General features: G+C 37.5%; 4 protein-coding genes and 1 long non-coding RNA gene across 13 annotated transcripts; 2 read left to right on the plus strand and 3 right to left on the minus strand.

Moving 5' to 3' along the window:
• Positions 1-10,891: 10,891 nt before the first annotated feature.
• On the plus strand, positions 10,892-15,552 carry LOC121253946 (protein ABIL2-like). Of its 7 annotated transcripts, none has more exons than XM_041153882.1 (10): positions 10,892-11,279; positions 12,050-12,186; positions 12,409-12,491; positions 12,597-12,747; positions 14,047-14,146; positions 14,275-14,367; positions 14,463-14,505; positions 14,597-14,691; positions 14,870-15,012; positions 15,241-15,552. In XM_041153882.1, the coding sequence occupies exons 2-10, from the start codon at positions 12,082-12,084 to the stop codon at positions 15,409-15,411; spliced, it is 984 nt and encodes a 327-aa protein (XP_041009816.1). In that variant the 5' UTR covers positions 10,892-11,279; positions 12,050-12,081; the 3' UTR covers positions 15,412-15,552. The 7 variants fall into 7 exon arrangements, with proteins under 7 accessions (XP_041009816.1, XP_041009815.1, XP_041009809.1 ...); XM_041153881.1 differs by having other exon boundaries at positions 14,600-14,691; XM_041153875.1 differs by lacking the exon at positions 10,892-11,279 and adding an exon at positions 11,286-11,435.
• Positions 15,553-38,655: 23,103 nt separating this feature from the next.
• On the minus strand, positions 38,656-41,080 carry LOC121253948. The gene is made up of 2 exons (XR_005938538.1): positions 40,615-41,080; positions 38,656-40,416 (listed from the first exon to the last, which is right to left on the minus strand). It is a non-coding gene; the product is annotated as an uncharacterized LOC121253948 (long non-coding RNA).
• A 240-nt stretch (positions 41,081-41,320) lies between these two features.
• LOC121253947 lies at positions 41,321-53,725 on the minus strand. 3 transcript variants are annotated; one of them, XM_041153884.1, is made up of 6 exons: positions 53,483-53,712; positions 47,457-47,543; positions 43,471-43,546; positions 42,263-42,335; positions 42,084-42,139; positions 41,321-41,647 (listed from the first exon to the last, which is right to left on the minus strand). In XM_041153884.1, exons 3-6 carry the CDS (start codon positions 43,530-43,532, stop codon positions 41,533-41,535), a joined length of 306 nt encoding a protein of 101 aa, XP_041009818.1. In that variant the 5' UTR covers positions 43,533-43,546; positions 47,457-47,543; positions 53,483-53,712; the 3' UTR covers positions 41,321-41,532. The 3 variants fall into 3 exon arrangements, with proteins under 3 accessions (XP_041009818.1, XP_041009819.1, XP_041009817.1); XM_041153885.1 differs by lacking the exon at positions 47,457-47,543 and having other exon boundaries at positions 53,483-53,725; XM_041153883.1 differs by lacking the exon at positions 53,483-53,712 and having other exon boundaries at positions 47,382-47,543.
• On the plus strand, positions 44,427-45,056 carry LOC121255192. The gene has a single exon (XM_041155470.1). It carries the CDS (start codon positions 44,427-44,429, stop codon positions 45,054-45,056), a length of 630 nt encoding a protein of 209 aa, XP_041011404.1.
• Positions 49,325-50,872, minus strand: LOC121255193. The gene is made up of 4 exons (XM_041155471.1): positions 50,521-50,872; positions 50,254-50,382; positions 49,911-50,106; positions 49,325-49,409 (listed from the first exon to the last, which is right to left on the minus strand). Exons 1-4 carry the CDS (start codon positions 50,870-50,872, stop codon positions 49,325-49,327), a joined length of 762 nt encoding a protein of 253 aa, XP_041011405.1.
• Positions 53,726-60,948: the final 7,223 nt, after the last annotated feature.

The following is a 60,948-nucleotide window of genomic DNA, read 5'->3' on the forward strand; positions in this document are numbered from 1 at the left end:
ATGTCTTTGAAATTGGACATGTCAAAGGCTTATGATAGGGTGGAGTGGGACTTTTTGGAAGGGATCTTGGTAAAGTTGGTTTCTCTAATAATTTGGTGAGCTTGATAATGCAGTGTGTTAGATAAGTTTATTTTTCAGTGTTGGTAAATGGGGTGGCTACAGAGACTATTTTACCCTCTAGAGGGATTAGGCAAGGGGACCCTTGTCCCCTTGCCTGTTTCTGTTATGCGATAAGTTTATTGAGGCAAGCTAAGGAGTCCAAAACTGTTGCTGGGATAAGAATTTGCAAGGGGGCACCTCGAGTGAATCATCTGCTATTTCCATATGATTCAGTTGTATTTTGTAAGGCAAATGAGGCTACTAGTGCTAATATTCAATTGTTCTTGAATAAATATGAATTGGCATCGGGTCAAAAAATTAATAAAGAGAGAAAACTTCAATAATGTTTAGCACAAATGTCTCAGAATCTGTTAAGAATGCTATTATGCCATGTGGGGTTGGGGGGGGGGGGGGGGGGGGGGGGGGTTGTTGTAGTTCTATTAATCAGTATGAAAAGTATTTGGGTTTGCCCCTATTCTGGGAAAGTCTAAGAAAGTTGCTTTTGCTGAGATTAAAGGGAGGGTATGGGAGAAATTGCAGGGCTGAGAGGAGAAAATTCTGTCTCTAGGGGTAAGAAATCCTGATAAAAGCTGTGGCTCTCTCTATTCCCTCTTATGCCATGAGTTGCTTTAAGTTTGCCTACTTGTTTATGCAAAGACTTGGAAAGGATGATGGCTCAGTTTTGGTGGGGTTAGAAAGTTGATGAAAGGAAAATTCACTAGAGTAGATGGATCAGTTGTGTGAATCCAATTTAGGGGTGGGATGGGTTTTAGAGACTTGAAGCTTTTTAATACTGCCTTGTTAGCAAAGCAGCCTGTAAGGTTTTAAAAATGAGGATTATCTGCTTCACAAATTGTATAATGCCAAAATTTTACTCAGTGTTCTTTTTTTGAATCAAACTTGGGTTATAACTCATCCTATGCTTGGAAAGAAATGTGGGAAGCTAGGGATGTTTTGATCAGTGGATGTCAAATGAGGATTGGAGATGGTAATTCTTCTAGAATTTGGAAAGATGTTTGGGTCCCTGGATACAAGGCCTTAAAATTAGAAGTGACTACTAATGAGGAGACAGATTTAACAGAAAAGGTTGCAAACTTAATTGATATGCAATCAAGGTGGTGGGATGTGGGACGAGTTAGAGTCATCTTCAATCCAAGAATAGCTTCTGATATTTTGAAAATTGTTGAGTCCTGGCCAGTATAATGATGTTTGGGTTTGGAAATATAAAAGGAATGGTATTTTTAGTGTGAAAAGTGCTTACAGATTATTGAGAACTGCTGCAACTCAGGATTCTGCTGAGAGAGTTCTACAGCTTGGGAAGACAAGAAGTTGTGGAAACATCTGTGGAAAATGCAAATTCCAAATAAGATTAAAGTCTTTGCATGGAGGGTGTGTAGATAAGGTTTACCTTCAAAACAGAATTTCATAAAAGGAAGGTTTTGGAGAATATACAATGTGATTTCTGTGGTTTCCAAGTTGAGGACTTGACTCATGCAATTCTACAGTGCCCTGATATTCAAGCATGTTGGCTGTCTTTCTTGCCTATTATGAGTGCTCTACCTCTAGCTGTTTCTGCTAAAGGTGTAACAGGGGTAATTCTGGAGAAGGAAGGCCACTCACAGCTTGACAGGTTCTTCCTTATAGCCTGGGCTTTTTGGTATAGACGTAATAAAAATTATAAAATGGGTATTGAATGTTAGACTGGAACCTATGCAAGTTGTGAATCATCCTTTGGAGCTGCAATATTTTTTTTCAGCCTCTAATAAGCTGGGATAGGTGTTGTTGTCAGAGATGAGGAAGGGAGGATAGTTATGGCAGTTAGCAAATCTGAGCATGAAGTTTGGGAACCTGAAGCTGTGGAATTATTGGCTATGTTTCGTGGTCTGCAGTTTAGTTCTCATCTGGGTATTTCTAAGATTATTTTAGAAAGTGACAGTTTGCTTATGGTGGAGGCATTACAAGCAAGAGAGCAGTCCTTGTCTGTACTTGGGAATCTGATATCAGAAGTGCAGAATTTGCTCAAGCAGTTTGATGAGTACAGGATTCCACATGTAAGGCGTATGGGAAATCAAGTTGCTCACTACATGGCAAGATATGCTTGGAGGATACCAAACGTGGAGATGTGGATGGGCTCAGTCCCTTCATCTGTTTCTCAATTTGTTTGGTTGGACCAATCTCATTTGTAATATGAGTTTTATCTATTAATGAAAAATAAATAAAAAATAAACCATAGAAAGCAGATTTAATTTAACTAGTGCAATCTCTTTTTGTCATTGAGGTTTTATATCAGCATGTATGCTCTTACAAGAAATCTTAGAGAAACAGGGAATTAAGAAAAGAAAAACATTACCTCTACGTGTTATGTTTTTTAGGCACATGAGCTTTGAAGAAATGTTACCATGATAAATGAAAAGAGAAAAAAAAATCAATACATAACTTCTAGCACCAAATGATCAATGCAAAGGCCAAGTCCATCACTAACTTGTAATATAAAAAGAGGAGAAATGCTTTTAACTACAAAGGTATTTTACAAAAATAAATTAGCGAATTGACATAACTTGATATTATACGTCATATTATAAAGATACTCTAAAGGTCCTAGTTAAAGGCCGAAACTAGGAGAAGTGCTCTAGACAAAGATATTTGTCCTTATGAAATATAATTTTGATAATGAGTAATACTAAATACAATATTAAGGAAAGTAAATTCTACCCACTTGTTTTGAAAAAAAAATATGACCCGCCATTAGAACGTTTGTATAGAATTTTGATAATAAGTAATACTAAATATTTTAAATTGTGCAAATTTCACCCATTTCTTTTGAAAAAAAAAAGTATGACCATTATTAAAACGCATGTATGCCCATACAATATAGAATTTTGATAATGAGTAATTAAATACATTTTTAAGATTTGCAAATTCCACCTACTTCTCCTGAAAAAAACATATGACCCACCATTAGAAAGTAAATTTTTTCATATAAATCTCATAGTTGTCATTTTTTTTAAAATAAGTGTGCAGATCTTACACACTCCAAAATTATATAAATAAGAGAATGATAGATATATTCATGGGTTATGCAAGCGTTGCACTCTTTTTAAAAAATGGTATGGTCTACTATTAAAAAATTTAATACGAGTTTTATATTTACTTATTTTTTTTAAAGAAATGTATCGTGCTTAATACTCATGACTATAAATATTATTTTTATTTTTTTTATTCTATTCACTTTTTCGGTCTTTGGTGGCAGAGCTTGAGTGCATGTCCTTCTTAAGAAGGTAAAGCAACCATGTGGGTAAGATTACGTTTATGTAGGGGTAGCAAATCTTGTTTTCGGATCATGTTCGTGTCATGTCAAGTTATGAACATTTACTATATAAGTCAATCCAAACCCAATCCGTTAATCTAAAAGTGTCAAATTTTCAAATCTTAACTCAACCCATTTAGATAACGGGTCGTGTTATCCATTTTAAGCCGTTTAAGAATTAACTAGAAATATATTAATACGACACGACTCATTTAAATTCCTTTGTTTCATGTAAATGAGTTTAACTAAAATACATAACTCATTTAAGCTAATTAACATAATTTTACATAAAAGTTAAAATCGATATTTATTAATAACCACAATATCTTAAAAAATATATATAAATATTTTTCAAATTTTAACAGATGATAAAACTAATATTACAAACCATACAATAACAAATATGAGCATAGGTCTAAAATTTCCAACAATAAAAACAATAAAAATATAAGCGTATTGAGAAATACCAATATTACAACTTGACAATAATAAAATTTTAATTTTGAAATAAATTTTAAACAGGTCAAAACAAGTGGATTTCATGTTAAGCAGGTTGTTCCGTTATTGACCCGTTTATAAATCGTGTCTTAACGAATCAACCCATTTTGACCCGAATACGTTAATATCAAACTCAAATCTGCTAATTTCGTGTTGTGTTCGTGTTGGTATCAAGAGTTATATCACATATGTCACATTTACATTTAGATAGTGAAATGATCTTAAATAATGTAAAAAAATGATGATAAAATAATAAATAGTAATAAAAAATAGTAAAAACTAAATAAAAAATAATAATAGAATAATCTTGGAGTCACTTTACTAATCAAACACAATGGGCCGTTTGTTTTTGAAGATGAGATGAGATGAATTGAGATTAAAGTTAAAAAGTTAAATAAAATATTATTAGAATATATTTTTTAATATTATTTTTGTTTTGAGATTTAAAAAAGTTAAATTGTTTATTTTATTTTATATTATAAATTAAAAAAATTGTAATAATTAAATGAGATGAAATAAGATTTTTTTAAAAACAAACGAGACCTTAAAAAACCTAGACTTAGGGTGTGTGTGAATGTTGAAGTGAGTTGAGTTGAGTTGAGTTGTGATGATAAAATATTATTAGAATATTATTTTTTAATAATATTATTATTTTGAAATTTGAAAAAGTTGAATTGTTTATTATATTTTGTATTAAAATTTGAAAAAGTTATAATAATGAGTTAAGATGAGTTGAGGTGAGTTTGGTAACCAAACGAAACCTTACAAAATAGATAAAGAACCCCCAGCCCATAGTTTTGCGGTCTTGCCGTGCAACCGTGTCAATTGCATCGCACTCCATCAAAATTGCAGGTCCCAAAAACAGTCTCTCCAATCATAACTGTGCATGCATTCTTTTTTCTCTCACGCAAGGACATCTTCATCTCCTTGCATGGGTCATTGGATCATATAATTATCAATAATCTTAAAATATGGATGCGTAAAGTTAAGAAATTTAAGATTTCTGTAATAAATTTTATTTTAAATAAAGAGTAGTTATATACAGTTATACGTTATACAAACACTACATATTCTTTTTGGAAAAAAAAAATATATTATTAAAAAATTAAAATTTTCAAGTATGTGTTATATTTATTTATTTTTTTTAAAAAGATCGTGACGTTTGTATATTTTATTTTATGACTGTAAATATCATTAAAATTAAAATTATATTTAATTAAGAGATCCAATATATTGATTGAGCGTAAAATTAAATGTAAAACAGTAAAAGTATCTTTAATCATTTTTCATTTATGAAAAAAACTCCATCGGCTCTAACGGAGTCACGGACTTTGGGAGTCAAAAAATCAACAGAATCTTAATTGTGGGTCCTCAGAAGATTTAGGAGAGACAAGAAAATAAATAATAAATAACTTTTTCAAGTGGATTGAGATTTTAACCTTTTTGAACCCATGGTTTACATTTTACAGTGACAACGTTAGTTTAATTGGAATCATAAAAGTAATTGCAATAATAATAATAATAATAATAATAATAATAATAATAGTTGGTCCGATTGGTGGGAATGCAATGGCCTCATGGTCCATGGAACTTTGAAGATTGATTGGGAATTATTCAACGAATAATGTTAGATACAGTCACAGGTTATATACTCGTCGTGTATTTTTTTTTAAAAAGAGTAAGTCTATCATTAAAATAAAATCTAACATTTTTAGTTTGGTTGGAAAAGAAATTATAAAATGCAAAATCCCTTTTCAGGTTCAAAACTTGTATTCCTACTCAAACCAATTTTCTTTGAGAAAATACATAAAATCCTCTTTCCAAAAATTGTAATCTATTCTCTCCATAAAAATTTGACACAATGCTCTAGATAGGAAATTAAAAAAAAAAATTGAAAACCAAAATACTTAAAAATAAAAATATTAAACATTACTAAAAATAAAATAAAACGATTTTAAAAGAAATATTAAAGAATTAAAAAGAAACTCAAAAACTGACAAATACGATTTAAACAAACCAAAAAGATAAAAAGAATTAATAAATTAATAAACTATCAAAAAATTTAAAATTAAAAAAGTAAAAGATATTTTAAAAAATGATTTTCATGCTTAAAAGTAATTTTAATTTTTTGATAATTTGATATTTAAAAACTGTGTTTTAGTTTTAAAAGTATATTTAAAAAAATATCACTTTTGAAAAGTTAGTTTTATGGAAGTAAATAAAGTATTTTGTCTCTTTAAGAAATTGTAAGGGGTAATTTGTCTTTATGAAGAGAAGATGGAATATAAGTTGCGTTTGGATATTGATGTGATTTTAGATGATTTGAATTGATTTATAAATAATAATATTTTGTGATTCTATTAAAACGTGTTTGAATGTAAGTATGTTGAGATATATGATAAGTTTAAAAGATAGTGAATCTCATAAATGATTGATTTGAGATTAGTTGAGATCACTTTGACAACCAAACATAGCATAAGGTAGCACTACAACTACCTTGGATTCCTACCGAGAAATCCTCCCAATACGTGCATTCTTTTTTTTTTTTACGCATTTTTTTAATTTCCTTAAACATTTTAAAAAAAAAAATCACAATATTATTAAAAAATATTTTCTTAATTATTAAGTACAAAAATAAAAAATAAAAAAAAAACTGTCGAGACCCATTGTCAGAACCCTTAGCATTTTCCTTCTCAGTAATTTAGGGGACGATTGCCGAAATTGATAATTGAGAGGTTTGTCTATGAAAAACTTTATAGAAGTTTTTTGTTAAGGGATGAGAGGGAGTTGGAATTGGGGAGGGAGTTTATGATTTTTCGTTGATTTTATTTTTGAGAAAAAAAAAAGGTTTTTTTAGAAGAAATATTTGGATTTTAGAAAATTTCTATAAGCTGATATGGTTCATTATAGTGCATTAGATTGTAAAGTTATCTATTACTAACATATTATATTCAGCCATATCAATACGCGAAATTATTTTTACGAAATCTTTTTATCAACTTACTAGATTTCTTATAATATTATACATGCAAACTGCATACTTAAATTTCTTTCACCGCTTATTAGAAAGGGATCTCTAGATGCTAATAACTCAGCATGAGTAGTAACATGGTTGGGTTACTATTTTTTTTTCTTCATTTGCGGGTATAATATATGTAAATAAGATATGGAATTTTGTTAATTAATCCAAATCAATCATTTGAATCCATTTATGCTATTGCATCAAACAGGTCGAAACAAATGAAATATAACATGTTCGAGTATGTTAATCAATACAACTCAAATCATTTATATAATGGATCTTGCTAAAAGCATTACGTTAGAATCTTTTAATCAAATAAAAATGATAGAATCATTAATTAATTGAATGAGAAATGTTACATTTATAAAGAGATCTCACAAAAATAAATCTATAAACTGACATTATTTCATTTGATACTTTTATAACTTTACATACCACATCAAGGTACGTTAATTTGTAAGTTTACTTTTGTGTCATATCTTTATAACTAAAACATTTCTATGAATGAATCAAATGTTTTTGCTATCAAAAACTCTATGAGCAGTCATTTTTATATATTCATTGCGCATTGTATTGATGTGATTGGTTGCTTCACTTCTTTTAATATAACATAAATGCTTTGACCAATCACATCAGTAAATTGCACAAGGATTATGCAAAAATGACTGTATGTTGCAAAATTTTTTTACTATTCATCACTATTCACATAAGCAAGATTAGCCTAATTTCACTTTCTAGGGGTAACTGTCAACAGCACTTCTAGAGAGAGAAACTCTGACCTCTCTCTAGAAAACTCATCAGGGGATGTCCCACCCCCTCCTCCTTCTCCTCTCAGCCCATTATTTTTCTATGTTTCTGTTATTTTTTTGTTTTCTTGGTTTCTTGAGGCCAAATAAGGGACGAGTGTCGGTTGGAGACCTTTCAATGGTCGGAGGACACCATGCACCCCACAGGGAGATTCAAAGGCTATTAATCTATCAGAATACCGAACGCGGCGTCCAAAGGAGCAACGTGTCTCCTACACGAGCAGATTGAAGTTCGTGTGTGGCCGTCACGCTCCTTTGTGCAGTTTCGTTTTTTGTTATCACGCACGGCGCCGTTGGATCTAGTGCCTCCAACACCTCTACGATCGTCTACCCGGTTTCTTTCTCGACTGGCGTGTGTCCTGCACGTGCTCCTGCAACCTCTTTGTGTAGTGTTTTCACCATTTTGGTAGTTTTTTTTAGTGTTTGTACTTTTGTTTATCTGTTTGTGTTATAATAAAAGAAATAGGTTATTGGACTGGTGTCCATAGCAGCAAAGTCTCTTTCCTCCTTTGGGAGGAGTAAGAGAGATAGTAATCCTCCTCTTTGGGAGGATGAAGGTTGATAATACTTCTCTTCTTTTGGAAGAGGGGTAATTTAGTTTTGCTTTTACAGAACGCTCTTCTCTGTTAGGAAAGAGTTTATAGAAATTAAGATAATACCCGTTATAAAGAAATTTATGTGTGAGGGTACCCCAGAGCAGATGCCTAGTTTGGATTGTAGTCTGTATTTTTTCCTATATTGATAAGTCATACCTGTAATTTCAGTTTCATTGAATAAAATGAAATCTATTTCCAAAAAAAAAAAGCCTAATTTCATGTCCGTGAATTACTCCCGTAGTTGCATAAAAAAACTCTAAATGAAAAAGAATGAAATTAAAATTGAGTCGCATAAATGTGTATCCAAAACGACACCCTACGCCATATATGGATCATGGGAATTTTGCAAGTTGGCATATCCAAAACGACACCCTACGCCATATATGGATCATGGGAATTTTGCAAGTTGGCATCCATTCTGTCAAGTCCGCATGCCTTTGAAGGGCAAGTTTGCATAATGCGCCTGGGGCTGTCTTTCCTTTTACCACTGTAAACTAAAACAGAGAGATGTTCTCTTATTTTAATTGAACGGCTAAATGCTTTTGCTATCTTTTCCTTATTTGTTTTGTTAAAAAATTATTCAAGAAAATAAATTTATAAATTGAAGTGAATTAATGTGTTTTATAGAAAATTCTAATTTTTTTTTAAATCTCACCAATTATATAAAATTATTTCAAATTTATTTTCATAAGTTCTACTTGTGATCAAGTATTTCTTTTCTCTTAAAAGAATCGAAAAACGATTACGGTGAGGGACTCAATAAATAAATCAGAGGCCTTGAAGGACTCAAAAAAGAATTAATAAAAAATGTCATGCATAAAAAATTGATTATACCAATTAATAAAAAAAAAAATTATTCTCATCAGTCATTATTCACTACTTCACACTCTATGAAAAATACCCAAATATCATATGAAAAATACTCTCACACCCTATGAAAAAGATATAGGTGTGAGGTGTAAAAATGAATAGTAACTGATGTATAGTAAATCTATTAATAAAATGATGGCAATGCTACCATGTGCTACATATATTAAATCCATATCCTTGTCAACTTCTTCACTTCATCTAGTAAATAATAACCCAAAAGATTTTCGTGTCTTTCAAAATTTGTCACATGTTCTATAAAATTTAAAAGAATTTTGACTCTGTTCTTCAGCAATTTAAAATGACATCGATTTAGTCAAATATTATCTATTAGCCAGATTTAGGGTTTGGTGAATGGAAGAATTATGGATATGATAAAGTAGATAGCATGCGAGGTATGATTTAACATAATCCAACGCATGGCAAGTTAAATCAATTCTATTTTACTAGCGTGACAATTGATGTTTAATAACAATTAAACATAATTAACTTGCTAACATAATGATTATTAACTATTAATGTGGTCTTAGGGTTTTTCATTTTTTAAAGAAAAAATTTAATTAATTAGATAGATTATGTGGGACTCTTGTAGATTAATTTATCTCATTTATTATTTGTGTATAATCGGGTTAACTCGTTTTGATCTAATCCTATTATATAAAAACGTAATACTTTAATCAAACCTCATATTATGGTCCTTATGCAATGTTGCATTGTGATTATTTGATCCTAAAAGAATTTATAAGTCTCGTTTGGATTGAGAAATCATCTCATCTCATCTCATCATTATAATTTTCTTAAATTATTACATAAAATTTAACAAACAATTCAACTTTTTCAAATCTCAATTCAATTTTTTCAAATTCTAAAATAATAATAATATTAACAAATAATATTCTAACATTATTTTATTCAACTTTTATATAAAACCATCTTATCTCATCTCACTATCCAAACGAGATGACTTAAAAATAATAATAACATTTTTCTAATAAAGCAAAAAAAAACAAAAAACAAAAAAAACCCGGATTATTTGGCAAGGGAGTTTTCCATAATTCTTTGCTAAGGTAGCCATGGAGTTTTTACTCCAGAATTTGGAGGAGTGAACCCTAAAATATACCACCCCTAACTCTAAGGTTAAGAACAGAATATGTGCCACTAGATTAAAGTAATTATAAGAAAAGTAAAATATTCAATTAAATTACTAGTTTATTTATTTAAATTAGTGATCTTCTAATTCGTGTCTTCTGATTTTCCCAACTTATGATTCTTGATGATCAAAGTTACTTTGATGCACTATATAAATTATAAATCATTTGAAGAAATTACGCTCTTTAAAAAGTTCGATATAGTCATGCAAAACATAGTTAACTCAATGCATATATAATGTTTTCTATCTAATAAATTTAGCTATTCTTATCCGATTATTAGCTAACAAAAATTAAAATAGTTGGGAATTACTTGTGATCTGAAGTTGATGAACCCACCAGAACCAACTCTCAAAATCAATCCATCGTCAAGTCCCTCCAGCTGTTGCAGAGCCAATCTCTGTTTTCTTGGTAAAGATCCAACGAATTTTTCATTGTTTTGTGTAGCTCAGGATCAGCTTCAAGAAATTGTGGACCCACCATACCAAGAAAAAACCAATGCAGGACCCACTCTAATGGCAATGATGAATTACCTGAGCTTACAACTGAGACCTGTTTTTGCTTGTCGAAAAAAAAAAAAAAAAAAAAATAGGACCAGTTCTTGCTTCCGAAAGAAGCTGTCTTTTTGCTCCCTTCAAAATCGAAATGCTCCGGATTCCCTGCCTATACTGACATGGTCACCTTGGTCCCTGATGCCTGTCCCTCCCTTCTTCAACCCTCTCCCATTGCTACAATTTGAAGTTTTTGTCTACTATTGGTCAAAATCATAAACCTTACATTCTGGTCGCTGTCAAATGAGTGTCCTATTTATTATGCACTGTTAGTTTTTTGGACACCCTTCAACATTTGGGTTTCACGTTTGGTCCTCAAAGTTTGAATTTTTGAACTGGGTTTCGTGTTATGGTCTGGAAGTGGGTTTCGTATTAGCAAGATAAGGTTTGTCTCTTCATTTTCGCTTACACATTCGGTTGTCGTTTCGTTTTATCTCTGTTTGGTTGCCGGGAAACCATGGGAAAGGAAAGGAAGTGGATTAACCCAAGAGTGCAACATCCGTCTCTCAACTGAACCTCATACATCAATTTTTTCACTCTAGTGCAAGAATTTCTTGTTCTTTGCCTCTGTTTTCTCAGTTTAAAAGAGGGTATCGAAATTTTACAGCTTTTTCGTTTTTAACTTTTTAAGGATTGGTTTGTCGTTTACTTTATGATGGTTTCGTTTTTAATCTTAATAGAATTTGAGTATTGGTGAAGATTCAGACAGAGTGCACTTTTTGAGATGATAGGGAATTTCAGTGTTTAATTTATTAAGTCTGCTGATTTCCTGTCTCGAAGGGTTGCAGTAGTGTGGAAAAGCACTACCTGTTTTATGCTGTTTGTTTATCTTCTATCATCTCAGAACAGCCGAATATTATCATTAAAATAGAGCAGCCTTGTACTCTCTCTCTCTCCCCCCCTCTATACACAGTCACATTTGCTTTTATTATCATTGATTTCATTGTGGTTTTCTTAATCAAGTTCTCACGATTTTAATGCATTTCTGATGTTGAGCTCGTAGAAGAAATCAGGTTATTTTCTTCAAAATTAAGAAACAACAGTTTGTTGAAGTTCAAAACCGGAGTGGTTTATCTTCTGGCACTTGCTTTTTCAATCACTTGTTACTATTTTTTTCTTTAATGTTTACTAAATTGGTCATCGTGATTGTTGCAGGATCAGGAAACTTGAGTTCCAATTTCTCCTTCATGGGGACAATGAGTACATCTTCTACGCTGCCCGTCCCTCAAGAAGCATCTAATTTTGATGAGGTTTCGATGCAGCAGAGCTTGCTTTTCTCCGATAGTCTAATGGTACTCCTGCTCCTTTTTGCGGTTTTATCAATTGGCGATCAGGCTTGCAAATTATTTCAATCTAGTCAAAGACTGGATTTTAGGTGCTGTGCCTTTAGTTTTTTGGGGATTTGAATTTGCTGCAGTCTGTCGAACCTTGCCAGAAATTTAATCTTTATTAAGTTAGGCCTCTTTAACTTTAATTTTTGCAACTTCTTTTTCTCATATCACAAAGTTATTCAGGATCTGAAAAATCTGAGTACACAGTTATATTCAGCTGCCGAGTATTTTGAACTATCATACACCATTGATGACCATAAACAGATGTGAGTTAATCTGATTCATTACTGTTGGTAATTTGAAGTGGCATTTCCCTTCTATTCTCTCTCTTATTAACATTTCTTAAAGAAACTAATTGTCTATACATGCAGAGTGATAGAAACGTTAAAAGATTATGCTACTAAAGCCATTGTAAATACTGTGGACCATTTGGGTTCTGTTACATATAAGGTTGATGATCTCTTGGATGAGAAGGTCGATGAAGTTTCTGGAACGGAGCTCCGTGTATCTTGCATTGAACAGGTGAGCTTGGATTAATTTTTTAACTAGTATGATATCTGTAAGAACCTTGTATAAACGTTTATGATAGGGATTCCCATTAGCAATCATTAAGATAAAGACCTATAAATTTACCTTGACATTATTTTGAACCAGCTCAGATTGATAAGATTTGATTTCTAAATTTGTGAAAATGTTTTTGCTGGGTTTTAGTGAAAATTAAATTATTTCTCGTTATATAAAAAGGATGATCTTGTAAGTCGGTTCTCTTCTTGTATTTCCTCCTTCAGCCATTACTTGGGGAAAAGGCAATTCTAGAGAAAAATATAGTTCCTATTTTGAGGAAAGTTAGGAATATATAAATCAAAGAAAAACAAAATAGTCGGTTTGGAAGAGTTGAAGACAAAAAGAGCAGCTCAAAAAATACTTTTTTAGTTGGTGTTTAGGTTTAGTGAAACCTACTATTTAGCAAAGAGAAGTTCTTTCCCCTGGGGGATTCATGTCCTGTATATTTCTAAAAGCAAAGCGATATCACATCAAACACAATCTTTCTTCATGTTCTATTTAAGTTACTCCTTTAAGATATTAAATTGTATCCTGCTATATATATACTCGACAATCTAAAACGCAAGTCTCATAATCTGAAGATATGTAGGCCAACTTATAATAGCCCAATGACCCAAGACTAGCTCAGACTGGAAAATAGTTCCTTCTTACTTTAAAAATTATAAAGGGTTATGCTCACTGTACTCTGCAAAGATATATCATATAAAGGCAATTAATATTTTCTTTTCCTGTAAATATTTAGGGCATTGTCCTACTTAAGGTGTCAGTACATATTCTGAACGCGGCCATTAAGCCTGTTTGCAGATAGTCTAACCCATTACCTAAATTAAATTTGGCCACCAAACCATTGTTTTCTTTTAGTCCGAGCCATTAATAATTGAAGCTGACCTGGATAGAGTGTAGTTAAACATATGGACCATGACCATTTTATTTTGGTAATGGGGCTCTACTGTTGGTTCTCTTACCAAAACATTGATAGCAGCCCTCAGATGTGGGATTTGAGAGACAGATTTTGGATTATTGTTGCCCAAAAATGTTGTCCTAGAATATGTGAGGCATAAGCCATTAGGTGCCAATGTTTGTATCACATAGCAATATTGCTATTACTGGACACAAGTGACTTGATGATTGCACCATATCAGTACTAAGTGAATTGACGATTGCACCATACTAAATACTTGTTTGTAGCTAAGCTTCTCACTCTATTGAGGTACACATATTACTTACTTTCACTGTTACTTTGATGTGGTATGTTAGAGATTACGGACATGCCAAGAGTATATTGATCACGGGGGCCTTTCTCAGCAGTCACTGGCGATAAATACTCCGAAGTACCATAAGCAGTACATCTTGCCAGGCAAATATATACTTCTCTCCATTTTTTCTTTTAATTTTGATATATCTTCTACATATTTTCCAATTTTTGTTTCTAGAATTCTGGAAATAATAGTTTTTGACCCTTACTATTCCCCAAATTCGTTGCAGTTGGGGAGACCATGCATGGTGCCAACCGTATTAAATCAAAATACCAGGGTTGCAGCCTAGTTGATGAAAATGAGCGGCATCAATTTAGGAATGGTAGCATACTTTATCTTCTGTTTTGGTCCAAATCATACCACGCAGGCAATACTTTAACATAATCTAATTTCTCTCATCTAATTGACTTAATGAAGCTGTTCAATCCACAATAAGAGAAACCCCAACTTCTACAAGCAGGTACTATTGTTATATCTTCTTATGCATTAGGCTGATAAACTCTGTTTTCTTTTTACGTGGATCATGATAAACTAAGTTATGATTCATGCAGTAGAGGGCATCGGCATTCCCGTTCGCCTTCTCCACATCCTTCCCAACGATCTGCAATTTTTTCCTTTACTGCATCTTTGCCCAAAAAAGAATTAGGTTTGTATGAATGCAGAATGTTGAACTATGAAAGTTATGAATCATGTTAATGCACTTTATTCTATACTTTGTTTTTCTTTTTCTTTTTCTTTTTTTTTTTTTTCCTTATGAAGATGATCGTACATATATGTATACATGTCTATTGTCATTCTGCTGATGATGTCTATACAAAAATCAGAGAAGAGAACCGTTTCACCACATCGGTTTCCGCTATCACGTTCTGGATCTCTTTCAAGTAGGTCAGTGACTCCAAATTCAAGGCGGCCCACTACTCCAAACTCAAGTAGGCCAACCACACCAAATCCTAATGCAAGACGGCGTGTGAGTACACATTTACATTTCCTAAATTCCATGCAATTTATATCTGCAATTAATATGCCACTTTACTCACCATCTGAAATGTGCACATCTTTTCAACAAACACGTGAATTGGAAAGAAGGAAAACAGAAAGGAAAAATGAAATATATATATATATATATATATATATATATATATATATCCTGTTTTACTCTAAATTGAAAAGTTGCAATCTGTTATGCTTGTGCCAGTACCCTTCAGAGCCCCGGAAATCAGCTTCAATGCGATTACCAGCAGAAAGAGAAAATGGCAAAGAGGTAGAACAATACCCTAGCAAAAGTAAACGTCTCCTGAAAGCTTTGCTTAGTCGACGCAAGTCAAAGAAAGATGACATGCTATACACCTACTTGGATGAATACTGACCGCTAGATTTATACGGCGAAGTACTTATTTTATTTTTGTCACCCACAAGCAATTCATCATGAGTAATATGATGTATTATTCTGAGATCTTGCAGTGATGTATTAGATGATCAATACTTTGTACGACATTTTCTTCTTGTTTCTATGTACGAAATTTAGAGGTGGTGCATTAATTCCTTGCAGCATTAAACGTCCATTAAGCTTGGATACCCAATTGAACAGGTGAAGTTTGCACCAGAAAAAAGAGACCTAATTAAACCCATATTTGCCTGAAAAGAGATTTGCTTTTTTTTTCCTTGTTTCTTTCTTTTATGCTTATTTTCTCTCCATTTCAGATGAGTTTGAAGACAAAATTTATCGTTGCTTGTTCATTGCTGCCTGTAACATACAAACCCTATTGTTACACAGATTGTAAATAATGAAAGAAAGAGATGAATGGAAAAAGAACTGTGTAATGATTTCTATTGAAACGAGCTTCTGTGGGGGAAACTCAGGGTGAACAGATTGTAAACTCAGATCACTCTACAACTATTCACTATTTTATTGTTACTTTTAACATATTTTTACTATTTTTTATTACTATTTACTACTATTTAATATTTTATTATTATTTTATTATTATTTTATTATTATTATTTACAAATCATCTGAAATCATGTCACTATCCAAACACAACTTCAATCTCCTTATTACAAGAAAATGACTATCTTCAATTCAACATGCCTACCTGCCCTTTTCACTACGGATTTCTATGTATACAGTTGTAAGCACTTAACCAACTCAGCTATCACTTCACAAGACACCCAACAAGGTTTAGTTGATAGGTCCCAAACTCAGAGAGTATAAATGCTAAGATAATTTATCTTCTCTTCGGGTGAGAAATGTACCACAATTTAAATGCAAATACTTGACTTTCATTAATGAAAGCATTGTTGCTTAAATAAGCAAACCCATGTACATATTGCCGAAATAAAATAGTCCTATCAGCTAGTAACATAAAGCATAAATACACGTACTAAAAACAAAGCATGTAAAAATAGAGCGTAAAATGCAAAGTAAAACTCTCAACGATCCATTCCACTTCTACACATTAAGCCACGACCCAGTCCACTCCTGCGTTCATTCTTCGCGTGCTTAATGACCCAGTCCACTGGTCTTTCACGTCCACTCTCCCAACGTCGTGGCCTATCAATACTCTCCCCATCAATTGGATCCTTGTCCTCAAGGTCCACAGTTGGGAATATTTCCATTCTAGCCATTTTCCGGTGGACCCAGACTTGTTTGAAGGTTGTTTGTTGCTGGTATGGATGCAGCTTCAAAAGTACCATATTGCCGATTTTGAACAACACATCCCCCCTGAGTTGGTTGCTCTTCAATGACATCTTCACAAATAATGTTGCCACTGCCATCGTATCCTTCTAGCATGAGTAGTCGTGGCCCTTGACACCTGTGACCTGCAGTAAAATGCTCATTACAATTAAAACATAGACCTTGAGCTTGCCTCTGCTGCATTTCATCCCAAGTCAATCGCCGAATAGGAGCTATAGGTGCGGCTGGTGCTGCTCGAGTTGCTAGCGAAGAGCTAACGGGGCTCTCACTGGTGGTGGAGGATGTACACACGTCCCTTGTCTCAATAGTTGATCATTTTTCATTCGTACGAAGCTGATAGCCTCCTTTAATGTCTGGAGTTTAAATATTCGGATACCATTCGAAATTTCTGACTTCAAACCACCCATAAATGTCCCAACCAGCACTTTTTGAGTCCATCCTCGTACCTTATTGCCCAAACATTCGAATTCACGCTGGTAATCATGTAGAGAACATGCCTGTCCGATTCGTGAAAGTGCCTCGTCAAAATCTTCGCACTCTGAAGGGCCGAAGCGAGCCCAGAGTTCGTCTTCAAAATTTGTCCACAAGAGAACGCGTCCTTCTTCCTAGAATGTCCTGCGAATCCACTGCCACCACTGGTTGGCCTCTCCTTCCAAGTGGTAGGAGGCCAAAGAAACTTTCTAGGCTTCGGGAGTATTCTAGAACTCAAAATGTTGGTTCACACGATTGAACCACTCCGTCGGATCATCTCTTGAGAATCGAGGAAATTCAAGCTTCGTTGTTTTGGAGAATACAACCAGCTATCCATCATCATTGCCTTCTCGGTGATGGTTGTCATGATTGGGGTTCTCCTAGTTTGCAAGCAAGACATCGGAGAGGTGGTTGAGAGTTTCTTCCACATGACGAAGCCTGTCGGCCATGCCGAGCTCCATCCTGTGTAACCCATCCTGCACTCTACCAAGCCCAGTCTCCAACTGTTTAATACGTTCTTTATTGGTTCCCATAAATAACCTGGCTCTGAGGCCAATGATAGGTCCCAAACTTAGAGAGTAAAAATGCTAAGATAATTTATCTTCTCTTTGGAGGAGAAACGTACCACAATTTGAATGCAAATACTTGACTTCCGTTAACGAAAGCATTAGCTGCTTAAATAAGCAAACCCATATACATATTGCCGAAATAAAAGAGTCCTATCAGCTAGTAACAGAAAGCATAAACACACGTACTAAAAATAGAGCATTTAAAAAAGAGCATAAAATGCGACGTAAAACTCTCAACAATCCATTCCACTTTTGCACGTTAAGCCACAACCCAATCCACTCTTGCGTTCATTCTTTGAGTGCTTAATGACCCAGTCCATCTGTCTTTCACGTCCACTCTCCCAACGTCGTGGCCTATCATCAGTGCACTCTTGTTATGTGCTTAAGGTCCCCATGGACCTTCACTAGAAGAGATAATAATCTATCTTTTCTCCAAATCAGCATCTATGCGGCACTTTTTTTTAGCCTTTTTGTCAAGAAAATCATGGAAGCGGGCCAATTTGTTGGCTCCATTTCCCTTTTTTTTTTTTTTTTTTTTTTTTCTGACACTGTATTTGTTTGGTTTAGGGCGTTTGTAAGGGGTCCATCACCTAGTCCCTTTATATAAAAAAGGTTAAATTTTTAAGTCCTTATCTCCTAATTTTGATTAGAAAATGCCAAAAAAGCTCTAAAATCAATCTTTTGCCTAAAGGGAAAGATAGAGATAAGCAGCTTTTCTAAACGAGAATTTCCAAGAAAGCCAATCCATCCTTTTATCATTTCATATACCTTCTTCGAAGAAGGGAGACTACTTTTCTAGAAGAGTAGAAAAAAAGAGTAAGAGGATACATGGGTGGAATCAGGGGGTCAAAAACTTGGCTAGAGTCAAAGACGCAGGGCAGGGATACTACAAGGGAAGGTTGTATATGCTTCATTGGCATTATCTTGTCTGGAGGAGTAATTTTCAGTCCAAAATGGAGGAGTCCAGTTTATAAAAATTGTGACATTCTTGCAACTAACACGAGGAATTCTTTTCAACTGGCTAATCAAATTCAAGCTTGAGAGTTCGTGAAGAAGTAGGCGTCCAATGCTTATTCTTTCCTTGTGGTGAGGGTAGGGATGTGGATTGCTGCAATGCTTCAAGGTGCTCCTTGTGAGCCTTTTCAACTTCATCAAACAAGGCTAGAGTGTCAGAGGGTGGGAAGGTCCCGTTTAGATGTTGAACTGAGTTGAGATAAGTTGAGTTCTTTATAAATAGTAATAAGTTGAGATGGTGGAGTAAGTTTTGTAGAGTCCACCAAAGATGATTTTAGATGTTAAGATGATTTTAGATGTATTTTTAAAAAGTTGAAAAAGGTTGTGAGTCTCGTGTGTAAAGTGTTGAGTTGAAAGAGGTTGTAGGTCTCATATGTAAAGAGGTTTCGAGTTGAAATAAGTTTAGTGATTCGAAAGTTGGGTGTTTGGATGTTAGACTTAGATTAAAATTAGACTGAACTTCAAGTTTCAAACGGGCCTCTAAGTTGTTTTCCACAAGAGAAGACGTATTGCATCATGAATTTTGGCAATCTAGAGGTGTTTCTGGCCATCCTCGCTTAAATGATGTCATTTCTGGAACCTTTATCAAGGCTACACTCTTTCAAAGCATACACTATCTATATACTTAGAACAGCATGCAACCACACAACACTAAACCCTAATTAATATTTCTTATAAATTGAGGTTCATAATGAATGCAATTGATTTATCATTGATTTCTTATGGCCAACCCAACTACACTAAGCCCTAACTAATATTTCTAAGATTTTGAGAGCATTTATTTTTCATTGATTTTTTTATAGTCATTGTCACTCTGTTAATTTCTTCAAGTTCCCATAAATCATGGGATACTTGGTATCAAAAAAATCATTAGTAGCTTTATAAAAACAAGCCAAAAATATATGATATCATAAGTAGCACTAAATTCATGGAATTGAAAAAATATATAAATTAGTCTCTTCCTTGTGATCCCTTAACATATATTACTTCCAAAATTCTGTCTTGTCGTGCTTTGGCTCTGCCTTCTTTTCCATAGATGCATTTTTTGATAGATTAAATTCTGTCACATCATTAACATCGCCTTCATAAAACATCTCCTTGCTTGCTCTGTCACTCATCTACACTTTGAAAAATTACTAAAAATGTATAATTCACAAGAAAGAGAAGAACAAAATATGGAATGGTTCAAGTCTCATGTGCTTTGTCAAGATGTATGCTTTCTCACTCATTAAGCAAAACTTTTCTAAGAAACATAAGAATTTTGACAAGTTGTATGCTTAGCAATTAACCTATAGTTATTAACAAGGGGAATGGGCCTTCATACTCTTACTAATCAAACAAAAATCATAAGATAAGTAAAATTTACCTTGACTCAAAATGGGAGGGAAAGACATGATGGCTCAACTGTTATTTGTAGTGCTTTTGGTAACAACAGAGTTGGAAGGGATATTTTCCACCCTCATAGGACCGAGCCTATGTTTGTAGTGCTTTTGGGTCTGGGGACCAGGAGTACCTAACCTTGCCCAATATCTTGGGGAGAAGCCCAGGCCAAAGTATGCGCCGACGCGTTCCAGCCCGAGTAATGTGCGAAAAGGTCATGCCACATTAAATGCGCATGCATTGAGTGCAAGCAGGGGATTTCGACAAAAGGTCTCGTTGCCAACAAGGGATTGCCACATTAAATGTAGCAGTATGACAATCTGAGCAGACAAGACCCCAACGTGAGGGGACATGAGTATAAACAAGTAGAAGCAGGCAAAGGAGACTGGTGAACCATTCTAAATAAACTCTTAGCTCTCTTTCTCCATTTTTTTTAGTGGAAATATATTCTAACATTGGCATCGGAGGTATCACAAGCACACCAGACCACCACTTTCTCTTCTTTTACAAGCCCTCAGCGTGGTTCGGAGCTGGTGGTTACAAAACACGCTTCAAGAATTGGCACCGTCTGTGAGATCGATAGTTATTTTCATCTAACAGTATTAGCGTGCCTTTCGTGTACCAGCTACGATCCGCTCTTGAATGGCCCACACTCAAGAAGCCCCTTCAACTGACCAGGGAGGTGTACCCGTAGAGACAAAAAAGTGAGAGGCAAGAGCAACTTCGGAAGTAGAGAAGCTTAAGAATACCAAAGCGGAGACCCGTGCAGCAGAACCACCTCAAGTCGCCTCCCAAGTCTTGCCTCCACCCCTTGAACTCATTGATCGGGAGGTGGAGACTCGAAATGAGTGAAATCTGAAACAAGGAGAAGCCGATGAACCTCTTGAACTAGTATCACTAGACGCCACACGTTTAGAGAAGAGGGTGAGAATCATAACAAAAATGAGCTGTGAGATGAGATCGTAGTTAATATGGTTCCTCGCTGAACATCAAGATGTACTCACTTGACGCAGACATGCCCTAGATAGAAAGGAATGTGATCAAGCACCTCTTGAAGCCGAGAAGGTTCGATAAAAAATGGGAGTTTCAATGTGGAGAAATATGTTGCGATATCAGAGGAGGTAAACCGGTTGCTCACTGCAGGGTTCATCCGGGAAGCCCATTACCCAAAATGGCTTTCCAATGTGGTCCTAGTATGAAATTCAAACAACAAGTGGAGGATGTGCATTGACTTCACCGACTTGAACAAGGCATGCCCAAAAGGCGATTTTCTTTTGCCACGCATCGACTTGATCGTCGACTTGACAGCTGGGCACAAAATGGTAAGCTTTATGGACACCTACTTTGAGCACAACCAAATCCAACTGAGCCCTAAACTGAGGCCTGTACTGCTACCGAGTGATGCTCTTTGGCCTCAATAATGCTGGGGCTACCTACCAGGGGCTGGCTAACCAGATGTTCAAAGACAAATCGGTTACAATGTAGACGTATCATCGATGATCTGCTTGTCAAAAGCAAGGAGCCCAAAGTGCATATTGATGATTTGCGAGAGGCTTTTGCAATCCTCATGACGTACAGGATGAAGCTCAACTCTGCGAAGTGCACTTTCGAGGTAAGATCAAGAAAGTTCCTTGGGTTCATGTTCTCGGAAAGAGGCATCGAAGCTAATCGGAGAATATTCAAGCCGTAATCAACATGAAATCCCCTTAGACCATTAACGAAGTGCAGAGACTCATCGGGAGAATTGTGGCACTCAATCGATTTGTTTCTAAATTGACTGAAAAATGCTCTCCGTTCTTCCAACTGTTACGGAAAGTTCACGAGTATAATGATGACTACAAAGAGGTATTTACTAGGATCAAGGAATATCTCACTAACCCGCCCTTCTAAGCCAAACGGCACTGGGGGAAACCTTGTATGTTTACCTATCCATCGCGACCATTGTCTTAGCGGCATTGATCCAGGAGGAGGACAAGGTGTAGAAGCCTATTTACTACACTAGTAGGGCGCTAAGGCTGTGTTTGGAAGATGAAATCACCACAATCTATCTCAAACCAATCATTAATGGGACCCACTACTCTTCCAACTTTCCATAAAAAGTTAAAATCCATCTCAACCACTTTATAATTCAAACACATATCTCAATCTATTTACATTTAAACACATCTCAATGAACCCACAAAATACTATAAGAGCATCCTATAAAAGCTTGATGGAAGCACCACTAAAGAAGGTCCTTTAGTGCCCAGACACGTCTAGGCGCTTGGTGAATTGGTCAATCAAGCTGAGTGAGTTCAACATCAATTGTGTCCCCTCGAATGACCATCAAGGATCAAGTCCTGGTAGATTTCGTTTCTGAGATGATTGGACCCCCTGAAGATGCACCTGCCCCTCCAGAGGGCAACTGGTGGCATGTTTATGTTGATGGCTTGCATGTCGAAAAGGCGGGGGTTTGGGGGTATATGTAGTTTCCGACGAAGGTGAGGAGCTTACTAGTCGATAAGGCTAGAGTTCAAGACAACCAACAATGAAATAGAATATGAGGTCTTGCTGGTGGGCCTCGCCATCATGAGAGCTCTAGAGGCGGCAAACGTGGAAGTAAAGGTGGACTTCAAAGTAATGGTGAACCAGGAAAGGGTGGCAAAGAGAGAAAGGCTTCAGCTCTATCTGCAATGGGTATGGGAAGAACGCGACCACTTCTAGAGCTTCATCATTGAATGAATTCCCTAGAAGGACAACTGAAAGGCAAACTGGCTAGCACGGGTAACATCAGGCATGGATGACACCTAGTTACCGTGGGCGGCAATCACCAAGATATTGGAGGTACCAGCCGTGGAAATCGAGATCTCAGAAATAGGGGTGCTGTACCCAAGTGGGCTTGCGAGATAAATCGATTTTTAACCACTAGAGAGCTTCCAAACCAAAAGGAGGAGGCAAGGAGAGTAAATAATAGTGCTACCCGATTTGTCCTTGCAAATTGGAAGCTGTACAAACAAGGTTTCTCCACCCCCCTCCTTAGGTGTATCTCTCAAGGAAATGCTCAATACATCATGGTGAAAATACATAAAGGGATATGTGGAAATCACTTAAGCGGGAGAACCCTAGCAGGAAAGGCATTGAGAGCTGGTTACTATTTATTCCAAGCCCTCAAGAGTGTGGAGGAATTCGTCTAAAAGTGCGATGCTAGAAATGCCAAATGCACGTGCCGGCTCCGCATTGCCCGCCCAAGGAGATGACATCTTTCACTTCCCCTTATCTATTCACGTAGTGGGGACTAGACATTGTTGGTCCAATGCCGTTGGGAAAGGGTGGCGCAAAATTCATCCTGGTAGCGGTGGACTACTTCACGAGGCAGAGTCCTTCGCGACAATAACTGCCGCCAATGTAACTCAGTTCCTATAGAAGGTCATGGTTTGCCAGTATGGCATACCTTGGGTCATTATTATGGAAAATAGAAGAAAGTTTGACTCTGACCATTACAGACATTGGTGCAACGAGCTAGGCATAAAGGCTAGGTATTCATCCCCAGGAGTCGAGACAGCCCCAAGCCAATGAACAAGTCAAGGCAACAACCAAGACCTTGGTAGGAATATTGAAAAAGAGGTTAATAGCCAAAAAATGAGCAGGGGCAGAAGAGCTCTTTGGGGTCTTGTAGGCTTATCGTACCACGGTTAAAACCCCTATCTGGGAGACTCCTTTTGCGCTAGTATATGGGAGTGAGGCAATCATCCTAGTGGAGGTAGGCATGCCAAGCATTTGAGTCCAGCATTTCACAAAAGAGCAAATGAATAAGGCCTGTGTGGAAATCTGGATTTAGTGGAAGAGAGGAGAGAGATGAGGTTGAGATAAGAATAGAAGCCGGCAAAAGGACGACAGAACAATACCTAAACCGAAGGGTCAAACCTCGATCTTTCAAAGAAGGAGATCTAGTGCTAAAGGAAACAGGAGTAGGGAAGGATGCACAAAGGTGGGAAGGACCATACGTGGTAACGACTTGCTAGCGACCTAGAACATACTAGCTCAGGGACGCAAAGGGAAAGGAGCTACCACGCTCATAGAATGCTCTATTATTCCTTCTCTGCTAATGTGTCACATGAACTATCAAAGCCGATGTTCTGTGCTCGCACCTCGGCAACCATAGAAGGGAACACATTTCCCAAGTGTTACAGTCTCTCCTCACCACCTAGCGAGATTGAGTACATCTGCCTCTTAACTATCTAAGTCGATGCTCCGAGCTTGCACCTAAGCTATTATAGGAGGGAACACCTCTCCCAAGTGTCTCAGTCTCTCCTTGCCACCCAGCACGATCAATTCCATCTCCCGCCAAGTCAATGCTCCGAGCTCGCACCCCAGCAATTATAGGAGGGAACACCTCTCCCAAGTGTCCTAATCTCTCCTCACCACCCAGCGCGGTCGAGTCCATCTCCTGCCTATCTATCTAAGTCGATGCTCCGTGCTTGCACCCCAGTGATTATAGGAGGAAACACCTATCCTAAATGTCCTAGTCTTTCCTTGCCACCCAGCGTAGTCGAGTCCAATTCCCACTGGCAATCTAAGTCAATGCTTCACACTCACACCCCGACAATTATAGGAGGGAACACCCCTCCCAAGTGTCTGTGTCTCTCCTTGCCACCTTGCGTGGTTGAGTCCATCTCCCGCTGGCTATCTAGGTTGATGCTCCGCGTTCACTCCCTAGTTATTATAGGAGGGAACACCTCTCCCAACTGTCACAGTCTCTCCTCGGCATCCTGAGCGGTCAAGTCCATCTCCCGCCTAGTTATCTAAGTCGATACTCTATGCTTGCACACCGGTGATTATAGGAGAGAACACCTCTCCCAAGTGTCTCAGTATCTTCTTACAACCCAATACAGTTGAGTCCATCTCCCACCTGGCTATCTAAGCCGATGCTCCGCACTCGCACCCCGACAATTATAGGAACGAACATAACTCCCAAGCCAATCTATCCTCACTACCTAGCGTGATTGAGTCTGTCTCCCGCCTAGCTATCTAAGCCGATGCTCTACGCTCGCACCCCGACGATTATAAGAGGGAACACTTCTCCTAAGTGTCAGTCTCTCCTCACCACCCAGCGCAGTGGTGTCTGACTCCCGCTGGCTATCTAAGTCGATGTTCCGCACTCGCACCCCAGCAATTATAGAAGGGAACACCTCTCCTTAGTGTCCCTGTCTCTCCTTGCCACCAAGTGTGATCGAGTCTATCTCCCGCTGACTATCTAAGCTGATGCTCTGCGCTCACTCCCCTATTATTATAGGACAGAACACCTTTCCTAATTGTCCCAGTCTCTTCTCGGAACCCAGCACGATCGAGTCAATCTCCTGCCTGGCTATTTAAGCCGATGCTTCGCTCTCGCACCCCGATAATTAATAGGAGGGAACACCTCTCCCAAGTGTCTCAGTCTCTCTTCGTCACCCAACAAGGTCGAGTCCATCTCCCAGTGGCTATCTAAGCCGATGCTTTGCACTCACACCCTGGGGATTATAAGAGGGAACACCTCTCCCAAGTGTTTAGTCTATCCTTTCCACCCAACGCGGTGGAGTTCATCTCCCACCTGGCTATCTAAGTCGATGCTCCGCACTCGGACCCTGACAATTGTAGGAGAGAACATCTCTCCCAAGTGTCCTAGTCTCTCCTTGCCACCCAGCGAGGTCGAGTTCATCTCCCTCCTAGCTATCTAAGCCTACACTCCGCGCTAGCACCCAGACTATTATAGAAGGGAACACCTTTCCCAAGTATCCATGTCTCTCCTTGCCACCCAGTACGGTCGAATCCATCTCCATTTGATTATCTAAGCCGATGCTTCACGCTCACACCCCGGCAATTATAAAAGGGAACACCTCTCCTAAGTGTCCAAATCTCTCCCTCGTCAAGTCGTTGGCAGTGCTCTCTTAACTTCGCCAGCTCGACATCTTGCCTGTCCTAATTGGTATCTTGCTTTTCTCTGAGTTTCCTGGCCTCAAGACGGCAACGACTTATCTCTTCACCTTTCTCAAGCAGCTCACCCCTTAGGTGGTCCACTTTGTCGCAAAGGTGGGAGTACCCCTTCTGCTTCTTGCCCCATCGCTGATAGATGTTGATGAAGGCCCTTGCCTGGAGTACCTTTTCGTAGGCTTGGGCCGCAAAAGCCCGTAGCCCACAGGGCTCCCAATCGAAGTTGGCTATCCCATTAACAATCCAAGCTGCCAGATGATCAATTCCCTAGGACACATAAGCAGCAGAACCATACAAAAAAGAGGAGGAAAAGAGAGAAGAAGAAACATACAAACAAACAAAAACAAACGAAGGAAAAAAAAAAAAAAAAAAAAAAAGGCCTGTGGAAGAAACTTACCAGAGATAAGACTCATTTAAGTTGATAGGCCGTGTCACAAACAACTTCCTCTCGAGCAGCGCCCCCACTTAGATTGGAAGGGATATCCCCCTCCCTCCCCCCCCCCCCCCCCCAAAAAAAAAAAAAAAAGATTGGGTCTGTGTCTATTGTGCTTTTGGGTCTGGGGACTAGGCATATCTAATATGTTCTAATATCCTGGAGAGAAGGCCCAGGCCAAAGTATGCGCCAACCCGTTCTAGCTTGAGTAATGCCCAAAAAGGTCACACCGCATTAAATGCGTAGGCATAGATTGCAAGCATGGGATCTCGACAGAAGATCTTGTTTCTGACAAGGGACTATTGCATTTAAGTCTGGTAACCTAAGCAACAAGACCCCAACGTGAATGGACAGAAGGTTAACAAGAAGAAGCAGGCAAAGGAGACAGGTGAATCACTCTAAACAAACTCTAAACTCTTTTTCTTTTTTCCAATATAAATGTATTCTAACTTTGGCATAAGAAGTGTCACAGCCACACCGGACCACCACAGTCTCTTTTGTAGCAGGCACTCAACGTGGTTCAAAGTTGGTGATTACAAAACACGCTTCAACAAAAATATTTCAGTAGTGCATAATGCACATAGACACATTTCATACGTATTAAACAAGAACGCAAGAGCTAGTGAGGATTTAAGAAAAAATTCCTAGCATTTTCATATGGCCTAATATCATGTTCGATGGATTTTTTTTTTCTTTTCCCTGAAAGCTAATCTGGTTACTTGGATTAATTGCAAACCTACAAGTTAACCTAACAATGACTCTATTGGTAACCAGCTTACTTTTGGGTTGACCCGAATTGATTTGATACCGATTATACTCAACTCTAATCTTATTATTACGTGTTATATTTGTTTTGACTTTGTGTTATACTAACAATTATAAATCCTAACCTTAGACTCTAAAGTAAAGAGTTGGAAAAAAAAAAAAAAAAGATGTGCCAAAAATGTTATAAGTAGCTCCCCTTCAGGATACATGTCCACCAAATAGTCCATAAATATGGATTTGGATGCGAATTTTGAAGAGGAAAGACATTGGGCCGTGCCCAGGTAGTTGTGTGACCAAAGCAATGTTTTTTTTTTCCTCTCTTTTTACCATTTTTTTGCTTTTCTTAAAAAAAAAAAATTAGAAAAATAGCTTTGAGATTTTTTTTTTTTTTAATTTTCCAAAGACTACTGGCTCTGAGCTCCTGGTTGAAGAAAGATTAAGGCTCCATTTAGATATAATAAGCGTTTCATCTCATCTCATCTAATTATTAATTTTTTTAAAATTCACACATAAAATATAATAAAAATTCAAATTTTTTAAATCCTAAAACAATAATGATATTAAAAAATAATATTCTAACAATATTTTATTCAACTTTCAACTTTCATCTCAACTGTTATGACCCTGTAGTAATGCGGCGTTGTTGCTGGAAAGCCTCGGCTTGCAACACAATCCCATATATAAGAAGTAGAACTCAGATGGGAGGGATTTTTTATTATGAGAATTTTAAGCTTGTATGAACTTTAAACTTGGAGGAATTGGGGATCTCGAATACCCCAAGGCGTAGCCATTTTCATCTTTTTTTTTTTTTACTGTGATTCTCTTTCTCATTTCATCAAACATCTTGTATGCAGTTTGTTTATTCATCACAACAACCATCTTCCATTTCCATACCATTTCATTATTACAACACAACGAAGAATAGCAAGATTCATAACAATTGGTATCCAGAGCCGACGATCCATGGAGGATGAAATATTCTTTTGAGCAACAATGAGAAGCCCTACAACATGGGATAGACTCTAATGCAAAGAGTCTTCAAGAGCTTAAAAACAACTTGCACGAGTTGACAGATATGCTACTTAATTGGGTGGTAAAGCAGAAAAGTATTCCAAATCGGTATGATATTATGGAGAAATTAGTGAGATTAAAGGTTAGGAAACAAAATCCAATATTTGTTGAAGACCAAACTATGCTGGAAGAAGAAGAAAGTGCAGTAGAGGTGGAAGAGATAGTGGCGGTGTCCACAGAGAACAGCTTGGTCTTGTAGAGGAGGGCGTAAAAAGGATAGCAAAGGTGGAAGAGTTGGCTGTGGTGCCCACAGAGGCTGATCCCAAAGAAATTTCTCTTTCCTTTGCTCACGAAAATTCTTTCGACAATCCCATCTTATTGTCTCAACCTTCAAACATTCCTCACTGTCTTTCGTTTCATTCCTCCATCAAGACCTCATCCAATGTTCACCTCGTTGAGATGAAGTAATCAATCGGTGATGGGGCCACGTACCAGGTTACCGTGAAGCCCACCAATAGTATCTTCGATGCTATGAGGCTGAATGGTCGTAGATTCAATGATGTTTTTGTATGCCTCGTATGGCATCCCCCTTGGCCAAAATGCAACACTCAGGGTGTTGGCTTGGGAGAATTTGGGTTTGTTTGGCCATGGGTGAGCTCTTGCTAGAATGCTAGGGTCAGAGATCCAGATCTGAATCTCTAGCGAAGAAGCTAGATAGAGGAAGAACCGCCTTGCTAGATCTAAACAATGTTACCGTCGGTTACTTCTCCTTGCCGAGGCTGGCAACCTTGAAGAAAAGCTTGGTGGTCACGTCTCGCAAGTGTGGTACGTTTCCAAGTTCGGGGACACCGAATTATTAGCAGGCGAGCATCGAAATGCAAAAAGGGTGGAGCTCGGCGATTCGAACTGATTTTCTCAAGGATTCAAAACCTATTCAACTTAAAGAAGATGTTGGGACTGTTAGATGCCATTGTCAGAATATTGCCATGTTGAGGTTTTATTGGCCGGAGTCGGTTGCATGTGGGTTGCTTCTCTTTACAAAGGACCATTATCAGATCTACTTGTCTATTGCTGTGAGAGCTGCGAGTACCAATACACCAGCTACAACCAGCATTGTGATGGTAATTACAATCTCTTTCACGGACCGGATAGTAGCCACACTTGTGCAAGGTGATGATGGAGTGAAAACGTTGGTTCTGGCTAGTGAGTCAGCGACAGACGTGAGAGAATAAGTAATTATTGCAATTAAAGCCAATGCAGATATGAATGGTAATGGTGTCACAGTCAAGCGAATTCTTGCACTCTCCACAATTAATGGCATGGCCCAAGAGATTTGCATTTTTGCGGAGGACTTGAGGGTTCAGGCTTCTTTTGGATTGGAAACAATGGCACAAAGCAATTGGGAAGCAGATAAAATGCTTGAGGTTTATATATATGATTACTTGGTGAAGGAAAAATTGCATGCCAAAGTGAAATCCTTCATGACTAAAGGGAGGTTGCATTGGATCCTGTAGTAATGGATGCTCTTGATGGGTTTCTTTTTGAATGGTGGTCTATTTTTTGGGATATTATTATCGTTGGGACCAATGAAAACATTCGAAGCCTGTTGCAACTTACATAGAGGAAAGCATGAAGCATGGCAATCTAGTGGTATTTATCCCCCAATTGCTTGATGTTTTGCCCCTTACAATGGTTTTTAGGCCCTTTGATCGAGGAAGAGACATAAATATGGTGGCAACAAATTGTAAGATCCAATAAAAGGCCAATCCCTTCCTAGGTGGAGCAACTCTTGCACTCTACCATGAATCAACTCTTGGCCGTGGCTTTGGAAAAAATTTTCAGGATGCAGAAGTGATTGTTTTGAGTACAATTTCTTCCTTAGTTAAAGCTTGGCAGAGTACAATGTGTATGAAGGATCTAGATTGGACAAAGATAAGAGCCAATGCATCAACTGGGGAAGTCTCTAATATTGATGATGAAACGTGGTTATCTTCAAGAGCTTATTACATGCCCATTATCAAGTGTTAGGGTGGAATAGAACTCGCGTGACCTTACGTATAAGGGAATCCACTGCAGCCACTAGAATTTGGAGTTTTTAGCTCAGCATCACTGACCAAGCTTTGTCATCCTTCATGAGAATGGAATACCTGATCCAGATGACCAAGCTCTTGTTAGTGAAGTAGCATTTCCTGTATACATGAGAGCAATTAATACCTTGCTTAATGCTGATCTTAAGGAAGTCCATGGTGAGGTGTCTTATGTTATAGAGCTCGAAAGTGTTATTCTCGTGCGCGATCCTCATTTCAATTATCTAGCCACTCAGATTCTAAAATATGAGCTTGAAAAGAAAATGGAGGAGATTGAGTCTGAGCTATGCCATTCAAGGGTTGCAAGTGGTGATGAAAGTGCATTAAAGGACGTGGATAAAAGTGGAATTGCCAAAAGATTATCATGGATATATACCAAGGTGGTCCCAGGAATGGTAAAATCAATGGATTTGGACATGGATGACCAAGAACTCATTATTCATGAGGTGAAACATGTGGACAGATTTGTTTGTAAACATGCTGGAATCCAAGGTATTTTGGATCATTCTCACCCAGTAAGTCAAGCTATTTTTGCAACAAAATTGGGACTTGCAAAAAAAAAAAAAAAAAAAAAAGTTCCTGTCTTAGAGAGCACTCATTATCCTTTCTTACAACCATGGAAGAGTACATACAAGAGACTTTTATTACTCTGCTTCACAAGTGAGGTAGTGCGTTAGTGTTTTTATGCTATCTAGTGAGTTAGGAGAATAATCCATGCTCTGAACCTTGAGGACAAGGTTCTTTAAGAGGAAGAGTTTATTATGACCCTATAGTAATGCGGCGCCGTTGCTGGAAAGCCTTGGCTTGCAACACATCGTTCGGATTAAGCGGTGGAGCTAATATGTGGTCGTTTTATTGGTTAATTCTAGAATAGAAGTTGGTTACTCCTTTATTTCTATTTTAATGCTTTCTGTTATTTTAATTTTGAAGGGAACTCAGATGGGAGGATTTTTTATTATGAGAATTTCCAGCTTGTATGAACTTTAAACTTGGAGGAATTGGGGACCTCGAATACCCCAAGGCATAGACATTTTTATCTTCTTCTTTACTGTGATTCTCTTTCTCATTTCATCAAACATGTTGTGTGCAGTCAGTTTATTCATCACAACAACCATCTTCCATTTCCATACCATTTCCTTATTACAACCCAGTGAAGAATAGCAAGGTTCATAACATCAATTCACTATCCAAACTGTACCTAAACTTTATGTTTGTTTCATGCATTTATTTTAATAAAAAAAATCAAGTTCAATCCAAACATCAACATTTGAGATATCGAAGACTGTTGGAGATTGCCTTGTTTATACAAGTATACCCATGTTTTATGGTTTCTCTCTAAATTAAAAGTATTTTTTGGTACATTTCTTCTTCCGCATATGGATTTATAATATATAATTAGGAATATTCAAAGCTATAAAATGTTTAGCCGTGGCGTAGAGTTTGTAGTGTTTTAGGTTCTAAAAGACTGTTGTTTCATGCTATCAGGTTGAGTAGGAAATTGAATTATGTGTATTTCCAAGGATGATGTTGAGATTTTAGATTCTTCTAATTCTAATTCCGAGGAAGTTGAGCTGATTGAAGATTTGGATGTTGAGGCTAAAGAAGATAGAAACTTTCCCAAGGAATAGAATATGATGTCAGCTTCATATGTGGAGCTGTACATTGGGCTACAGTTTGACGATCTAGAAGATGCACATACTTGCTACAAAGCTTACTCTAAACAAAATAGTTTTAGCATTCGAACAAACCATACTCAGTTTTCGAAGGAAGACATGTAATTAATTAGGGTAGAATATGTTTGTTTGAGAGAAGGGTTTCATTGCCATAATTATAAATTGAAAGAAGGAGCAAGACCAAGGCTGCAAAAACAAAGATTGGGTGTAAGATGATGATGACTATAAGGAAGGTTGGAGAAAAATGGGTTGTGTCAAAGTTTGTACTCCAACATAATCATGAGCTTCTTACACCTAGGAGTACAAGTTTGTTTCGTGGGCATAGACGAGTGACACTGGCTCAAAAAGTTTAATAGACACCAAATGAATCAGAGATACCAACATGAAAAATAATGTCCATTTTGAGTAAGGAGTTTTGTGATGACTACAATGTTGGTTGCATCGGTAAAATTAAAAATTACTTGGACAATCAAAGGAGACAACTTCTTGGAGAAGGAAACGTACAAAGATAGTACAAATAGTTTTTGGAAAGCGAGCACAATAATCTAGACTTTGTGTATTCGATCCAAGTTGATGTGAATGGGTCCATGGGGAATTGTTTTTGGACAAATGCTAGATCATGGGCCGCATACCAAGATTTTGGGGACGTTGTGAATTTTGATACTGCATACCTCACAAATACTACAAGATGTCTTTTGTTCTATTTACTAGAGTAAGCCATCGTCATCAATCCCTAATGTTTGGATGTGCCTTACTCATAAATAAAACTCAAGACGCAACAAGGCTACTTTGTACTTCTTCTTCATTGATTGGAATCTCGCGTGTTCAATCATTGCATGTCCATAATTTATCCTTTCATTTCTTCGTTGTGCTAATTTAAAGGTTCTCTTACAACAGTCTGAATGTTCCATTTCAACACCAGCCCATTCGAAAAATACACAATATTTTTTAATCTTATAATATTTTTTAAGTCTGAAGCGAATGTCATAATAACATAATCGTCTTCACCCCGAGAACAATTCATCGTTTGTCCTCAAAGGCCGTGAACTTGATTAAGAGTCCAGACCACTACTTTCCATATTGCTATAAACAGAAAGAAAATAATCCATCAAAAAGGAGTTCAAAATCAAAGAATACCAATGACTGTTTAGAAGCACACCAAACAGAAGAACCATAAGCCTGTTCAGCTTTGTGTATTCGATCCAATGACAATCTTGTAATATTCGATCAAGCACATTACTTTTCAATGACAATCTTCCGAGGTAAACAATGCACATGAGAACCTCTAAAATAGGTTAAACAATGCAAATACAAACACATGATAACATTGGAGAGAAAAAAAACCCTTTCAATTAAACCAAAAAAAAAAAAAAGAGAAACATAAAATAATTCCAACTCGATAGTTTCTGAAAACAGAAAACCAGTTTGCAAAAACAGTTGCAAACCCATCCACATAATGGATGAATAATGTCAAGAGTTTCTAAAGCCAGTGTATAGAAAGCTATCTCATTCAAAAATATATATATTTTAGGCACAAATGCTATGTTCAGACGTCTACAAGGCAAGACAGGCTTCATCCATTATAGCTCACTATAGCATTTTATTACGCCTTCTATCACAATTTGTGTTCTCTATGAAGATTAGAACTTTTGTGCTCTCTATAACTCATGACCTTTCAAAGTTATCTTCATTGCAATCTTGTGCTCTCTAAGAGAAATACAATGCAATGTTGGTGACATCACTGCAAGTTTCAAGAGGGAATCTCCACAAAAATTTCTAGTGAGAGCTAGACTCTTAAACACCTCCCACAAACCAATCAAGATCCTAAACCGCACAAAAAGCCATGCCTGTATGGGACATTTATCTTTATTCTATAACATTCCATAAGAAACCTCTATTGAACTCCTCACTACCCAAGAAAAAGAGCCTATCTATTGAAAGCAATGATTAGACCAAAAAGTTTACAATAACTGATTGAAAATTTACTTATTATCCGCAATTATGCGGTCCTAAAAATATCAGTGGGTCATAGCTTGCAGCCAATATCCAAATACTAAGTAACAAATCTTACATAGCAAAACTTTGTGAAAAAGTCTTGAATGATGCTACCATAATTCATATCAAAGGCTCAAACTGATGCTACGTCAAGTTGCCAGAAACCCATATTGTTCACATAGAGACAGAAGCCCATATTGTTTGCATAGAGACAGAAACCTATATTGTTCACATAGAGAGAGAGAGAGAGAGAGAGAACCGTGCCAGACTTTGATGACGTTGCACTGTGACGAAGATTTGAGGGGAGAGAGAGAGAGATCGAATTGAGCGGGGAGAGACGAAGAGAGAGAGAGAGAGAGAGAGAGAGAGAGAAGGGCTTGAGAACAGAGGGAAGCGAAGATGTAACAAGTGAGTTTTATCAACTGTATTTGAGTCTACGATAAGGATATTAGAAAACTGACGTGTCCCCCTGCTAGTAGGGGCTGCAAACAAAAAAGCTATTTGCACACGGGAGGGGTACCTCCTGCGTACATGTCTAACCACATGTAAAAATAAAACGGTGCGTTTAAACCCAGCTTCCTCTCATCTTCTTCTTTGCTTCGCATTTTAGACGAAGTTGTTTCCTTTCTCTTGTCTTCCCCTTTTCCCCCATTTCTCCGTTCATCTTCCACCTTCCCTTCATCTTCCGGTGCACATTTTCTAGAATTTTCATATGCACGTTTTCTCCTGCCCAAACATTTGTCCCATAATCCATTTAACCAAAACACAAAAGACCAAAAACAAGATGCCACACACCAATCCAAATGCCGCCTTCAGCCTTCTGTAAACTCTTCCATTGTTGTTCACTTTAAACCAATTACCAGCAAGCCCTTTTGAGTCCTTCCACAGAGGTCCTGAGAATTAAAGGTAAGAAACCATGCTCGACATCATTGCCTCTACCTCAGTTTCTGCCACCACCACTCCTCCCTATGTAGTTGATGAATGTTGAGGCGTCCTTCATCATGTATATAGCGACGATTCCATCGTCTGCTCTTCCAAACCGAGTTTCAAAGTTCCCATTCGTGATGACGGCTCCGTTTTATGGAAAGACATTCTTTTTGACGCCATTAACAACCTTCAGCTCCGGCTCTGCAAGCCGACGGTGGTGGCTAGGTCACCCTCTTCCACCTCTAGTTCCAAGCTCCCTATATTTTACTACATCCATGGTGGCAGTTTTTGCATTGGGTCCCTCGCATGGTCCAATTGTCAGAAATTGTTTCCGCCTGGCTTCAGAGCTCGGGGCCGTGGTTGTCTCTCCGGACTATCGCTTGGCTCCGGAGACGACGCCATTCAAGACAGTTTCATGGCAGTGAAGTGGCTTCAAGCACAAGCAATGTCAGAGGAGCCGGACACATGGTTGACAGACGTGGCGGAGACACCCACACAAAGAAGACGATGCAGACCCACCCAGTTATGGTTTTTTTGTCTGAAATGAGAAATCTGAATTCTTCCCTCCGTTTCATTTCGTCTGTGAAATCATCTTATTTGGTTTTGCTCTCCAATTCCAAAAAATAAAGACCTTGTAGAGTCGGATTATCTTTATCTGCGTTATCTATTTAGTTTTCTTTTTTTACTTTTTTTTCAATTTTTAATTTATTTATAATATCGGCTGACGTGGCATTAACCACGACAGTCGATTCAGCAACAGGTACCCGGCGTTGGGTACCTATAACAGAATTGGGCTGCAAAATTGTGCTTCTCAACACAACCAGTTTTGAAGATTTTCCCTTAAAATAACAAAAATTATTAAAACTATTAAATTCAAAAATTAAAATGTAAAAACAAATCTATCCAAAATATCTTAAGAATTTTAATAACTAAGCCTTTTATTTATTTGTTTATTTTTCAAGTCAAGTTGAAGATTACTTCCACCTACGCTGAATTGCAACCCAAAACCAAGATGAAATTGGGCATTATGGATTTGTTATGTGCAAAACGGCAAAGAAGATGAAGCTAGGGTTACGAATTGGGGGAAGAATAAATGAGGGCATCGGATTGAATGAGGAACAAAAGTAAGAAGGCTTTAAGGAAGAAAGGGCCTTGGGCCGAAGTTCTCTGGGCTTGAAAGGAATGAAAACCATTGAAGAAGGCTTCGTGGGCCTGGTCTCGTGGGCCATCCGTCCATTATGTTATTTTGGTTTAATTGCATTGTTTTCTGTTATTTCTCTACGTACTACCACAGGGTACTCTACCCTTGTCCTTAGTTTGTTACACAGGATTCCTTGACTCTGTTGTTGTTCATTTTTGATTTTATGCTTAATTCCAGAAAGTTCATTTCATCTCCTTCTTCTTCTTACTCTATCGGAGGTCCTCCCCTCGAAGAGAGGTTATTTCTCTTTTTACTAGTTAAATTGTTACAAATTGGTATCCAGAGCCTTTCGATTCTCAATGACAGATGGTACTAGAATTAATCAGGTACATGAAGGGTTGAATTCTCTAAAAAAATTAAAGGAATCCCAACTTCGCACAATAGAAACTGAGATGATGGCTTTAAAACACCAAACTGAAGCTGTAGCCCAGCAGGTTGCTACACTAACTCTGGAGCTACAAAAACAAAACAATCATCAGCATGGGGATGGATCATCATCACCTGCTCAAGATGCAAATATAGAGCATGCATTGGTGCCTACGAGTGAGGTACATACTCATTCCATTAGATTGGACTTCCCTGTGTTTAATGGAGAGAATCCTGAAGGGTGGCTTTACAAGGTAAATCACTTTTTTGTTTTTCACAATACACTTCCTCAACACAGGCTTTGCTTAGCCTAATTTCATATGGAGGGTAAAACATTTATATGGTTTCAGGATCAGGAAGAGTCGGGATCCTTGACTGATTGGGAGGTTTTTGTTAGAGCATCATTAATTCGATTTGGGCCAACTTGTTACAATGATCCTATGGAGGCTCTAACTAAGCTGAGATAGGTAGGATCTGTGGAGGAGTACAAAACAGTGTTCAAAATACATGCCACTAGACCGAGAGGCTTATCTGGAAACTATAAACTGAGTTGTTTCCTCAGTGGGCAGAAGGATGACATTAGACTACCAATGAAAATGGTTAACCCACATAACCTGTTGACTGCCTATAGTCTAGTCAAAATCCAGGAAGAATATGTGGCCCTTAACAAGAAAGCAAAAGGACTGAACCGTTACTCCCCAGACCCTGACCTTTTAAAAACTCCCAACAAACCTCCAAATTACCTAAAATACAACTAGGAAAACACCATGCCTATCCAGAAAATCAGCCAAAGCCAAATGAAAGAGAGGAGAGATAAGGGCCTCTACTATTATTGTGAGGCAAAATGGTCACTTACTGAGGAAATTTATGAGTGTCAGAACACTGTGACTAATGTGGATGGAAAAAATGAAGTGGTTGTAGAGGAGGAGGTGCAAGAAAACTCGGTGTTGACCTTACCTAAACCTAATGAAACCTTAGAGATTTCTTTCCATACTATGATGGGATCACTGAACCCTAGCACTATGAGAGTCATGACAATTTTTGCAAGAGTGGAAATTGTGGTGCTTATTGATACTGGAAGCACCCACAACTTTGTGGACCTTGTTGTTGTGTCTAAAGCACAATGGATGGTGAATGAAACCACTCAGGTCCAAGTAAAAGTGGCTAATGGAGCCACTGTGGGCTATAAAGGGAAAGTTGCCCAAATGCCCTTACAGATTCAAGGAGTATAATTTGTGACTGATACTTTTATTTTGAGCTTGGCAAGATGTGACATGGTGGTGGGAGTGGCGTGGTTGCAAACCTTGGGGTCTATTTTATTAATTTCCAAAAGTATACTATGCAATTTGAGTAGGGAAGGAAGAAAGTAGTATTGAATGGGTTAGGTAATTCTAACCTAATTGAGGAAGGGCCACTGGTTCCTGTAAATACCTCGGAGTCAAAAGGTGTTCTACTCTAGTTATTGGAATCCAGCTCAGGGGAGTGTGAGCAGCCACCAAAGGCCATCCAACACCTTATATCCCAATTTCCTGACATCTTCTCAGAACCGAAAACCTTACCCACAGATAGAACCCATGACCACTCTATTATACTGTACCCAGAAACTAAACCCATTTCTATCATGCCATACCGATACCATTTTTTCCCAAAAGATGAGATGGAAAAAATTGTGAATGATTTGTTATCCACTAGGCTTGATCCAACCCAGCAGTAGACTTTATTCCTCCCCTACCCTTTGAGTGAGAAAGGCAGATGACTCATGGCGCTTATGTGTAGATGATAAGGCCCTTAACAATGCTACTATTAAGGAAAAATATCCTATACCTATTATTGAGGAACTATTGGATGAGCTGAGAGGGTCTACCATTTTGTCCAAACTTGACCTAAGAGCTGGTTACCACCAAATACATGTCAACCCAAGTGATATTCCCAAAACAGCCTTCCGAACTCATAAAGGCTATTATGAGTTCTTAGTCATGCCCTTTGGCTTGACCAATGCTCCATCCACATTCCAAAGCCTCATAAATTATGTATTTAAACCTTACTTACGCAAGTTTATCTTGATTTGTTTTTATGACATTTTAGTCTACAGCCAAGATGCAGACCAGCACCCAGAACACCTAAGGATGACTCTAGAGAAGCTGAGACAACACCAACTTTTTGCTAAGCTGTCCAAATGCAAGTTTGGCAGTAGGGAGGTGTCTTATTTGGGCCACCATATATCTGCCCAAGGTGTGAAAGCTGGCCCAGAGAAGATTAGAGCCATACTTGAGTGGCCCCTTCCCACTTCACTAAAATCCTTTAAGGGATTTTTGGGACTCACTGACTATTATTGGAGATTTATCTGAGGTTATGGAGGTATTGCAGCTTCTCTAACAGATCTCCTAAGGAAGAATGAGTTTCATTGGTCTCCCCAGGCAGAAGAAGCTTTTAAGAAGCTTAAGTTATGGTTAAACCTCCTATTTTAGCCCTCCCAGATTTCACTCAACCATTTTATATTGAGTGTGATGCCTCGGGTAGGGCAGCTGGGGCTGTACTGCTGCAATAGAGATATCCAATAGCCTATTTTAGCCAAGCCTTGAAGGGAAGGGCCTTGGCTGTGTCCATCTATGAGAAGGAATTACTAGCCCTTGTTTCAACTGTGAAGAGGTAGACCTTATTTACTAGGGGGGAAAGTTTGTAGTCAAAACGGACCACTGGAGTCTTAAATTTCTGTTAAATCAGAAAGTGGGAACTCATATGCAGCAGAGATGGCTAGCTAAACTGTTGGGGTATGATTACTTGGCGGAATATAAAAAAGGCAAGGAAAACATTGTTTTTTATGCTCTTTCGAGGTGTTATGAGGAGGGGGAAAACAGGGAGGCTACCCTAACCATGATCTTTGTTCCTATATTGGAGTTATTACATGAGTTAAAGGCCCTTTATGAAGCTAATCCTGATATGCAGGCCTTGTCACAGTAGCAATTGGAGGGGAAATTGAGCCGCAACTACACCTCGAGGGATGGACTCCTATACTACAAGAACGGGCTCTACATCTCTAACCACAAACCTTACAAAGAAAAACTCCTACCTCTCTTTCATAATGGCTCACTGGGGGGGCCACTTAGGTTGTGAGAAAACCTTGCAAAGGATGAAAAGAGAGGTCTTTTGGCCTCGTTTAAGAACTGATGTGAGGGAATACATCAAGGCTTGTGATATTTGTCAGTGTGTTAAACCCAAGAATAGCCTACCAAGGGGTTACTACAGCCTCTGTCTATTCCCTCTAAACCTAGGTCCCACATCTCCATAGATTTCATAGAATGTTTTACACCTTCTAAGAGGTTTAACTGCCTGTGAGTCATTGTAGACAGGCTGACTAAATTGAGCCACTTCATTCCCCTCTCCCACCCATACACTGGCCTAACCTTAGCCAACCAATTCATCAAACACATCTTTAGGCTTCATGGTATGCTTAACACAATTGTTTCTAACTGGGACAAGTCATTTACCAACAAGTTCTAGGGAGAACTTTTCAAATAGTAGGGAGTCCAACTGACCTTCAGCTCAACATACCACCCTCAATCTGATGGCTAGTCAAAAGCTGATAATAAGACTATGGAGAATTATCTTCGTTGTTTTGTGGGTGACAGGCCCAGGGACTGGGCCACATGAGTACCCTTGGCAGAGTTGTGGTACAATACCACCACCCACTCAACAACACAACTCACCCCATTCGAAGCTTGTATGGCTATCCACATCCTAAGCTACTCAACTAACAACAAGCATCATTAAGAGTGGAGGCAGTAGTATTGACCTAAAGACCCGAGACAAAATTTCCCAATTGCTGAAAGAAAACCTACAAAAAGCACAGCAACACATGAAGAAATATGCAGATTTAAGAATGAAAGAAAGGACTTTTTGTGTTGGGGACATGGTGTATGTTCAATTGCAGCCCTATAAACAGCAATACATGACTCAGAAGAGGAATGTTAAACTTTTCTCTTGTTTTTATGACCCTTACAAAATACTCAAAAGGATCGAGGAGGTGGTTTACCGGTTGCAACTACTGAAGACAGCACAGGTGCACCCCGTGTTCCATGTAAGTCTGTTGAAGAAAAATGTTGGACTTTTGGTCCAACCCATTCCAACGTTGCCACCAGTTGACTCATTTGGGGTTTTTAAACCCGAGTATGAGGAAATCCTTGATAGAAGGATGTGCAGGAAGGGATTCTTGCCAGTCGTGGATGTGTTAGACCGTTGGCAAGGGCAAACTCGCGAGGATGCCACTTGGGAGGAGTACCACCAACTCAAATCTTCTTATCCACACCTTGTAGGCAAGGTGTTGTAAAAAAGGGAGGCTCTGTTATGTACAAAACGGCAAGGAAGATGAAGTTAGGATTACAAATTGGGAGAAGAAGAAATGAGGGCACCAGATTAAATGAGGAACAAAAGTAAGAAAGTTTTAAGAAAGGGCCTTAGGCCGAAGTTCTCCAGGCTTGAAAGAGAAGACCACCACTGAAGAAGGCGGTCTCGTGGACCATCCCTCCATTATGTTATTTTGGTTTAATTGCATTGTTGTATGTTATTTCTTTACATACTATTACAGGATACTTTACCCTTGTCCTTAGTTTGTTACACAGGATTCCTTTAAGGACTCTACGGTTGTTCATTTCTGATGTTATGCTTAATTCTAAAAAGTTCATTTTATCTCCTTCTTCTTACTCTATTGGAGGTCCTCCCTCGAAGAGGGGTTATTTCTCTTTTACTAGTTAAATTGTTACACGATTTCATTTAATAACATTAGTGGCAGACATCATAATATTAATATCGAAATTCACTTTCGGCACAAATAGAACAACGAAGACTACATGCATCACAAATCATAAATAAAAGAGATTAGCATTTTTAGTATCTTTCACTAAATTCTCCCCAGAAAAAGCAGCAGTGCTAGTAGGTGAATCGTGAATGGGTGTCACAATTCCATTCCTTGTCCAAATTCTTCAATCGTTTTTGTGGCAAGTATTAGGACGTCCACAAAAGCACTAAATGATGCACGAAGAAATCTTGCTTCTACTGCCTCAAAATGTCTGTACAAGAACAGAGAGATGCAATCAATGCGCTCTTATACAATCACATTGCAAAAAATCTAGAAGAAAATTAATTCAAGCATCCATACTGGACTTAAAATATATTTGTTTTTATTGGCACCGGGCGTCTGAGAACAAAGTCTCGACTAATCCCGGAAGTGCACAAGCATCTCAAGTAATTTAAGGAAAAATTCCCCCAGTCCGACCCATAGAAATTATTTGCAATCTAGCAAGTATGACTCAGGTGATAAAATTTAAGACGAAGAAAAACATTTATCTTTCTTTTTCATAACATTAATAATAAATCAAAATGCAACATAAAAGAAAAATTAGTCATAATCCATAATTTCATTACTTTTTAGTAATTTCAGCAATAAAAATCAATTATTCATTGAAAAAGGATCCAACTGATAATTCTTGAATAAAGAAAGCTTACACTGTAAGTTTTCCATTTGATGCTGTCATCTGCCTTTTCACTTTGTCTGGCTGCAACTGCAATCAGAAACGAAACTGAATAAGAACCTATTTTTTTCCCACAGAGAGAGAGAGAGAGAGAGAGAGAGAGAGAGAGAGAGAGAGAGAGAGAATTATGGACTGAGCATCACGAAGGATCACCTCCTTATCAACAGCTAATGCTGCATAGACCATGGAAGCATTCTCCTCAGACTCATAGTCTACTTCCAAGTCACTGTAGATCATCTTTCAATTTAGAATTAACATAGAGGTAGAAGTTTAAGTACAGCACTTGGCAAATAAATCATCAAAGGTAGATAAAAGTGCACCTGACCATTATGTTAAAAAGATAGATATGCTGTGACCAGCGAACAACTGAATCCAAGTATCCTTTAATATGTTTTTTATTACATTGTTCTAATGGTACAGTCTCCTAGGCCATGGTTCATCATAAAAGTTTTGCATGGAGAAAAAAAAGAACGAGCTTCATAGTCCTAGTTAATACCAAGGCTAGTGCTAGTAAAAACAAATGTTAAGTTTTAGCCGTTCAGGTCTCCCAAGTTAGTAATGTTTTGGTTTTGGCCACCATAAAGTTTTTATTTTTTGGGCACTGCCATAAAGTTATCAAAGCAGAAGAACGAAACAACCAATTTGAAAGGAGCTTCTGTCCATCTCTGGGTTTAGGCGTGCACGAGAAACCTAGAGGTCCCTATGCTGTTCTTATTTATTAATAAACAAATATACAAAAGGAAGAAAAGAAGTCCTGTTTTTCCAATGTTTCTATCAACAGAATTCAACTAAACTAAGCAAACTGGGGTAAACAAATGGCATCCTATAAAACCAAATAACAAATACCAGATTCACCAAGCCATGCAACTAATTTATATCACAGTTTAAAATCAAGGTCATTACACACATGATCCATGCAAGATACTTAAATGAATCACTGCATTTGAGCACTAATGGTAGAATTCCCACTACCCTTCTAACCAATTTAGAGGTTCCTTTTCACATTGTCAACAGCTTATAAGAATATTTATCAATTCAATCATATAACATACACTAGGGATTACAAACAAAACACAGATCTCATACATCTCAGATTATCAGTTCAACTATGATGAAACTACCAAACAAAACTATGTTACATGAGCACACATGAGAACAAAGTGAGTCATACCCATAATGGATGGCAATCACAGTCCCTACTTCAAGAATAAAATTTATAGAAAACGCTGAAAAGTTAGTTTCCACAGCCAGATAACGTCCTAACATCTAAACCCGAAACACCCAGTTGACTCAGGCTTGTATCACAAAGAATCCAATGCATGTGTAATCAAAATAAGAATTTAGAATAGAGAGAGAGTAACCAGCTGAACTCCCATTGGCTTTGCTGCTGGAGTTCTGCCATGTCACCAATTATAGCAGCCATTGCGTCTTGATTCTCTGCCCAAAAAAAAAAAGAACAACTGTTGTTAGGGGTGTGCACTGATGCTGTTGGATTGGGATCGCATATATCCAACTTAGACTCCACCTCCAAACCTCTAAATCCGCTCCACTCTGACTCTGCTGGAGTAGATGTTGAACTTGGGCCAGCATTACTCCAGGCCTTTTTTAGGCATTGAAACTATTTTCAATGTTTTCTAGATCTAAGGGTTCTTTTTAACTCTTTTGGGCTCCATTTAAGGTCCACATACATTTGTTGAGTAGTTTACACTATTTTGCTCATGTTTGTCAGCCTTTAAGGCTTTTTTTTTTTTTTGATATAATCATCCCCGCTTTGACCATGTATATCAATATGTCTAATTACCCATCTTTTTTCTGATAGATCACAGAATATTGATAGGCTAAATTTCTATCTTATGCCTTGTTATTGTTGCATCATGCCTAGCCTTTAAGGCCTTTTACTTTTTTCATAAGTAATAAAATTAAATTAGCAAGTGCAAATAATGCAACCCTAGTACATAGGATGTATAGAAGAAAGAAACCTATTTAGAATAAGAAAAAGATCTTAAAAAAAAAAAAAAATTAAGACCTTTTACATAAGAATTAAGCAAGCTGAAATGCATGGAAATTTAAAACAAACAAATCATTCACAGTTTTGAAAGAGGGAAAAAGAGCAAAAAAACACTAGCACCCGGCCACCTTCAATACTTCTATGCCTATAGAAAATATACTATTTGGCCATTATGGCCTCCTTAGTACATTCAAAACCATCCTCACACCCCAACTGGCAGGCACACCAACCCCAATATGTTTTACACATGACAATAAAAGGGAAAATTTTTAGTCTTTTGATCCTTTTGTCAGGGAAGCTCTTAGTAAGATGATTGAGAGTCTTGTGGAAGGTGGGCTACTCCATGGTTTTTCAGTGGGGAATGGTGATCTCAATATTTCTCACTTCTTGTTTGTTGATGACACCCTCATCTTTTGTGGTGCACATCTTGGACACATTCAAGCCTTCAGGGTGCTACTCCTTTGTTTTGCAGATGTATCAGGATTGAATATCAACCTTTCAAAGTCTGAATTAGTGCTAGTGGGGGATGTCCATGATGCGGAAAATTTTGCTACACTCTTGGGTTGCAAGTTATCATCTCTACCTATGAAGTATCGTGGGTTACCATTGGGCGCTTCCTTTAAATCTGTAAGGATTTGGAATGACATGGTCAAAAAGGTTGAGCGCGGGTTAGCTTCTTGGAAGAGGTTATATTTGTCAAAAGGAGGTAGGATGACTTTAATTAAAAGCACTCTCTCAAACCTACCCACCTACTTTTTGTCTTTGTTCCCGCTTCCTTTAAAGGTAGCTAACAGTATTGAAAAGCTACAAAGGGATTTCTTGTGGAGTGGCTTGGGGAAAGAGTCCAAATTTCATCTGGTCGACGGTTTGTACTCCAATTTCTGGGGGAGGATTGGGGATCCGCCACTTGACGAAATTCAATCAAGCCCTCTTGGGTAAATGGTTGTGGAGGTACCAACATTAAAGGGAGGTGCTATGGAAGTCCATTATAGATTCACAATTTGGAGAGGCATGGGGAGGATGGTGCTCAAATGAGGTATGAGGCACACATGGAGTGGGATTGTGAAAAAATATTAGAAGACATTGGTAGACCTTTAGGAGACATGAAAACATGGTGGTGGGCGATGGTTCTCATGTCAATTTTTGGTATGACAAATGGGTTGGTAATCATAGCCTCCGAGACACCTTCCCTGTTATCTTTGAGCTTGCAAGAGGAAAGGACGCAACGATTGCTGATCTTTTGGCCTTCTCAAATGGTTCCCCTCAATGGAACATTGATTTCATTAGGCCAGCCCAAGATTGGGAGTTGGAGTCTATTACTGAGTTCTTTGCGGCATTGTATTTTGTAAATATGCCAAGGGATACCAGGGATACGATGTATTGGAGTCATTCCAAGAAAGGTAATTTCACTGTTAGATCATTTTACCAAGTGTTACCGAGTCCTGGAATGACTAATTTCCCGTGGAAGAGTATATGACAAACGAAAGCTCCCTCAAAAGTAGCTTTCTTTGTATGGTCAGCATCTTTGGATAAGATCCTCACTACAAAAAATATGAGGAAACGACGGTAATTGTGTTGGATTGGTGTTGTATGTGCAAGAAACATGGGAAATCAGTAGAGCATCTGCTTTTATACTGTGAGGTGGCCAAGAACATGTGAGATGATTTGTTCACGAGAATCGGATTGTCATGGGTCATGCCTCTCAGATTGGTGGATTTCCTAGCAAGTTGGAGAGGCCTTCATGGTAACTCACAAATAGCGGCCATCTGGCAAATGATTCCTATATGTATGTATTGGTGTATTTGGAGGGAGATAAATGCTAGAAGCTTTGAAGATCAAGAGAGAACAATGAATGAGCTAAAAGTTTTCTTTTTAAGTCCTTGTTTGTATGGGTGGGAGCCATAGTGTGTAATGGATGAAGTGTCCATGACCTTCTACTTTCTCTTGTAACCTCTAGTTAGGTGTTTCTCATGTATACTATATGTGTACTTGGGCTTTGCCTGTTTCTATGAATATAACAAAAAAAACAAAAACAACACCAATATAGCAGCCAAGTTCTAAAGTTCGAATCAAAATAGCAACAAGCAACATAAAGCAAACTAATGAAACATCTACGCATGGCATCCACCAAAAGTCCAAATGATGAAATGAAGCAGATGCCCTGTATATCCACCAAACAGCCTCCTCAACCACAATACTCTTGTGTAGCCCCTTCACCCAAGAAAATAATAAGCAATAATTTATTATAATAATGCAATAAATTATTACCTAACAAAATATTATAAGCAATAAATAGCAATTCATTTTGCTGGGATCTATATATCTCAGCATGTAGACAAATTACCTGTGTCGCGAAATAAAATGCAAACAGTAGTAATTTTAAATCAACTACCTGAGTTGTGAAATAAATTAAAACTTGAGAAATTAAAGAAATCACATAAACAAGTCCACACAAGAGGCAAATCAATGTGCTCAAACAACCTCGCACATAATGTTTGTTTCAACAAACCACAAAGCAACAGTCACAGATAAAGCAACGTGATCGAAATTAAAAGAAAGTATGCACGTCTAACTACAAGAAAGAAATCTCTTTGTTCCACATTTGGAAATCCTTGTCTAATTGCATTTTGGATAAGTGCACATTTTTCCACTGAAACTTAATCCAAAATGGGAGCTCAAAGCAATCTAACAGGCAATTTGTCAGACAAATAACATTCAAGCTCAAATGAATTTAAAGCTATTTGATGGTCTCTCTGAAAGGTGAAAACATTACACAAAGAAAGAAGCAAAAAAAAAAAAAAAACCGAAAGAAAGAAAGAAGCAGCCCAGGTGTGAAGTGGACATCCAATGAAACAGATAATAATGTGTATAAAATTAACCTGAAATAATCCCAACACAATCTAACAAACTCAGAAGCACCTGTTCAAAAGGCAACCTTTGGAACCCACAAGAAACATGTCAGGAAATAAACAACAACTAGTACTTGTCATGCACATAAAAGAAAAAAAAAGGCAGTGAATATGTCATCTTTGGGTCTTAACTATACCAAGAAACCATTCATCTTTCTGAAGTCTCAATCTTAACCTAGGATTTAATGGTTTTTTTCCTTTTGGTAAGTCAAGCAGATTGAGATTGGAGACCTAAAGAAAGCAAGCAGAATGACCCAAGGGACCAGAAGTATCATCTTCGCCCTTATCGGAAAAACATCGGATTGCCACATAAAACCAGAAGGAAAACCTAGATTGAGATTTGAGACCAATTTACCTGTGAATGAGAGAATGCGTGATAGAAAGAGAGCGCGTGAGAGAGACTAAGAAAAAGACTGGCTTGGGTTCTTGCCGTTCACAACAAGGTGAAGCAGCAGCAGCAGCCATGTGACAAGGCAAGTATTCAGCAGTGTAGGTAGGGATCTCTCCAGTGTTAGGCTTGGTTTGGTTACACAGATCAAAATATCTCATCTCATCTCATATAATCATTACAACTTTTCCAAACTTTTACACAAAATACAATTCAATATAATTAGCCGTAAGTGAATATATAATTTATATTAGGGTTAAGTACATAATTACACTCTTATTTTTTTATTCCTATGGGCTTTAAATTTTCTAATTTTGATTCACAAATTTGTGATTTTTTCGATAATATTCTCGGGTGTTATTCATTCTTATAAAAAATTAAAAAAAAATTAATATCATACAAATACAAAAATATATTTTCAAAAATAATAAATCCATATATTAGAATATTAAGAGAATTAAGGTTGGTCGCTTGTTGTCATCTCTAACCCAAATCTAAGCAATGCACCTTGACATGGCAGGATTTGATTTTGCAAGAAAAGTTCAAAATCAAATTCTCCTAGAGCACTCATATTGGATTGTCTATTTTTCTAGCTAAATTTTAGCTAAAGATGGCATCTTGGCTATTTTAGCCAATCTAGTTTCTATGCATCCCAAGATGGATTATCTATTAATTTGGCTAAACTATTCAAATAATCTTTTTAATATTTCTCGAAAAGAAGTGAAAAGAAATCATCTAGACTTTTTTTTTTTATATAAGTAAAAACTTTATTCATCAAATGCAATAGGCGAAGTCCATGTACACAGGAAGTATACAAAAGAAACACCTCAATACATTCTAATACTAGAAAAACGAGGACAAAAACTCATTGACAGCCCCTCCATCGAGTACAATAGCTGAAAACCAACTAAACAGGGAACACATAAAAAATTCCCAGAGTTCTTCTACATTGCGTTCCCTATTATTAAAACATCTCTCATTCCTTTCCAACCAAATGCACCGCATAATGCACAAAGGAATCTTCCACACAACTGCCACTTGAGAACAAGTATGAAGTCTAGTCCAACATGCGAGTAAATCTACCATTGAATTTGGCATAACCCAAGTCAGTCGGATCATCTAAACACACCATCCCATAACACTTTAGCCACACCACAATGTAGAAATAAATGATTCAGGTTAGGTTTGGATGATGAGTTGAGATGAGATGAGTTGAGATGAAAGTTAAAAGTTGAATAAAATATTGTTAGAATATTATTTTTTAATATTATTATTGTTTTTGAATTTGAAAAAGTTGAATTGTTTATTGTATTTTATGTGAGAATTTGCGAAAATTGTAATAATAAGATGAGATGAGTTGAGAGTGTTTTTCAATCCAAACTGAGCCTCCCTGATTCCGCAACTTTCTTGCATATGAAGCACCACTCCATAACAATCATTCCACACTTTCTCAAATTGTGCATAGTCTGAATATTCTCAATTGCTGCTGTCCATACAAAAAAGCAACCTTTGATGGAACATGAGCCTTCCAAATTCTCTTCCAAGGAAAAGAAATGTAATGCTGATCAAACAACATCTTATAATATGATCTATAGACAAATTTTTAGACGCTGTATATCTCCAGAATATTTGATCCCTGTCATGTCTTCTAATATCTACTGAATACAACAATCTAAAAAAATCAGTAACCTCCTCAATTTCCTAATCCTAGACAGGTCTGAAAAATCTAACATCACAATGCACCTCTCCATTAGATTAAGGAGAGGTTTGTATTCGCAACCCATCTCAACTCATCTCACTACTATTCATTACTATTCATCAACTTTAACTCACAAATCTCAATACTATTCACAACCAATCTCACTACTATTCACAACCCATCTCAACTCATATTCGAATCCAAACGACACCTAACTCATCAACTCTGAATTTGATGCCTGTTGATTAACAGCCAATCTGAAAACAGTCAGAAAAGCTCTAAACAGTGCATTCTCACTACACCAAACATCAAACCAGAATCAAATTCTTGAACCATCACCAACCACAAATTTGACTTGTTTCACAAAATAATCTCATCCTTTCCTAATAAACTTCCATAAACTCACACCATAAGACTCACTACTCTCCTTAGAGCACCATCCCCCCAATCACTCCCATACTTCCAATCGATCACCCCCTCCACAACGCTCTCTCTTCCTTATGATATTTCCACAACCACTTCCCCAACAACACCTTATTAAAACTACACAAATTACGAACCCCCAATCCTCCATCAACAATCGGACATCATACTTTTTTCCAGCTTACTAAAGGAATCGTATTCTCCTCTCCCAAATCACCCCACAAAAAAGCTCTATACAATTTTTCAATACGATTAGTCACTCCAATAGTAAAGGAAATATTGAAAGGAAGTAAGTTGGGATATTAGAAAGAGTACTCTTTATAAGGGTGATTCTACCCCCTTTAGATAAATACAATCTTTTCCACGCCACCAACCTCTTCTCAATCTTCTCAACCACCCCATCCCAAATATACTTTGCCTTGAACGACGCCCCCAACGGAAGACCCAAATATTTCATAGGCAAATAAGCAACTCTACACCCCAATAATTCTGCCAAATTGTTAATATTATGCACATCTCCCACTGAGACCAGCTCCGATTTACCCAAATTCACCTTTAGTCTGGATACAGCTTGAAGACATAACAAGACAGCTCACAAAACTTGAATTTGTTCCCCAACAGCATCACAAAAAATAAGAATATCATCAGCAAAAAGCAAATGTGATATGGAAATGAAGCCATTATTATTAGTTCCCACCAAGAAACCTAAAAGAAAACCTCCTCCTACCATTGCTTCCACCATACGGCTCAAAGCTTCCATAACAAGAACAAATAAAAATGGAAATAACGGATCCCCCTGTCTCAATCCTCTAGAACTCTGAAAATAACCACAAGGCTGTCCATTACCTAAAACCGAAAACCAAGCAGTCGAGATACAATGTCTGAACCAACCACACCACCTGTCACCAAAACCACATCTTCTAAGCATGTAGAAGAGAAAATCTCAGTTTACATGATCATACGCCTTTTCCATGTCCAACATACAAAGAACCCCCAAAACACCTTCCCGCATCCAACTATCTAAACACTCATTCGCAATCAACACTGAATCAATGATTTGTCGACCTCTAACAGATGCGTTTTGAGATTTAGAAGTAATCTTATCCATCACCTTGCTCATTTGATTTGCCAAAACCTTCGAAATAATCTTATAAATTCCACTTACCAAACTAATAGGACGGAAATCCTTCAACTCTGAAGCACCCACTCTCTTGGGAATTAAAGCGATAAATGTGGCATTCAACGACTTCTCAAACTTTTGATAATCATAAAATTCTTGTAGAACCTGAATCACCTCCTCCCGCACAATCTCCCAACAATCTTGAAAAAAGGCCATAGAAAACCCATTCGGGCTAGGAGCATTGTCTCTTCTCATCCCACATACCACCCGAAGCACCTCAAGCTCTTCAAAATTTCAAATGGCCTCTCTAGCCAATTCGCTATCAGAGAATCCACTACGAGAAGATAAACCGTGGTAGACACCGGCATGTAAGGGTACTTTCTTTGTTTGTTCTTTCCATAAGTCCCGTACACTCTTACCAAATACTCACTTCCCATTGTGGCGGAATAAGGAGCCCCCCAAATCACTTTTCTTCTCTTGGACAGCGGCCTTGGGTAAGATTTTGATTACCGATAATCTGCAAAAGCACCAAATAATTATCTCAGATTGGTGTTGTATGTGCATGAATGTTGGCGAGACAATAGATCATCTCTTGCTACATTGTGAGACATCTAGAGCCGTGTGGAGCGAAGTGTTCAGTCGAATAGGGTTAAGCTGGGTGATGCCGTCTACAATGGTTGAGCTATTGGCCAGTTGGGTGACGTCGGGTGGTGCTCCACCAATCAAAGCTGTGTGGAAGATGGTCCCTACTTGCATTATGTGGTGCATATGGCGAATTTCTGTGGGCTATAGCTGTAGATTTTAACAGCCTAAATGTACATGATTTTCTTGTTTCTTTTTTAGCAACTTAGATAGGTCTTATCTCTTGTATACCTTCTTGTGTACTTGGACTATACATATTCTTATTAATACTACCGTTTACTTAAAAAAAAAAAAAATCTATAGCCTCAAAATTCAAGCCATCAGTTTTAAGTCTCCAATCCTCCGTCTCACTTAGGAGATTACTATAAAACTGCACAACATGCTCTTGAATCTCATCAGGTGAAAAGAGTATATTATTATCAGTTTTAATCATCTCAATAGCATTGTTACGCCTATGAGAGTTAGTCATTTTATGAAAGAAGCTAGTGCACTTATCCCCCTCTTTAAGCAATAGAACTCTCAATTTCTGCCTCCATGATATTTCTTCCATCATAGGTACCCTCTCAATTTCTAACATTGCTTCTTTCTTCCTTAACAAAGTCTCCACTCACTTTCCCCCTCAACCTCCAAGGACTGTAGCTCCTCCCAAAAACTTCCTTATTCCACTTCTTCAAATCAACCTTCAAAGCTTTGAGTTTACTTGCCAAAACAAAACTAGGAGTCCCCTCAAAATGATAAGAGTACCACCAGCTTCTCACCTTGCCAACAAAACCCTAAACTTCAAGCCACATATTCTCAAACTTAAAATAACGTTTACCCTCATAAATACCCCCACAATCAAGTAAAATGGGAAAATGATCAGAACATACCCTTGGCAATCTTTTTTGACATAACTTCGGATAATGAGTCTGCCAAGAAAAAGAGACTAAGAATCTGTCCGGCCTTGAACCTCCTCCAAAATTAGACCACGTATATTCCCCCCCCCCCCCCCCCCTCTCCCCCCTCCCAACCAGAGGCAGATCCAGCAGTTCCAAATCAAAAATCAACTGAGAAAAATCCTCCATGGCTGAAGTCATAGAAGAAAAACCCACCCTTTCACTTGGATAACGAATTATATTGAAATCCCCACATATGCACCAAGGCAAATCCCACAAATAGTATAATCACGACAATTAGTCCCACACAAATATCTATCCCGATCCATAAACACTTGCCAACGCCCATGTCCACCCATAAACACAAATATCTATCCCAGTCCCTATTTGCAGGGGATATGAAGAAATGAAGAGCCAGAAGACCTTTGTAACTGGAACAGTGACAAATTGACTAGTACACAAATGCATAAAAAAAGGTACCAAAAATTACTGAAACAGGAATGTGTGCATGCATCAAAATGAACTTCAAAAGCATATACATAAGCAGTAATCACGATTGAAAGTCTTTTATACAATACCAGATTTTGAGGGGAAAAAAAATCCAAGAATGCATCAAAGAGATCGGTATTGAGAACTAAAAACCCAGAGAAAATGTATTTATCGAATGATTTAAGTGGACATTTATCAAATGATTCAAGTGCATTTACATCATATACAATAACACAACATTCAGCCCCTCTATAAAATGCAGTCCCTAGACTTTGAATTTTTTTTTATCAGTAAATAAGAATTTTATTAAAATAGGCGACGCCAAGTACACGGGACATATACAAGAGCAACACCTATGCATGAGTGTCAAAAGATACAAGGAAATCACGTACGTTCATGCCATTAAAGTTTATTACAATCGACCAATGGAGTAGTGTATGAAAAAATAAAGTTCTAATCTTCGAAATGACCAAAGCCAAACTATTTTGGGTTCCGTAACAAGCAGCCAACCAGCCATGAAACTTAAACAGTTTCCCACAAGCTATAGAGTTTATTGAAGAGCCCAGCAATGCAACCAAAACAAGTAAAAAAAATGCGTGAGAAATGCAAGCGTAAAGCCTATAATACAAAAAAATTCAACCACGTAATCCTAAGTTTCTAGAGCCAAATAATCACAAATAAGAAATTAACCACAAATTAGTCACAAAAAAATATAAAATCAAATGCCGGAGAGGGAGGGAGAAAGAGAGAGAGGAGAGGGTTAGAGCAGGAAAAATCGTAAAATAGAGGGAGAGAGATGCGGGAGAGGAAGAGAAGATACTGGAGAGAGAAGCGTCGTCTATGGAGTGCTTGGTTGGCAGCGGGGTCGTCGAAGAAGACCGTGGTAGGTGGTGCGGCGGTGAAGAGTTGCTTCAGGTTCACTGGCAGTGCACAAGGCTTCGATGTCACAAGTGGCGACGGCGAGGCTAGGGCTGCGTGAGGAGTGCTGTGCTCGAGCTGCTGGATGCAGACTGGAGAAGATCCAACCCGTGAGAGGAGACACTTCAGTTCTGAACTGAAATCTGAAGTACTTCGAAGCATGTACTTCTCAGAAGTGATTGTAGGGGATGGGCCTGCCACAGTGGGCCGATACTTTGGGCTGTCTAGCCTAATAATTTTATTTAGTCTGTTATGTTATTTTGGGTTGTAAGTGGGCCGTGGCCCTTGAACTCTTAATTAGTAGTTTCTTTTATTTACCAGTTCATGTAATACGTACTAATGGACCCTCCTTGGCTCTGGTCATGTCTGTTAGTAGCAGATCCTTATTTTACGCAGGAACCCTACTTTTTGTGAATCATCTAGAATTTATCAAAAAAACATATCTTCTTTTTCCTCATCAAACTTCTGGAGGTGCTTTCCTCGAGGAGAACTATCTTATTCTGTAAATTTTCTTTAAAAAGTGTTACAAAAGTGGTATCAAAGACACCTTCTCTGTGTATTCAACTATAAAAAAAAGAAAAATGGCAGAAGGCACTAGATTAAACGAATTACATGATGGTTTTTTTATTCTAAGAAAATCAACTGAAGTCTTGGAAACTAAAATGCTGGCTGTGAAGAGACAAGTAGATGCATCGGTCAGCAGCTAACAGCTTTGACTATGGAGTTGCATAGGCTAAATCAAAGAAACAACAATGGCGAGTCAACATCAGCTGGGACAATGGGTGAGGAGCCAATAGCACACCAGCACAGAGGGGAGATACAGACTAGGACTATCAGACTAGATTATTTTACTACTATTTACAAAACATCTCACTACTATTCATATTTTTCTTATTTCATCTCATTTGACTATTTAAACGGACATTTAATGTCTTTTAAGTCAATCTTTAACAAATTTATATGTTTTAGCTATTCTAATATTAGTGCTCTTATAAATCAAATATTATCATATCAGTAATCCTCGTAATGACTTGCAAGTAAAGAGGTAGAAAACACGCAACATAAGAGAGAGATACGGAGAGAGAGAGAGAGAGAGAAAATGCAACACTCCCTAGCTAGAAACCAAGTAGTGGACCTGGGTTTACTCACTAGAGAGGTAGAAAACACACAACAAAGAGATAACAAAATACAAAGAGCAAGACGGGAACTACTTAGAGGATATTTAGATATAAGAGCTTTTCACGAATAGTACAAGAGTACTTGCGAGTAGCTGTAAAAACTTGTAAAATCTTTTTAAGATGATTTGATAGGGTTTTAAGATCGTGGTGAGCTCATTATAGAAGATATTTAGATGTGGAAATGTTTTAGAAGAGCTTTTAGGGATAATTATAAGAATTTTGATAGAGTTTTTAGAAGAATTTTATTTCAGAGGATAAAAATTCACACAACCATCCTGTGGTGGTGGATGCCTTCATGTCTTTGAGTTATGATTATATAGAAAAAATTTGAGGAGTTTCAGCATTGTAAATATTGTATGTTTGAGAATAAACCTGTCATTCACTGAAATCTTGATTTTGAATTTGGGTTTTCATCCAAAGAATGGTCGAGGTATGTTTGGTTACATTTTCCTGATAGGTAATCAAAAAAATTCATAAATGTAAGTAAAGTCCAAGTATGAGAGTATATACGAGAAATACTTAATTAGAGTTTAGAACCGAAAGTAGAAAATTATGGACATTTGACCCATTACAAACAATGGCCATGCCCATAAGAAAAATGATTTAAAAAAGAACTTAAGCTCCTCCATTGTTCTCTAAAGATCTTCGAAACTTCTATTATTTCTCTCCGACCAAATACGCCAACACATACACATAGGAACCATTCTCTAGATTACTGCCACTTGTGAATTACGTCGAAGGCCTCTCCAACTTGTTAGGAAACCTACCAGTTTAAGAAGCATGACCCATGATAATCTAATTCCCACAAACAAATCATCCAACGTGGCCATGGCTACCTCGCAATGTAAGAATAGATTATCTAGTGATTCACCATTCTTTTTACATATGCAACACCAGTCTAACATCATTATTCAACATTTCCTTAAATCATTTGTGGTGAGAGCCTTGTGAAATGATGTTGTCCAAACGAAAAAAAGCTGCTTTTGAATGAGCTTTCGTTCGCTATATGCTCTTCCAAGGGAATGTGGTGATTCTAGGGCTCGTTAAAGCTTGGTAAAATGATCTGACAATGAATCTACCTTTCTTGGAGGTGCTCTACTTCATCTTATCTATAATACCCTCAGTCATGCTTACGGAGTTCAGTGCCGCATAGAACTTTGTGATAGCCTCCAGCTCCCAATCTTGTGTTGCCCTAATGAACTCCACATTTCATTGAGGGGAGCCACTGGAAAAGATCAAAAGATCAGCTATCGTTGCATCCTTTGTTCATGCGAGCTCACTCAATAATGGCAGGGAAGGTGTTTTGGAGGCTTTGTTCACCACACCAATTGTCTTACCAAAATTTGACATGAGAGTAGTCACCCACCACAATATCTTCATTTCTTCGAAAGATCTCCCATTGTCTCCTAATGTATTTCCAAAAACCCACCTCATATGAGCCACATACCTCATTCGAGCACCATCCTCCCTAAACTTCCCCAAATTGTGAATCTATAACCGACTTCCATAGGGCACCCTTTCGTGTCGATATCACCACTATTATTTACCCAACAAGACTTGGTTGAACTTCATCAAATTATGAATCTCCAACCCACCTCCAGAAATTGGAGGACAAACCACTAACGCAAGCTACTACCAAGTGCATATCGTGAAAGGAGATAAGCCAAAGATGACCTGTGTGACAAGCAAGCAACCTTATTAATAAAGGGGCATTTTATTTGGTTATGCATTTTGGAGTCACCAATGCTCATGCCACGTTATACACCCTCCAAAATGAGCTATTTCACTTGTACTTAGATGATTGGTGGTATACTTTGATCGTGGGCAATAACTATTCGTTAAACGACCACGTTAGTCGCCTCAAGACCCTTTTTAAGTTATTAAAGGAAGAATCACTTCTATGTAATGAAAGAGAAATGCTCCTTCGGACACCAAATAAAATTTGAACTCTTCCCCCAATCCACTCCTCAAGAAGTCTCGTTGTACCTTTTTTATATGGTTAGCAATCTTTGTGTGGAGCAGGAGTATGGACAGGACATATGTGGTAGATTAGAAAGAGTACTTTTAATTAAAGTGAGTCTATCACCTTTTGACAAATACAACCTCTTTCAAGAAGCCAATTTGCACTCTATCTTTTCAACCATGACATTCCATATCCTATTTGATTCAAACGAAGCACTCAGTGGTAAGCAAAGATACTTTGTTGCAGAAATCACAATAATATAATAAAAATTACAATAAAATTAAAATTAAGACGAACCCAGTTTGGACTGAGACACGGAAATATCACTCTCTTTAAGGAGATTTAAGCCCTCTGCGGTGTACAAAGTCTCAAATTAATCGGTGCAATAGAAACCTTATTGACTTGACTCCTCCAGGATACAACAGCCCAACTGATCGTCGTATGACTCAAGCCTACTCTGCACAAGTGGTTGAGTTCAAAGCTCCACTCAAAAGAACACATTTCTTTTATCTGGAAATACTCTCAAAAAATATATACTCACTAAACTTATTTTTCTTTATCACACTTTTTCTCAAGTATATTCCACTCTTATTACGTACAAAGAACTAAACAAAATAAATATATATAAGACTAAGAAAGGACTCAAGATTTACAAAGACGTAAATGGAAAAGAACAACAATAAAATAAATGGCCAACGTTAACAAGTTAAATAAGCCAACTTCTACAACTTCAAAACCCTCTTTAATAACCCTTCAAAGCCCAACGTTCTTCTCAACTGAACAATAAAGAAATTAAAACCTTCAGAACGTTAAAGAAATTAACTTTACAACGTCTAAGGCATAAAACCACTTGAAATCCATAAACGGTTTGAACATTAAACTCTCTCCAGTGGTAAAGTTATTAATAGTAAATGCTGCCATTTATGTGAAGGAAAGCAACGGCAAAAAGAAATATTATTAAAAATATCAACATACTTCAAGGGTAAATAAGATCATAGTTTTAAATTTCGTTCTAACCAGAATTTTAGTTCCGATGTCATATCTGATACACTATACCTTCTCATTCTGTTTCGCTCCAAATTTTGCCTTGTTCCAATCCGTTTTGGCCATTCAAGTCAAATTCCAACCATTACGGCCGAAATTGTCATTTTGGGCCCTAGTTAGAGCTCATCTCTCCCCACCACCATTTATTGCACACGTAAGCCTCTTGAGTTCTTTTTCTCATTTTTAACCTGAATTAAGGGATGGATTAGGTTTGGATTGTGCATATCCGACCTCTATAGCTGTGAGGTAATAGCATGAATTCATCTTCAAAATCATTTCATGTAATCCCTGCATAGTTCTTAATCTCTATAACTATTTGAATTAACCAATCTAACACACTAGGATGAAAAGAGTTTAAAGGAATAGGTTCTTCCACCTCAACAGATGACCTACCCCTCCCTTCCTTAAACCACCATCTTTGGCAGCTAGTGTATCTCCCTTCCCTTGTTAGACTCAAATAAAACTAGTGTTACTTCCATTTTGACCTCCTCACTCATGTGCAAGGTTTCACCCATTGCTATTGCACTCTCGGATTCGTCAAACAATTGTTTCTATGCTATAAAAACATTTTTAGCACTGGTATGGTCAACTGCACGACGTGGAGGTCGATCATCAAAATAGAAGTCTCTAGCGAAACTTTTTTGGCATCCCATATTGCTCCAAACCTCCCAGCAATGCTCTCACCCTCTCATCTACAGGAAGCTGAAGTAAAGTTGTGGTTTCTCATGCCTGGCATGTCACCTTCACAGCAATGGTGATAAGAGGCAACCCACATAACTCCGGCAAACGAGTCTATGTTACCCCATAGGGCTCTTGTAGTACAATGGCATTCTCAGTGTTTCACAATTCAACGTTGATCTCGAGAACCCCATCTGCCATCTACATAGTCTCCTATGTCGATACCAGCACTAGGTTTCCAGTGTAAGTGTAGCAGGAAGCTATCCCAAATGTTGCCATCGCAGAAATCTATGCCACTGGCAAGTGTGCCAAAGTCACAATAGGCCTAGATGCGGACGTAAATGTCTTTTCAAGGGAAGGCCCAATCCGTTTTAGTCGCCATTTCATTCTGGGTGAGCGAGTTGGACGTTTTTGACCCATACCACTCTTAGTTTTTCCTTTGTTGGTCCTAAGGAGATTTAGCCCACTTCTAACATTTTTTTCTTTATTAGTATAACGTTGGCCTTTGCCTAACCCCAAGCCCATGTCCGTTTCACATATAAAATCTTCCAAGTAACGTCTGAAAGCGCTAGAACACTGATGAGCAAACAATGCCTTGGTCCCATCACTATACGTCTTGCAAAAATCTTTCCTTCCTTCCGATGAGCACTCTTCCACTAAATTCAGTAGCCAACGATCATTGGCATGGCTGAACACCATTTCCTTAGTAATCTTCCTACTCCTCTCAGTGATATGAAAGTAGCTTTCCCCCTCCAACGATAAAATAAACACATTTGTTTCTATTAGTAGGTTTTTAAGAATACTCATCCTTATAGGAGATGTGTTGCTAACAGAAGCTTAAATGACAAGAGAGAAAGTTCATTCTATATGTTTGGTTACTAAAAACTTTGAGAATATTTAAGAATCTTGAGATTCTTTTAGATAACTTATTTATTGAGTTTTGGGAAAGAAGAGAGAACATGTTGAATAATTTTTTTTTTTATAAGAAATGTTGATTTTTTTTTAAATAAGATTAGTATTGGATTTGTGAAAATTGATATATGGAGTTAAAAGTTGTTCGAATATATTTCTAATTAGTATTTTTAGGGGTGGTACTTCGTGTTCGCAGGTCATGTCAAGTCATGGACATTCGACTATATGGATCAACCCGAACACGACTCATTTAGTTAAACATACCGGACATTTAAATCCTAATACAATCATTTAAATAAAGGGTGACACGACAAAACTGGCATAACCCGTTTAATAATTAATTAGAAATAATTCAACTTAATCCATTTCAGCTCCTTTCATGAAATTGGCTTAACTGGCCAACATAACCCATTTGATCTAATTAATATAATTTCATTTAAAAGTTAAAATCTATATTTATTAGTAAATATAATATCTAAAAATAATAATAACAATATGTACTAACAAAAAATATTAATATTTTTCAAATTTTAATCTATAATAAAACCAATATTAAAAGCCCAACAATAACAAATATGAGCATATTGTAAAAATGGTAATAGGTCCAATAATACAATTCCAACAATAAAAAACATAAACACATTGAGAAATATCAATATTACAACTCAATAATAAGCATATGACAAATGGAGCTGATGGAGACGAAAACAGAACTAATGTATACTAATGAAGACGATGAAGACCGAGAGCGAGAGAGAGGGAGACTTAGAGAGGTCACGAGGTAAGAGGAGTCGGGACTTGGGGAGCAGGGTGGTGTTTGCGGTCGTGAGAGACTGAGAGTGAGAGATTATGATAATTTCAAAGTGTTTTAGTTTTGAGAAATGCTATTATATCCCTAATTTATACCAGTCACTTTACCCCGTGATGTCGCACCATGATGTGGCTTATTAAAAATAATTAAGAAATTAAAAATACAAACATAAAAGGGTAGAGGGAATCTAGGGTTTTAGTCTTCCTCTTTTTATATTTTCAGAAGCCATTTTATTTTGAATATATATTTTTTAATTTTTTTTAATAAGCCACGTGCCACCTCATTGTGGTGCCACGTCAAAGGGCAAAATAAGTGGTAGAATTTACGAGACATATTAGCATTACTCTTTAGTTTTAAGGTTAGGAAGGGTAGAATTGTAATTTTAACATAAACTTTAAGCATTATCCAGGTTGACCCATTTATTAATCCTGTCTTTGGATCAACTTGTTTTGGTTTTAATCCATTTATATCAAATTCAAACCTATTAATTTCGTGTCGTGTTCTTATTAGTTCATGGGTTGTATCACATATTTCAATTCACAACATTTATACCCATGATTTCAAGATTTTTCAAGCTAATTCCATCCATATGCTATCTAATAGGTCATTAAATGAGAATTAGTTCTATAAAGCCAATCATCATGTTGAGGCATTAAATTGCACAACAAACCTAAATGAGAGAGAATCATCCCGAGCCAATAGAGATGATTGGGACCTCAATGATGGGATCTGAAACCCACGATGACAGTTTAAGGCATCGGCACGGTGCTCATACGTACTTT

This window comes from Juglans microcarpa x Juglans regia, chromosome 3D (genome assembly GCF_004785595.1).
Source record: "Juglans microcarpa x Juglans regia isolate MS1-56 chromosome 3D, Jm3101_v1.0, whole genome shotgun sequence".
Lineage (NCBI taxonomy): Eukaryota > Viridiplantae > Streptophyta > Magnoliopsida > Fagales > Juglandaceae > Juglans > Juglans microcarpa x Juglans regia.

Bases quoted from the DNA above. Each gene is read 5' to 3' on its own strand.
- LOC121253946 (XM_041153882.1), top strand. From the start codon at position 12,082: ATGGGGACAATGAGTACATCTTCTACGCTGCCCGTCCCTCAAGAAGCA. The intron at 14,692-14,869 runs GTTTGTATGAAT...TACAAAAATCAG, and splicing joins TTTGCCCAAAAAAGAATTAG to AGAAGAGAACCGTTTCACCA. The intron at 15,013-15,240 runs GTGAGTACACAT...TGCTTGTGCCAG, and splicing joins ATCCTAATGCAAGACGGCGT to TACCCTTCAGAGCCCCGGAA.
- LOC121255192 (XM_041155470.1), top strand. From the start codon at position 44,427: ATGATTGAGAGTCTTGTGGAAGGTGGGCTACTCCATGGTTTTTCAGTG.
- LOC121255193 (XM_041155471.1), bottom strand. From the start codon at position 50,872: ATGGCCTTTTTTCAAGATTGTTGGGAGATTGTGCGGGAGGAGGTGATT. The intron at 50,383-50,520 runs GTATGTTGGACA...TTTCGGTTTTAG, and splicing joins AGGTGTTTTGGGGGTTCTTT to GTAATGGACAGCCTTGTGGT. The intron at 50,107-50,253 runs GTTTTCTTTTAG...TATGTCTTCAAG, and splicing joins GGAAGCAATGGTAGGAGGAG to CTGTATCCAGACTAAAGGTG.
- LOC121253947 (XM_041153885.1), bottom strand. From the start codon at position 43,532: ATGGCTGCTATAATTGGTGACATGGCAGAACTCCAGCAGCAAAGCCAA. The intron at 42,336-43,470 runs GTTACTCTCTCT...GATGATCTACAG, and splicing joins AGCCAATGGGAGTTCAGCTG to TGACTTGGAAGTAGACTATG. The intron at 41,648-42,083 runs GTAAGCTTTCTT...GTTCTTGTACAG, and splicing joins TCAAATGGAAAACTTACAGT to ACATTTTGAGGCAGTAGAAG.